The following is a 61,673-nucleotide window of genomic DNA, read 5'->3' on the forward strand; positions in this document are numbered from 1 at the left end:
TTAAAACTTACAAGAAACATCTGACTTACTTACTGATGATGGCCAAGGCTCTGACCACAAGAATAGTTCACTATGTAACTATTATACATCTGAATCTCTTAGCAATAGGGGAGACTTCTAGAAATATATGGAAGACATAGGCATATTCCGACTGTCTCGGTTCTAATATCCCTGACAGGTCAGACAAGCTACACATCGTTATTTTGTACTCTAGAGAACTCTGGGCTGGAAAAGCAGCTGTTTAAATGGGAGTCCAGAAGAATAAAACTTCTAGAAAATAGTAGCAGATTCCATCTCCTCAGAACACCTGCAGGGAGCATCTGATCTGAAATGCTGTGCATTGAAAAGTCACGCCCACGATGTTGACCCTTACTGTGAACACCTACATCATCCCAGAGCCTAGAATGAAGGACTGTGTCAAATGTTCAAAGAAGTGAACTTCTCTAAACAGATAGGCAAAATGTAACCCGAATCAGCAAGCAAGCCAGGCAAAAATTATGTAGACAGGACACAGAAAACATGGGAGTTGCAAGAAAGACGCTTTGCCCTCCATGCAACCAGAAAGCTATTTTATCCCTGTGGTATAGAATGGCTGGTGAATGTTAAGTCAAGAGAACCTTCTACTCAAGTTTAAGTTGCCATCTCTATGGCATTATTGCACCCCCCCTCCCCATTGCTGCAAAACTGCTGTAAAAGAAGGGATAGCAGAAATCAAAAGTAATATTTAGAAAATATCCTGCAGCATTGACAAAGTCATGAAAACACTACAAGGTTCCATACCTGTGTTTTTTCCCATGAAAGTATCTTACATGTGTTTTAAAATAAAGGTGAGGACCGGTCCATTCACACTATTTACCCTGGAGTCCACATGAATGCTTCACTCCTAACCAAGGGAGAAACCCCTCTTCCTCATGGTGACAAATAGCCACACAAATGCCATCTCCTCAGCTTTGCCTGTCTAACCGTTGTCTACTGTGTTTAGCTCTTACTTGGGTCTTAGTCCAGAGTTCTGTGTTCTCTTCACAGATAATTATGGTTACATTCCATTTCTTAAACAGTTATGTCTACAACTGCCCATATTTATGAAAAACTGATGGTTTGTGGGAATAAAAAGCAGTCTATTCAAAGCAAGAGTTAGCTTTCAAGGGGACATATATATGGCTTTCTGTTTCTTGGCATTTGGTTCTCTTAATGTGTTATCCAATATGTAGTGTATGTAGTCACATTCTCTTCTTATCAAAGCGGGACGTTAAATAATAAGAAACCATTACTTCCACAGACCATAGAGAAGAGTAATGAGTCTATAGAAACAATGAAGACAACTGGAGACAGATGCATACACAAACTAAATGCAGAGGCATGAAAGGGTAGTGGCTGACGATACCTAAAAGCATCCCCCAAAATGTAGTGACTGACGCAGGTTAGGAAGAACTTGTGGGCAACTGGAAAGGGCGTGTGCAGAAGGAAGGTGTGTGAACTACAAGCGTCGAGACACACAAACAGCTGGAGTCTAAGGATGATGCACAAGGCAGCGTGATCTTGGGAAATCAGCAGGGGATGTGGGAAGAGCAGGCAATGATGCGACTGTGATGGTCTCCCCATGGCAGACGTCTTACTAGTCTGTGAGTGATGGAGATCCAACAAGGGTTGATAAACACATGAGTGACCAAAAAAAGTCTGATGCATCAGAAAGATGGGTTGGAAGGAGAAATCTGTGAGTTACAGCATATATAAACTATAGTTTAGCTCCATTGGTCATCACCGTCGATACTGAATGGAGTGTATCTTCTTTATTATGTGCCCCTGACTGCCTGAATCTAATGTTGAATTTGACTTGCAGAAGAGTATCCCGGATAGCACAATATACAACTCAATACAATATTCAGGAGCAATAGTTTCACATCGAGGAACTGGAATAATTGATCACTTTCATCTCAGACACCCCTGGGTCTCCACTGCCACGGGTAGTCTCTGTTCCCCAGCCGTATATGAAATGTATCCATTGCCTTTTTGTCAAAGCCTAGTGAAATTTGGAGATCCTGATTGGAGGGCGAATCGCAAAGCATTGTTGGTTTCCGAGAAAACTTTTTGTTTCTCCTTCCTCCCCAAGGCTTCCGGGCAGAGCTCCGGTTTCAGGTAGAAGGTAAGATGTAACTTCAACACCTCATCCCCCGAGAAGGAACCCCTAAGGTCTTCCTGGCAATGCTCTCAGTTGGCTCAACGAGGTAGTTAATGGGGTCCAGACAAAGCAATAAGTGAAGAAGATGCATTTGTCTAGAGGAGCTGTGTCCACACAGGCTAACTTATTTCACGGGAAAAGCATGTGAGTGGATATGCGTGTTCCTGTATGAAGAGTTCAGAGCTTGTCTTCAGGTATCTTGCTCAATATCCTCCATCTTAATTTTCCTAGGCAGCATCTCTCACTGAGCTAAAAGCTCATTGATCCATACAGCCTGACTGGTCAGCAAGCTCCTGGCTAGGGATCCTGCTGTCTCTGTCTTCCCAGCTCTGGATTAACAGGCACAAATTGCTGCGCACGGCTCTTTAGTTACGTGGATGCTGGGAATCTGATGTGGGTCCTCGTGCTTATGTGACAAGAACTTTACCAAATTTTTGAGCCATCTCCCCAACTCAATCCAAAGTGTTTTTTAAAACCCAGTAAATGAGTTATGAATTGTTGAGCAAATTGGGGGTGGGAGATGGCTTTTCCAAAGGAACAGTACTCTGCTCACTCTCGCCCTCCAATGGGCGTTTCTTGGTACTGCAGTCAGGAGAAGCCTGAAGAGGCTGATAATGCCTCAACCCACATCCTCTTTTTATCTTCAGACTAAATAGCGCCCGTGAGCAACCTCTCCTGAAGGTTTTCTCAACACAGGAGAGGAAATAAAGACGATAGGAGAGTCGGGGTGGCTCAGCCAAGATATTTGTGCCAGAAGAGGAATTCACACCTACATGTCCTATTCTTTGTCCAAAACTCAGATACAGTCCTTGGCATGCAAAGTAATCGCCTCCCCCACTCCTCCCCTGCCCCAGCACCTCAGCAGAGAAACTCAAATCAACAGAGCTATAGATTTTAGACTCTCTGGGATAATCTCAACCACTTGTGACAACACCTCCATAATGGTCAAACGATGGGACTGATTTGTGAACACGCCAGTGTGACAAACCCTTGTCGCAGGTCTGCTGGGCCTGACCTGAGGCTGGGAATGAGGGTAGAGTGAGTAATTACTGTCTGAGGCCTCCACAGTCCAGACAGCAAGGCACCCTAGAATAACAGTTTGTGTGTGCTCTAGTCCTGGGCTGTGCAGGGTTCTGAGATTCAGAGGCCAGGAAGCTGAACCGCGAAGGGAACCATTTAGGATTCAGAACTGTGGCCAGGAGCTTTTCAGAGGAGGAAGAAAGGACAACCGAAGCAAGCTGGGAAACTGGTGACACGGGAGGGAGGGAGCCAGTTTTCTGGGGCCAAGTGGGCATAGCCTAGTTTTGCCAGCTCTACTGGGCCAAATATTTTCTTAGGATAGACCCAAGGTTTCCAAACCCGAGTTTGTATAGTTAGAACCCAGCGATCTAGTTAAAGTTGGCTTATTTTGTTTCCTGACATTAAAAAAAAATAATAAATAATAATAAAAAAGGCTAAACAGCAAAATTCTCACTCAGAGGGCGCCCTCTCTTGGTAGAAGATCACACATAGCCTTCTTTCTAAAAAACATATTTGCCTCTTGTACACTAACACATACACACACACACATCCAGATTAAAATCTACAGTTTGTTTTGGGGTTTTTTTTGAAGGGGGGTGGCTGGAGAGATGGCTTAGTGGTTAAGAGCACCAACTGCTCTTCCAAAGGTCCTGAGTTCAATTCCCAGCAACCACACGGTGGCTCACAACCATCTGTAAAGAGATCTGATGCCCTCTTCTGGTGTGTCTGAAAACAGCTACAATGTGCTCATATAAATAAAATAAATCTTAAAAAAAAAATCTACAGTTGTATCCTTGCATCATCTTAAAAAGATAGCAGCCCTCTAGAGAGATCCCTTCAGTGGGCAGTAGGAGATGAGGGAGAAAATGGCCTAGACTAGAGAACAAGATTCCACAGGCTTCTGATCTGGAGCCTTTGAGCCTCTGTTTATGCAATTAGTGTGAGATGTACTAAAAAACCTAAGTCCCTGCTTCCCTGGACAGTCCTGGGCTTCTAAATTTATGGCTTGCCGTATCTTGGCTGACTATAAAGTGCTTGGTTACTCGGGCCATGTTTGCAGGAGTTGATGACTCTGACTCTAGCAGAGAATCTGCCCCAGGAGAAAAATATTGTTTCTGGCTGTGGCCGCTATAGTCTCTGATTTTCCACAGCGGCCAGAGATAATTGGCCCAAATGATTTCCCCTTTTCCTCCTTCTCACGATTTTCTCACAGTAAAAGGCCTGTTTGGAGACGGTAAATAACTGGCCTGTACCCAGCAGGACTGCAGCGGGCTGCAGAGGTTGCACCCTGACGCCCACTCAAACCCGCAAAGCTCCTGAAGAACAAATATGAAAGATGCGTTTTGGGTACAGCGAGGGATTTTTGAGGACATCTTACTGAAGGGCTTTCATACTTTTTCTAGCTTGCGTTGAAATGGGTTAGATGTATTCAGGATAGGCCAGATGATAAGAGTCCGGAAGTGAGCTTGTGGTGTGGCGGTTTCTTAGGATTTGGAAATTCCCCGCACAGTTTATTCCAGCAAGTGCCTAACACTAGGGAAGACCAGTACAGTAGCTGCGCGGGGAGATTGGACCCGGTTGCGATCGGCTGGAGGTCATATCAAGAAAAGACAACTTACTGTTTCAATTGCTACCCAAAACGTCATTGCTGGCATAAAGAATCGGGGAACTAGGAACATACATTACCATCCAGAACCTGTTATTGTCTATCGTCGGGTTTCCTGCTCCCAAAGGGAAGGAAAAATCCGACCACAATGCTAAGGTTTACCTGGCTTGTGGTCTCCTGATGCCCTCTCCTGGCCAGTATGGCACAGTGCGGCTGTTTGCATGGAGAATAGCGCTGTGTGTGTGGAGCTAGTAAGTGTTAAATGATAGTAAGAGAAAAAGAAAGACCTGGGATAAGAAAGAGGGAAAGAGTCAGGGCCCAGGGACACGGGCTTATAGGACAACACACAAGTCTGAGTCCACAGAGCTTAATATAGTGCAGCTAGAAGGCCAAGAAATGTATAATAAAATACAGCCCTTAGTATTTGCAGATAATAAAGTGGATTCATGAATAAGAGAGCAGGGGAGAAAGGAAAAGAAAGCATGGGAGGGAGGGAGGGAGGGAGGGAGGGAGGGGAGGAGGGAAGCAGGAGCACTGGAGTAACTGCCCCAAACTGCATTTTTCTCCCATCTGTCTTCTGAATAGAAAGATATGGGTGTGCTCATCATCTGAAAGATTTTAATATCATATAAATCCTCCAGATATGTTTTGAAGACTTTATGTTTGAGTCACCAGAAAAGCTAGCCACACACTTCTGTGGAGTCACCAATTCCACATTGTTTTCAAAGATAAAACATCGGTTGTGGTGTGGGTCATTTAGAAAGCTTGCGATGCCTAGATGAAGGAATTTGTAAACTTCAGGCAGAAGCAAGGACCCCTGATGTCCTTGTGTAAGAAGTGCTAATCCAGTTTGTATCACTTGACTTGAAAGTATATCTGTGGCACAGACCATGGGTCACGATGGAACCAACGCTTGTCACGGTCCTCTAAACATGCAAAATGGAGGCTGCTGACTGATGGCTGGGAGATATTTGAAGCTGATTCTCATGTTGCATAGCAAATACTTGCTTCCCTACTAGGTGAGTGGGCTTGCTCGGACTTCCAGATCTCTTAACTGCTGTACAATGTCCTAGTAAACGAAATTGCAATAGCAAACAGACCCCTTCAATCATTTTTTTTTCCATTTACATTGCAGTACCAAGAAAATACTCTTCTTCCATATGGGTACCAGGATTCCATGTTTTGTCTACCTAATGGCTCCAGCCTCCTATGGAGCCTATCCTAGGTCAGAGGAACAGATAAACTCAAAAATGGCATCATCTATCACATCCTTTGGCTGCATCCTGGGCCACACCCAGCTCCAGAGGATGCTAAGAACTGTGATGTAGCTGTGTGCCTAAGAAAATACATCCTGCCAATTAAATTCTTGCCCATGACTACCAAAGCTTCTAGTCACACAGTATTCTTCATTAGCCAAATCCTTTATTCATATATAATCCTTATTATATTGATGTCTATCATGCCACCTCAAAACCACAGCCCTAACAATTATGAATCATGTTGCTTCAAACAAACTGCCAACATGCCACAGCTACATTCCCTTCCACTCATACAGTGGATGATAACAGACCTTATAGTAACATAAAGATAATGTGAACTAACACAGATAATGCACTCAACAAGGTGTCAACTGATGGCGTGACCTTGGGCTAACTTGCCTTTTTCTTTTGCCAAATCGAAGGAGTTGGTTAAATCTCTGTTGGTTTTGCGTTGTGCTTAAAGCATTGCTGGCAGTAGCTCTTTCATTCCCCTCCTAGGATGACTTTAGTCTGTTGTGATGAGGTAACAGGAGCAGAGCAGAAGACTCCCTGGCTCGGGTGTAGCATGCTGGTAGAGTGCTCGTGTAACATCCTTGAGGCCCTGGGTTCCACCTTCACTAGTCCAACGAGCAGGAGGAGGGGAGGAAGCAAGGGGGGGAGGAAAGGAGGTTGGGGAAGGGGGAGAAAGAATATGCACATATAAATTAAGTCATCAAAAGAACAATTTTAATTTTATTAAAAAAAAAAAGTCAGGCTGAGTGTAGAAGCTTGCACCCATAATCCAGAGTAGGAGTGTTACAGGTTCAAGGTCAAGCTGAGGCTACCTAGTGAGAGTAACCTGGACTACAAAGTGAGATTTTTTTTTTGTCTCAAAATAAAAACCATAACAAAATGAAAGGAGGAAGGAAAAGAAGGAAGAAGGAAGGGGAGAGAAAAATGGAAAGCAAACGATTATTCCTAAATTACCTGTGGGTGTGACAGAATTTTCAGAGAAGAAATAACGTAACTTTCTACATAGAAGATAGAATTCGGAGCATAAGGGTGAGAGCAGGCATAGAAAGCTCTACCCAACCATTAGTCACAATGAAACATCAAATAACTGGGAGAAAGCCAAGGAAAAGTTGAGAGACTTTGATGATAACACTTTCTCTATATAGTCTCGACTAGCAATGTGTAACCCTAGAGAGGTGAGCTGCTGCTGGCCAATGACCATGCTAAGAGAGCTCGTTAGCCAATGATGGTGCGCCAAGGGAAGTAGAAGGCAAGGGCCACAGGCACAGGCTCCCTATTCAAACCTTGGCTCTGGTATGTAAAACCACATGACCTCAGCAATGTTCCCAGCCTCCACACCCTGGTTTCCTCATCAGAAAATGAATGACGACATTTCATAGAGTAGAGAGGGTTGGACTACACAACACATGCAAAGTAGTTAGCGGACCCGGTGTGTAGCAAGCCTTCAGCTATCATGCTATTCAATGACAACACAAGTTAGGCCAGTTCCTACTGTAACGGCCCCCAGACGTTAGCATAGCCGATTCTGTGATGGAAGCGCCAATCAGGCCATAAAACTTAGCATGTAGACAGCTCCATCTGCTGCAAAAACAAAGACCCAATCCATCAAAGCCCATAGTTCTGGGAAAGTCTCTAAATGTACTAATGGTGCTTCTTTTGGCTTCTGTAGTTCTGCTTATGGTTAAGTGTTCTTGGTAACTGAACATGGATTTTGTACTTAAAAGCTCACCCTGAGAGAGGCTTGGTGTTACCCTGGGATCCTGAACGCCCAGTGTAATCCCTAGCCAGCTAATAAAGACTTTCTATTGGCTTAACAGTCTACCCCGTAACACTCACTACGACAGGATTGAAGTTCTTCTTTCTTTACACCACAGCTCTGAGCAGTAGAATCTCTCTTCCACTTGGTAATAATAAAGTGCCTGGAACCACAGGCCCTGAGGAAAGTTAGTGACCTTCTATCCCATCACCTCCCACCTTCTAGATCCGGACACTTGGGAAGCTGTCTTGGCTGGGTTTGTGTGTCAACTTGACACATCCTGGAGTTATCACAGAGAAAGGAGTCCCCCTTGGGGAAATCCTTGTATCCTCCATGAGATCCAGCTGTAAGGCATTTTCTCAATTAGTGATCAAGGGTAGAAGGGCCTATTGTGGGTGGTGCCATCCCTGGGCATCCCTTGGGTTCTATAAGAGAGCAAGCTGAGCAAGCCAGGGGAAGCAAGTCAATAAGTAATATCCCTCCATGGCCTCTGCATCAGCTCCTGCTTTCTGACCTGCTTGAGTTCCAGTCCTGACTTCAGGTGATGAACAGCAATGTGGAAGTGTAAGCTGAATAAACCCTTTCCTCCCCAACTGCTTCTTGGTCATGATATTTTGTGTAGGAATAGAAGCCCCGACTGAGACAGAAGCACAACTCAAAATAGCACTTCTCCTCTTTTAAAGCTTGTACACCATTTCCTAGGACTGGCATGAGAAAGCAGAGGGCAGACACCTTCAATAAAACCAATACATGTTCTCATGTTCTGGAAGAGCTGGAAACCCAAGACAAGAAGCCTACTGGTTGGGTCTTTTCTGATATTCCTCTCCCTCACTTATGGATGGCCACTTGTTCATGTGGCCTTTAATACTGTGTGTTTATACCCCTGTTGCCTCCTGTGTGTCTTCCTTTCCTCTTACTATAATGACAGGAGATTAGAGCCAGGCCTACTCTGTTTGCAAACTGCAAATCAGTCACCTCTTTATACAGAGAAGCTCCGAATACAGTCACATTCTGAGCTGCTATGGTTAGGGCTTCAACATATACAGAAAGAAAGAAAGAAAGAAAGAAAGAAAGAAAGAAAGAAAGAAAGAAAGAAAGAAAGAAAGAAAGAAGGAAGGAAGGAAGGAAGGAAGGAAGGAAGGAAGGAAGGAAGGAAGGAAGGAAGGAAGGGGAAGGAAGGAAGGAAGGAAGGAAGGAAGGAAGGAAGGAAGGAAGGAAGGAAGGAAGGAAGGAAGAAAAGACTTTATTTTACAACATATAAATTTGAAGTATGTGATTAGCCCATAACATTAATCCAGACCTGTTTTCTTCATTACAATATTTTCTTTTCTAAATTTTTATTGAGAAAACTTCATTTGATCTGAGGATGTACCTCAACTGGTAGAATGTTTGCCTAGTATACACAAAGCCCTGGGTTCAATTCCCAGCTGTGCACAAATCAGGCTGTGCCGCCATGATCTTGCGATTGCAGCACTTGGAAGGTGGATCACAAGAGGATCAGAGTTCAAGGTCACTCTCTGGCACAGAGCAAGCCAAAGGTCTTAAAAACAAAACAGAACAGTAACTGTCACTCATAAAACAAGAATCCCTAGTAATTAACAAAGCACACCTTTGGCTATGTCCCTGATGGCCTTTTCAGAGAGGATAAGGTGAGGGGACAGACGATAGCCTTCAAATGAGAGCAATACCATCTCAGCAGCAGACATCACACACTGATAAACCAGGAAAGCAAAAAAAAAAAAGACAGAGAACAGGCAAGCTCCTCCTTGTCTGCTTCCTCATCCCCTGAAAGGTGAGCGTGTAGCCCCAGCCCCACCACCATAGACCCACTGTCTACCAAGCCTTCTCTGCCATGATGAACGTTGACCCCTCAAACTGTGAGCCAAAAGCACTCATCACCCCTTAAGTTGCCTTTGTCAGAGACATGGTCACAGAAAAGTAAAATATCACCTTACCTCATGACGGGCTGAGACTTGAAGAAAAGCAAGATGGACTTTGGTAAGTGGTGCATCTAGCCTGCCCTCAAATGTGCATTCAGAGTTTACAATCACACAAAGTGGCCATGTTCTGGGATCAATCATACAAAGTTCTGGGTACGTGCAGGGACGGCTCCCTGCACCGTGCAAGTCACTCTTAGCAACTAGAAAGTCCTATAGCAGACAAGTAGTAACAGCACGTGGAGTATCACAGAGAAAGGGCCACAGGGTTAACTAGGAAGGGAGTAGGGGGAGCAAAAGTCCTTACTTACAAAGATCTTGGAAACCCTCTCTAATAGTCTTCTCTGACCAATGGCTCAAAGGAAGCCAGGGAACAGGCTATACAGAGAAGCAGTCACAGAAAGAACAGCAATTACTAAGACCATAAGGTGGGAGGGACCACAAGAATGCATGGAATACCAAGATGCTGGGACAGACCAAGTGAGAGGTCAGCACTTGAGGATGACAGGAGAGAAACAGCCAGACCTACCTGTTCAGAGCCTTAGTGCCCTTGTGAGAGAATGTTGGATCTGGCTGAGGTAATGTGAGAAGCCACTTTAAGGTTTTGAGCAAAAGAACAATATGGTCGAGCTTTTAGAGGCTCACTCAAGGTTATTGTGGGGGGAGGGGGCAGAAGGAGAGTTGAGCAGATTGTCTACTTGCAGTAGTTATTCGGGAGGTACCAGAGGCCTGGCACAACCCTGAAGCAGGAAGATGGTAGGAGACGTTTGGAGTGTTAGGGTATTTTGAGTGCGGAGCCATTGGGATTCTGTTTCTCCAGATGGCATTTGTGCCCGCCTCTGGGTTGCCTTCGGCATCCTGGCAATTAGCACTGTCAAAATCTCAGTTACATCTGAGCATTCTCCATATCTCAGAGCCAAGCGTACATCGCAAATCCAGGCGTGTCTTCCCAAGTCCAATCTACAGATCCAAATAAATGAACATTGGCATTACATAAACCCTATTTGGGAAACGGGATGAGGATAAAGAAGGCGTCTCTAACCATCCATACCCTAATCACAGGTTATAAAAAGTCCAAAGGCAAAAGGAAGACAGAATGCCTCCAGATGGTCCGAGACTCAGATAAGGAAATACAGAGCATCATTATGGGTGTGAAGGATTCCTATCCAGAGAGGAGAAAGAGAGCAGAAGCAAAGAACAGGCCCAGGGATGGATAATAACCTGCTGTCCCTAAAACTGGCTGCTTTCATAGTTCAATTGTTCATTGATTTGGTTTTTTGGAAAGGCTTCTTGTCAGTACGTTCCAAGGCAGTATACAAAACCAGGCTCTCTCAGATTCGACGGTAGGAGAAATTGGTTCCATTTCCATGTTTCTTATTTTAGATGGAGCCCACAGCCTAGCTCTCTGCTTCTTTGATTTTGGTTTATGAATTCTAAGACTTTTAAAAATCAAGTTTAACTTTTATTGGGGTGCATTCAAGAGTAACAGCACCTGCCACCAAGGCTGACTACTAGAGCTTGAGTCACACGTGCTAGGAGAAGAGAACCAACTCCCAGATGTTGTCCCATGACTTCCACACAGGTCCTGTGGCATGTGTGCCCCTACAGGCATTCTACAAACAAATAAATAAAATGCTTACATGATAAACATTACTACTACCATTTATTCTTATTAGCATTAGCATTTTTATGGAAAACTGACCGTCCTGTGGACATTGATTCCATCCAAATCATAGAAAACGGAAGCTCACACTTCTACTTTTCTTTATATAGTAGACTGAAAATCTCCCTCCCAGAAGATAGCCACATTCTAATGCCTGGAACCCATGCATGTTGCCCATGCAGACACTGTTAAACCCAGGCTCTTGAGATGGGGAGATTGCACTGGACCATCTGGGTGAGCTAAAACTGCCAACACGTGCAGACTTTACACACAGAAAACAAGACAATGAGAAAATGGAGTCTATATTTGGAATGCCGGCCTTAAAGTGATAAATCACAGACCACGTGAACAGGAGAGCTAGACACGATAGAGGGTGAGCCTGCAATCCCAGCGCTTAGGATGTGGAAGCAGAAGGACTCAGTACAAGACCTCTGCTTCAGCTACTTCAGGAGTCTGAGGCCAGCCTAAGCTACATAAGACCCTGTTAAAAAATACCATCACCACCACCACCACCATCATCATTATCATCATCATCAAGGGAGGGATGGTAGGAAGGGTGGGGAGGCAGGGAGGGAAATGGAAAGGACCCTCTTCCAGAGTGCTAACTCAAGCACAAACTTGCCAATACCTTGACTGGTGGCCAGTGGTATTAATTTTGAACTTCAGACATCTAGTACTGCCTGATATGGTGGTGCACGCCTTTAATCCCAGCACTTGGGAGGCAAAGGCAGGAGAATTTCTGAGTTCAAGGCCAGCCTGGTCTACAGAGTGAGTTCCAGGACAGCCAGGGCTACACAGAGAAACCCTGTCTCAAAACAAACAAACAAACAAACAAAACAAACAAACAAACAAAAAAGACATCTAGTACTGTGAGAGCATGTCTGAGTTCTAACAGCAAAGCTTGTGCTAACATGTTACAGCAGTCGCAGGAAGCTGACATGTCCACTCATGCTACACGAAGCTGGCAGGTCCACACACGCCATAGCTCACTCATTCAGCAGACAAATGCGTCATCCCAACTATCGCTTTTCAACAGTTTCTCTTTTCTCCATCAGATCCTGAGATAGTATGCTACTAACAGACACATGGCCACAGCTATCTGCGAAGTGCCTCTTACTGCCCTTAGCCACCCTCCATCCCTGATGAAATATGTTAGCACTCAGCTCAGTTGGTTCTCTACATTCTTACTTCTTCAACCCACTTGGAAATTTGAAACTTCGTCATACAAACCACTAACTAGCTCAGCTCCAAAGAGGCGTCCTTTGTCCCACCATAGCCATGCACCTTCCCCATGCTCTCAGCCTTGTCACTACCAAGAACTCCAAGCTCTCTATTCCAGCACTGCCTGGTTCCAGCTACCAACCTCTGGTCCTCTCAAGACACTGACTGTCACTCCTTCTCGTAACTCTCTCCTGGCCACACAGGGACCATCATTGCATTAGCCCCACCGTTTATCACACTTCCCAGCCACATGCACACACACACACACACACACACACACACACACACACCCTCCCCACCCACCCAGCTTGGAGGCTTTGATCTACTGTCAGAACTATTCACATCCCAACACTTTCTATGGATGCCCCCCCCGCCACCCCCTCCCCCCCCACACACACATTGTTCTGCTCACCTGATGAGACCTCTAATCTGCCTAACAAACCATCTGCCTGCTTTGAGCTAAGACATCTTGATAAATTCTCAGAGGCGCAGCAGAACTGGATGGCTGACTTCTGTTGAATGCCACTGATCACCAATTAAGAAAATGCCATACAGCCTGATCTTCTCAGTTCAGCTCTCCTCCTCTCTGATGACTCTAGCTTCTGTCAAGCTGACATGCAGCCAGCACACTATAGAAGTGTGGCCCCACTCCTGAATGGGGTCCATCGTTCCACATTGATTCTGAATCTCATCTTTGCCCAAAGATGTTGCTACTATGGGCTTCCCTTTGTCCTTTTATATTGGAATGTTCCCATGGACCCACATGCATGCCTCTCTGTAGTTCATCTTTGAACCAAACAGAATCCCGTGTTCTGAAATCCTTCACAGCTAAAACCCTCCAGGCATCCATAATCTACACTCACTGCCTCAACTGTCTGCTTTAAGTTTCTTTGTCAACTTATTTTGGAGAATTTCCACTCTCACCCCATCCTTCCTCTGGAATACTCTTCAGTTTTTATGAAGACTGTAAAATTACCAACTCTCTAGTCTCATTACCCAACCACTTAGCGTCATTTGCATTTTAAATTACATTTATCTTGTGTTGGGGCACAGCCCATAAAGGTCATACGACAACTCATGCATGTTAGTTCTCTCCTTCTACCCTGAGGGTCCTCGAAATTAAACTCAGATTGTGCCTGCTGACAAATACTTTTACACACTGTGCCATCTCACCAGCCTATCCTTTAGTGAATTGTAACCGACTGGTTCCATACCTTTATTAATTAGAGTCTATTCTCCCTTAATTTTCGTGGTGCTGTGTTCTGGGATTCCTCTTACCCCACCGGTCTCTCCTCTTCCTCATTGTTTACTGATTCTTCTCCTCTCTTGGGCCTCCAAATGAGGCTTCTCTTAGCTTCCTTCAAGACTTCTCATCCAGTTCTGTGATGTGCAGAGTGTTGCATGTTGTTGACTCTGAAGTCTGGGTTTACAGCATCGAGCTTCCCTTAGGATCCATGCTCAATACCTAGATGTCTCCTCGGCATCTCAAACTTAACTCATCCTAAGACGATCTCTTGATACATCTGATCCCTTTCCCACTCCCACTCCCAACTTGTCTACGCGCCACTATATGAGGGTGTCTCATCTCTTGGGCTTGGAGCTATAGATAGTTATAAACCACCATGTGGGTGCTGAGACTTTAGTCCTGGTCCTCTTATGAAAGCAGATGGTACCCTTAACCACTGAGCCATACTACAGCCCACTCTATGAGACTCCTATAGATTAATAATTGTGTATTGGCATAATTACATATCCTTTTCTATCCTATCTCTCAACTTTGCCAACCCAGTCTCATCATGGAGTCTCGAAAACTCTTGGCTATGACCCTTATATTGTCTGGACATATATTCCATTGTAAGTGTCACCAGTATCTTCCATTCGCCCCTCTCTCAGTGACTGCACTTAACTATTCAAAACATTGCTGCTCTGTGTCACATGCAGGGTGGGAATGGGGTAAAGGAAGGAGGAGCATCTTCATAAACCTGCCAGCCTTCCATTACATGGACCAAAGCCTAGCCTTTTCTGTATTCGAATGCTCTCTTGCGTGATTCTAGACTTTCTCTGGATATATGATGGATTGGGGTGGGGCACAGGTTAACATCTGAATGTGTGTCACCTTTTGGGACCCCCTTTAAAGTCTCCTTGCCTTACAAGTAGGAAAGATACTTAATCCTTCAGTCTTCTTGTCTTGTATTTGAGGGCTTAGCGTTCTTAGTCTCTTGCTGCACAACACTGAATTTTTTAAAGGAGCCCCTGCTCTGCCTGTAGTTCCTAATTCTTGGATGTTGGTATAGATGTCTGAAATGTGCAAAGGAATTCAAGAATGATGGATTTGGCTCTTCAAAGCTGAGTATCTCCTAAGAGTCACCACCTTTAGAAATCCTGGATGAGAAAGGGAAAGAAAGTGAACTGCAATAATTCTTGAGAAGGAGAGAAGAGAGGCATGACCCTAGCCTCTTTAAAAAATACTTCCCCCTACAATGTTGTTCACCATCATTTTTATAGGCCTGGGTATTTTTTTCTGTGTCTTCTGAGGAATTTCACCATAAAGTTATAAAAGGCTACATGAACGCTGCCAGGGAGTAGCTATTTTAAACAGAAGGTCTCTATCTTTTATGGAAGTAAATTCCACATACGAGCATTTTCTTTCATCTCTCTTGCTTTGTTCTGCAGCCATACCTGAGAACAGGGAGCCAGGAGCCCAGCAGAGCACCAGGAGGAGCAAGTCTCCAAGTAAAGCTAGGAGGACCCTGAAAAATCTTGTAAACCACGATTCTCTTTGAGCCACATCTGATATCACCTAGAGAGTAAACACATAGTCTGTTCATTCTCTGGGGGTGTTACTTTTTTAAAAGGAAACTCACACACACACACACACACAAAAGATGGTTTAAAGCAGAAATTTCAACCCCTCAGTTGTGGACCGGATGTCTGAAGTCAAGAGGCTGCTTCTTTCTGGAGGTTCAGGGGGAAGCTCTGTCTCCTGTCTCTTCCAGTTTTAGTAATGGCTGGCAATCCTACATGTTCCATGAATTATGCACTCCCATCTCTGCCTCCATCTCTGCATGGCATTTCTGTCTCCCAGTGTCTCTTTGTCCTTCCACTATGCTACTAAGGGTACCAGTGTCAGATTCAGGCAGTCTTATCTAGAAGTACCTCAACTCAGCATACCTTGTTTCCAAATGAGGCGATATTCTGAGGTTCCAGATAGGTGTGAATTTGGGAAGGGGATACCGTTCCACCCAGGGCAGTGAGAGGACTGTGAAATGGTTCAGTGGTAAAATGTAACAGTATTTCTCCAGAGGCTGCCAGAGGGCCACATGGGCATTTACAGGGATAAAGAGCTGGAAGAGCTGGAAGTTGTCTTCAGTGATATCGTTTGAGAATGCAGATTAGTGACATTGTTTGGCACTGCCACTATTGCACTAGTTGCTACTGCAGAGGTCCTTAATCTGTAGGTAGAGTCCCTTTTGAGGGGGGCAAGTGACCCTTGCACAGGGTTCGCCTAAGACCACTGAATAATATGTTTGCCTTATGATTCATCACTAGCAATATTACAGTTATGAAGTAGCAATGAAAATAATGTCACGGCTGGGAGTCACCACAACATGAAGAACTGTATGAAAGGGCCACAGCATCAGGAAGGCTGAGAACCACTGCTCTGCAGAGTGTAACCTTTGATTTTCCACTCAAGTTAGAAACATCAGCACAAAAAGCTCTAGACTAAGAGTCACAGAGTCCTTCCTTGAGAAGGGCGTGGCACGTGGTCCACCCAGCACCCTCCAGGGGATGGCCCCACACCCACAAACATGTGGGCAGCACAAGTTAGACTTACGTGTTATTCTTTTGATGAGGATATGAAGTTAAAAGATATTGATGGGTGGAAGATGGGTCTGGAAGGAACTAGGGACAAGAGGCAATTGAATATCATCCTAAAGGTTCACCCATGAATACAATTCTCAAACAATTCACAAAAACTTAATATGGAGAGTCAGTTTTCTTTAATGATGGGGCACGTGGTGTGTCAGCCACACTCCAGAGCAGGCCCCATGCTCAAGAGTAGTTGTGAAACACAAAGGGACTTGATGAGACAAAGAGGGAGGGGAGGAGGGGAGGAGAGAGAGAGGGAGAGAAAAACACAAAGTTGGTTGGGGCTGATTTGGGAGGAGTTGAGAGAGTGGTAGATGTGATCAAAATACATTTATGAAATTCTCAAAGAATTAATAAAATATTATTTTAAAAATATTCTATATTATGATATAATAAAGAATAACACACACACACACACACACACACACACATATATATATATATATATATATATATATATATATATATATATATAATCTCACCTTATGGTAGAGGATGTAGCTCAGAGGTAGAGTATTTGCCTAGTATGCACAAGGCCGTGGGTTCAAACACCAGCACATCCAAAAAAAGGGAAAAAAAGAAAGGAAAGCAAAGAACTCTTCTAGTCTTCCTTCTGTCATTTACTGTTTGGCCTGAAAACATTACTTTGTTGAACCTAAATGTCCTTGTCTGACTTATGTTTCTATTGTAGTGAAGAGACACCACGACCATGGCAACTCTTATAAAGGACAACATTTAATTGGGACTGTCTTAAAGTTTCAGAGGTTCAGTCCACTATTGTCAAGGCGGAAAACATGGTGGCATGCCAGCAGACATGGTGCTGGAGAAGGAGCTGAGAGTTCTACATTTTGATCTGAAGGCAGCAGGAAATGAACTGGCTGAGACCTCAAAGCTCACCCCCATGGTGACAGACTTCCTCCAGCAAGGCCACACCTATTCCAACAAAGCCACACCTACTCCAACAAGGTCACTCTTCCTAACAGCACCATTTCTTATGGGACAAGCATTCAAACAGGTGAGTCTATGTGGGTCATTCCTATTCAAACCGCCACAATCTTCAACTAAAAAAATAATGAAATCTCCCATAATTTTTGTAGGTTTATGATATTTTTGCCTCTGACATTTTAAAAAATTAACCTTGGACTTTTAGGACATAGGGAACTCTGTACTTAATACCAGGAATAAGTTCCCATCCAACATTTAAAATACAAAAGATTATTTTGGTATTTTAAACATCAGACTCTGGTTACCTTGAAATGCAATAGTGTTGCAACATTGTAGAGTGCATATTTCTCAAGAAATGTTCTTGGTACACAGTCAAAATGGACTCTAGTACAAATATATGTGAATACAAGTGAGAACTGATGGGGTACCTCTCTTATGGGTTATAAATGTCTCCCTCCCGAGTATAGAGTATCTATAGAGATATTTGATCCCTATTTTAGGCAGTAGGGAGAGACAAGGGAAGAGAAAGGAGTGGGGGAGGAGGAAGAGGAGGAAGGAAGAGGAGACAGAGAAGAGAATTGGGAAATAAAGTGCCACCCCTTCTCTAAGCTTCAGTTTTCCTAAATTCAGGGAATAAGTCTCAAATGGTGGGACCGAGGTTCACCCTTCCCCCAAGCTCTGCAACACCGCATGTGTGCCACAGTCACACAAATCAAATGCAAAGCTCCCCAGCATCTGCCAGCATGGTAAGTGTGCAGTTAATGTTCACAGCGAATGAAGGAACTCGTACATCCTGACCACCCTGAGGGGTTGTTTGGAAATGCAGCAGCTTGTTACTAGTATTTACAGTCCCCTTTTCTGCCAGCCACCATCCTTGACCTATTGCCAAGTTGTTTTTCTTTATTCAGTCACCACTAGATGGCACAAAAGGAAAAGGCTTCATACAATGAAAGAAGACAAGCCCAAAGGACAAGGTGACCACAATGTGAAGAAGAAGAAGAAGAAGAAGAAGAAGAAGAAGAAGAAGAAGAAGAAGAAGGAGAAGGAGAAGGAGAAGGAGAAGGAGAAGGAGAAGGAGAAGGAGAAGGAGAAGGAGGAGAAGGAGGAGAAGGAGGAGAAGAAGGAGAAGAAGGAGAAGAAGGAGAAGAAGGAGAAGAAGGAGAAGAAGGAGAAGAAGGAGAAGAAGGAGAAGAAGGAGAAGAAGGAGAAGAAGGAGAAGAAGGAGAAGAAGGAGAAGAAGGAGAAGAAGGAGAAGAAGGAGAAGAAGGAGAAGAAGGAGAAGAAGGAGAAGAAGGAGAAGAAGGAGAAGAAGGAGAAGAAGGAGAAGAAGGAGAAGAAGGAGAAGGAGAAGAAGGAGAAGAAGAAGAAGAAGAAGAAGAAGAAGAAGAAGAAGAAGAAGAAGAAGAAGAAGAAAGAGGAAGAGGAAGAGGAAGGAGAAGAAGGAGAAAGCAGGCATCTTAGTATTGATTAAATAAAAGAGATAGGCTTCATCTTCATTTCACCTTGGACATTACAAGAAGCAGACCTACGAGGGAAAAGCTGGTCAGAAAATGAAGTTTAAGCAGAGACAGAGCAATCACACAACAATAACAACAGGAACAAATGTCTGTGCTGATGGTGCTAAAAACCTGAGGCCAAGAGAGGTAATCAATAATCTTAATCCAAATATTAATAGGACACCAAGAGAAAAGTCGTCACAATTACATTGATGAGTGAAGGGAAGCCAGGCCAGATTTACCATCATGAATCGAGGTTATCACTAAAGGAACCTGGAACCTATAGGGCAACCCCAACTTACAAGAGCAAAGTAGCCACTTTAATTAATATGGACCATAGTACTAGGAGTCTTCATTCACACTCAGTTTTCACACTTATTTATGTATCTGGTTAAAGGTGCCAAAATGTCCCGTATTATTCCATGGTGATGCCAGGGCCTCGGAGGTGCAAGGTAACTACAAAAGTTAAGATACTAGAGTTCAGTGAGAGCAAAGAAGGTGAGGGTGTGGTGTAGACTGCAGCCTTTTAAGCCTGGCCCCAGCCTGTGATTGGCAGACTCAAGACAATTCCACTTACTGGGGTCCTGTGCTCAAGAAGAAATTTCCTGATTGCAAATGGATTTTTCTATAGATCTGCCTTCAAGAGGAAAGCAAGGCATGGTTCTCCCACAGTGAGACACAGGAGCTCAATAGATTGACACTCTATTTATAACACCTGTCTCCTAGGAGCTTGGTAAACAGGAAGTGTTGCCAAGAAAAGGATTTCCTCTTGACCAAATTAATTCTCCAAATCTATCGAGCAGTTGTTGGACTATGTATTGAACACATCCTGGGTTATCTCTTGGCTGATATTCAAGGCCCATTCAAACATTCTGCTTTCTTATTCTTCCGACCGAATACTAACCAGACCCAACCCTGCTTGGCTTCCAAGACTAGAAAGAGACTGGGCACGTTCAAAGCAATATGGCCATAGACTTTGCTTTCATAGTTTATGCTGAAGACTCCGTATACTTACATAGCAAAATTATCCATGAAGAGTCCTATTAATGCAGACTCCAAGATTCAAGTCTCAAAGATCTTCGCCAGGTCAGCCTGGGTATGATACAGGCATTGCACTAATAAGAAGCTCAATGGAGTCCAAGAAGGATGGCCCCATATGTACAACCTATGAGGAACACTCATTCTGAGTCCAGAACCACTAAGCCATAGAATATTTTATTTGGAAAAAGATCTCCTAAAGATTAAGCAGTGGTTCTCACCCTTCCTAATGGTATCACCCCTTAATACAATTCCTCATAATATGGTGACCCCCAACCATAAGATTATTTATGTTGCTACCTCATAAATATAATCTTGCTACTGTTATGAATTACAATGTAAATATCTGATATGCGGGATATCTGATATGGGACCAGAGAACCACTCCTCTAAAGCATTGCTGAATCCTCGGGTTCCTGTGGAAGTTCTTCACAAATGGGTGCTGCAAGAAGTTGCTCACTAGAGCTTAATAATGCTAAATCAAAAATGAAACAAAAAAAAAAAAAAAACCTGCCAACCTCAACCTCTGGATGCATCAGCCTTTAACTAGGCGCATCAAGAGACTGCCATTATCATTAGGGAAATGGCCATTGATGTCCTGTATGACCAAAAATACACATACTAAAACCAAGGAAAGGAAATAAATTGTGGGAAGTTCTTAATTAGCTTTTTATCATAGTATCCAAATGCCTTGCAGAAGCAGCTTCAGGAAGGACTCCTTTCGGGTGGTGGATTGGGAGGGAACAGTGCATCACGGCAAGGAAGGTGTAGTAGAGCAGAGAAGGCCATGCCATGGTCCAGGAAGCAGAGAACGGTGAAATACTAACCTTGCGCTCTTCTCTCCTTTTCTCTGTCCAGACTACTAGCCTGTTGGGTGGCACCACCCATATTTAATGTAAGTCTCCCTCCTGGGTTGATCTTCTCTAGAAATGCTCTTATAGACAGACACACCCCTAGATGAGCTCCACTAATCAACTAGGTGATTCTAAATCCAGGCAAGTTAATAATGAAGATTTGCTGTGACAGGGACCCAATACAAATAATTTCAAAATGACAACAACGGAGCTTTCTAGGAAGAGGCTTGAGCATCTGTGTCAGTCATAAGGAAGAGAAGCCGGGTAATTATGGGACAGGACTTCAAGTGAGGTAGGAAAATTTATAAATAAAGGAATAACTTATTCTAGTCCATATATAAATGTATTCCTAACCTCTATCTTTTACATTTTAAGCCTTATTTTTAATTATATATACATGTGTATGCCTGTGTGTGAAAACGTACACACAAGTACACGTGCCCTCAAAGCCAGAGGCACTACATCTCCCTGAGCTTCAATTACAGGCAGTTGTGAGTCACTCAGCATGGGTGTTGGGAACTGAACTCAGTTCTTCTTCAAGAGCAACAAGTGCCCTAACTGTGGAGCCATGACTCCAGCCCACCCCATTACCCTTAAATGATGCTTTGTGCAATGAACTGTTTAATATCTGTTCTCTCTCCAGAACTATGAAACAATTCCATTCATGAAGATCAGGAAACCTAGGAGCTGTTTCAGAAGGATATTTAGACTGACAAGTGAAAAGAAAAAAAATATGAAGGATGGTGATATCTAAATTATCTTCCCATTGCTCTGACAAACGCTATGACCAAGGCAGATTATAAAACACAATATTTAATTGAGCTAACGTTTTCCAGGGATCAGAATCCGTGATGGCGATGCACCAGCATCAGGAATTGCTATGGCATCTGGGACACTTAAAAGTCACATCCTGAGCCACAAGCAAGAGGTGGATAAATAAATAAATAAATAAATAAATAAATAAATAAATAAATAAATAAGGTGGACAGAGGCACACTTGGAATGTCTTGACTCTTTTGAAACTTTAAAACCCACTCCCAGTGATTCACCTCTTCATACAAGGCCACACACCTCCAGTCCTTCCCAAGCAGTTCTACCAAAAGAAGACCAATTATTCAAACACAGGCCTCTGTGGGGACCATTCTTATTCAAACCACCACAGCAAATCTACCTACTGGGCACTGTTACTTAACTCCTGATTGAAAAACAAAAACAAAAGCAAAAACAAAAACAAAAATAAAACAAACAAGAAAACAATGCTGATGCAAATCCCCAAGGCGTGGCACCCCATATCACTCCATAACTCACATTAAGCTTTCATGAGGTAAAGGCCAGCAATGGGACACATGTCATGGCTTTCTGACAATCCAGGTTAGTGGCTATGCCCTCATTAGCAACACTTTTGCTCAAATCTATCTCTCTCTCTCTCTCTCTCTCTTTCTCTCTCTCTCTCTCTCTCTCTCTCTCTCTCTCTCTCTCTCTCTCTCTCTCTCTCCTCATTCCCTCTCCATCTCCCTCCCACACTCCTCTCTCCAGTGTCAGTGGCTAAGGTATTAACCGAAAGAGCTTAAGTTATTAAACTGAGCAGCTCTAATCCCCGAGGTTTCCCGGAGCAGTGGAGATTACTGTATTTTTATTCCAGAGTCAATGTAGCCCTTGTGTTTACTCCCTGCGATGTCCAAACTGACCCCAAATGCCTTTCTCTAGACACGCTTCCCCACTGTGGGAGAGGGGATGGAGTTCTACCTGGAGATCGACCCTGTCACCTTGAACCTCATCATCCTGGTCGCAAGCTACGTCATCTTGCTCTTGGTGTTCCTCGTCTCCTGTGTGCTGTATGACTGCCGGGGCAAGGATCCCAGTAAGGAGTATGCGCCGGAGAGCACACTGAATGCCCAGCCTTCCATCCGAGTGGTGGTAACTCAGCACAGTGCTCATGCATCCCACTGGGCAAGGGGACCCAGCCTTCACTTGAAGGATCCTGCTCCGTTAGGGAAGAAAAGCACGGTGGTGTGAGACTGGGGAACGGACACTGGGTAGAGACCAACAAATGCAGCAGAAAACAACTGTCCCCACTGTGGCTCCTGTGCTCTCCAAATACATGGACATCCTGATTGGCTGAGGAAACAGAGGCTCTGTCTTACTATCTGCGCTCTGGTCACTCTCCTTGTGAATAAAACAACTGTTTAAGGTAAGACACTCTAAAGGCTCAGCACGCAACACTTGTTCTCCAAATGCGAGATCTCAGCACTCATGTTTCAGAGTGAGGCTGGTTACTAGGACCTTCAAGCTCCGAGGGGTGGACGTTGAATAAGGTTTAAAAGACACGTAGGGTGGATAAGGTGTGTGTATAATACATAATGAAACTAATTCAAGTCTATACAACGTCGTTATTTTTAAGGAATCACGCCTACGCACACAGACTTCAGGGTATTATGTCTCTGTGTGTGACGGCCCATCACATTCCATTTCTCTTCCAATACAAGCTGTGCGGCCAAGGCCAGATTGACCTACCTCTTCATACCTCAGGTCTAGTGATGAGGTCAACTGAAAATTTCAGTTTCTGATGAATCCGTTCTCTAAAAGTATTTGAGGTAACGTTTAACACTTAGTCCTGCTGCGATGAACATCAGCCCAGTTTATATGTGTACTTTCTCGTCAGAAAGTTTCGTCTCTTGTGACTGGAAAGAGCTCATTCAGAAAAGCACTGCCTACAAGAGCAGGGGACCTGTGTTCCCATCCCAAGCACTGATGTGAAAGATGGGTGTGGTACCATGGGCCTGGAACCCCAAAGACAGGAGGACCCCTGGGACGTGATCACCTGCTCTAGCAGGACTCAGGGAGCTCCAGGGTCAGGCTCAGTGAGAGACCCTGTCTCAGACAATAAAGTGGAGACTAATAAAAGCAGCTATCCAACCTTTCACCTCCACATCCATGTTCATACGCATGCGTACATATCCACACATGCATAAATACATGCACAGACACAAGAAGTTTTACCACTAGCCTTAAACACTGGCTTGATATAATATAAACATTGCAGATTCATTGAAAAAATTCTGAGATCGCAAAACTTCTTATTTTAATCCCCCAAAAGTGTGCCCACTATGTTCTTGCTCCTTGGTTTGTTGTTGTTGACTAATAAAGTTTTTTCTCCTGCTCATTCATTCACCTGTTTCTACAAACTTACGTCATTATCTCCATCGTACATTCAAGTACCATGACTCCTCTCCCTTACAGCTCTGCTTGGCGACTTGCTGAGCTTTTCTTCCCATGTGCATCTCTCTGTGTGGAATTCAAAGTGTGCCATGAGTCTCCTACCCTCCGACCTTTGCTATCTAATGGGCGGAAGAAGACCCAAACAGTGAAGTTCAGAGAGCATTGTGGGTGCTCTGCCAGGGTCCCTACAGGTTGCAGAAATGCAGATGCATTTGCTCAGTGCTGATTGGCTAACCTCATCTACTCCGCCATCAAAGAGAAGGTGATTCACCTTGTAAGATAAATGGCTATTTTCCTAGTGGATGAAAGCTTGTCGGGAATACAGGAGATAGAATTTTGCATATAAGGAGTGTCAAAAACAAGCTTAGAAGCAAAAAAATGATAGACTCCATGGACTATGAAAGTTTGAAGTCTTTTAAAACTGTGAAAAAAAAGTGAAATTGAATTATAGTTTCTGCGAGAGAAAAGGGAAAAGGAGAGCCTGGCCCAGTCTGCCCAGCTGGCTTCTAACCTGAGTCATGTTTTGTCTTTACAGTTTTGTCTTTATAAGTAGCTATAACAATTATGAAGGCAGAATGGTTCTTTACATACATGTTTTGAAAATAATGTTGAAAATCTGCAGAATTTTTTAATGCATGGTCAAATAACAATCTCCACTCCTGAAAATGTAAGGTATGACAGGATAACATAGAAAATTAGCACACTGCTTCTAGAAATTTCTCTTTCCATACTAATGTCCTTCTTTCTTCACCCTAAGTCAGTGAATGCAAAATATATCACTGGAGAAAAAGTTAGGGAGCAGACAAAAATTAATGTTAGTGATATTAGTTAAACAATATTAATTAGTTTAGCTTTTGAGAGACATAAATGTTCAACTCATCTAATAAAAGTGTCAATAATATGTTCTTAATTAAGAATATGAAGTAAGGATTCACTCAAAAGTAGTCACATGAAATCCTTGCAGTTATGTTTCAATCCCATAATTGAAGCAATTCTGTAAGGAAAAGGTAGATGCTAGAAAGACAGCTGAGGGCTTTAAGGTTCTTCTTGGAACCAAAGTTCAGTGCCAAACTCTCATGTTGGCTGGCTTACAAATGTCTTTGACCTCAGCCCCAGAGGATCTAACAGTCTGTTCTAACTTCAGAGAGCTTCTGAGTGTGCACACTCACACATGCCCACACACACACACACACACACACACACACACACACACACATGCACAAGTACGCACGTGAGCATGTGCGCACACACATAAATAAATGATGGATTTTTTTTTTTTTTTTGGTTTTTCAAGACAGGTTTCTCTGTGTAGCCCTGACTGTCCTGGAACTCAAGAAAACTAACAGAAATGGAGAAAAGTATAATATAAGAAAAATAAAACTATAATAGTAATAATAATAATAACAATAGTAATAATAACTACCACCATGAAAGAAAACAAAAACAGAAGACAAGGGGAAACAAGGAAACCAGAAAATTAGCTGTAGGCAAGCTAAGATTGCAATGGGTGGTATTGTACTATTCAAGCCCCCAACTCCCAGGTAAGATGATTTGTAGTATATTCAATTTGTGTTCTCTAAACAGAAACCAATTTCAGGATTTAAAGATGTTTTTCTATCTCTAAGCCTCTTGCCGACTTGCTGGTCTGTATGGTGTGGCTACAAGTCAGTACTGTAGATCACGTGATTATAAAGAAGGTAGGTCCCTTGACTCATGATCCTGCAGATTGCAAAGTGCAAGAATCCTTGTGGTGCTGGCGTCTGGTCCCAGTCGTGCTGTGACATCACAGCATGGCAGAGGATGTGGCCCATACAAGACTGCTAGCTCGGGTCTCTCTTTTCTTTTTCTTTTTTTTTTCTTTTTTAAAGGCAAGCTAACTTTATTTGGTCATCACAACCCTTGGACTTTTAGAGTGCTAAGAGCACTGACCTGAGCAGCTTCTGCAAATGATCAGCATGTTCAGAAGTCACAGTGACCAAAACCCACTGTGAATATCCGTATGCAAGATACGAAACAAAAACAAACAAACAAGCGAAACACCCTACCTCCAAGTATCCGTGCTATGTGATGGCCATGTTTCCGTCATGATGCCAGTAGCTCCTTGGTAAAATGTCCCACTCTCAGTTAAGCCTAAGTAGCTACCCAAAGGTGGCACCTTCACATACCATTAACATAAAAATTCAGAGATAAATTTCCGACACATGAACTTGGGCGCCTCCCCATGCAGCCCCCAGGCTCAAACCACAGCCTTCAGGAAGGAAGGAGCCAAGGAAGAACTGTTATTCTTCCAGGAGTCTTTGGCCTGGGGGGTGGATCTATGGTTCTGCCGTCATCTCCTTTATCTACCTCATAATCTTTCTTTTTGAGGTTGTTTGGTTTATTTTGTTTTATGAAGACAGAGTTTCTCTGTGTAGCCTGGCTGTCCTGGAACTCATTCTGTAGACCAGGCTGACCTCGAACTCAGAGATCTGCCTGCCTCCATCTCTCAAGTGCTGAGTGTGCTCTTCCTATCCCTCTGTCTCTTCACCTGTTCGTGCTTGCATTTCAAATCCTAGAAGATATCTCCTTTAGTTACCCTTTATTTTTATTTTCAGCAGATGGGGGTTTCCCCTGTGTGTGGGTAGGCACATCAGATGCCTGCAGTGCTCACAGAGGCCAGAAGAGAGCACTGGATTTCCTGGGAACTGCAGTTACAGATAGTTGTGAATGACCATGCAGGGGCTGGGAATTGAACCCCGGTCCTCTGGAAGAGCAGCCAACATTCTTAAGCACCGAGTCATATCTCTAGCCTCAACATTTCTTAATTTTAATTAAAGCTATTCCCTTCAGGAATTATTTGTTTCACAGCTATGAGGTTCTTAGGTTTTATAAATTCACCACGGAAACCCAGTGGGATGGATTGCCAACCAGAAACATGCGATTCCCCCACCCCAACCTTCAAACACCATCTTATTTCTGTTTCCTTGTGGGATTAGCACTTCCTCGGTTCACATTCTTTCAATTCATTACTTTCCCATCATGAGCAATTACTGTTAAAGCAAAGGCAACATTTTACCTAATTTGGCCACAGCAATAGCTGAGGGGGCATGCACACACAACACCCAGAAGGCAACGGGAAAGGGAGAGGAAAATGAGGAATTCTCAAGAATTGAACTACATGCCAGGTGGTTGGTTTTTTTGTTGTTGTTGTTTTGTTTTTTTTATCCATGATATTTATTTTCCACACTCCTGTATAAGAGTAACACAAAAATAGTTCACATTTAATGATATGTAGCTCGAAGCATAGCCATGGCTTCTTTAAGATCCCTGAGTAGCTAGCCCATTCAGCAGGCAGGATATGAACCTCTTTCTATTGGTCTCAACAGACAGCCACCCTTGTTTGCTCTACCTACTGATCCCTTTCAATAGCGAGGGTTCAGTGCATGCCTATTAAGTAATATAATGACCAGATTTGCTCCACCGAATATTATAGCCAGAGTTGCCAATGGGGGATAAGTTAACTGTCCTGATTTCGACATAACAGTAACCCCCAGTGTTTCAAAAGTCACTAGGGGATAGTGGACTAAGGCTGGGCACTCTACCAGACAAGCCCACGTCAGTTCCATTCAGCCACCACGGGCTGGTAAGCCATTGATGCATGACTTGACTTCCCAGCCTACTTTAGCTAAAATACAAGTTTAATGGTGATACCTGTGAAGTGTAGAATGGCAAACATTTCAGTGACAAGAAATCCATTGTTAGTATGGTGGGCATAAGAAAGAACCAACCACTTGAAAGCTCTGGTCAGTTCAGGGTCAGGGGCATTCCTCCACACACAGTGCAAATTTGAGAGAGAAAATGTTAGGAGTTGAATTTTTCTCAACACCACATATTTCCTAACTTACTTGTTGAACTCTTTAGAGGTAGTACCTCAGAATTTGAGTTTGGTTTGATATGTAGTCATTCTGTCATAAATTGGTCCAGATTAGCCCACACTGGAAGTAGGATGTAAACCCCTCCCCCAAATCCAATATGGCTACTGTTAGCAACACAGGAAATGTAGCCAGCCCAGACAGTGAGTATCTGTTACCTTATCACTTAGGGGGCTGAGTTGGGAGAATTCTGAGTCTGAGGTTAACCTGGACCTCACAGGAAGATACTGTCTCAGACTGTAAAAGAAACAGGTGACTGTATGCCGACAGTCAGAGAAACCACTCCTCAAAGACTAGAGGTATTTGATCCAAGCCAAGAGAGCTGGGAGTCAGGAGGAAGGCCTGGAGCACATCCTTCCAGAGCCTTCAGAGACAACAGCCTCTGCTTAGACCTTTAGCCTGGAAAGCCAACCTCCAGAAATGGTCAGGGTCAAACATAAACCGTTGGAGGTTCTTAAACTCTCTTCAGGTACTACCGTTTCATCCAAACCATTTTTACATGACAAAGGCTATCTGGATACTTTTAGAAGACATAAAAGTTATGTGTTTACTGAAAATAAATCACAAATTTATTTTAAAACAATTCTTTAGTGTACACAGATTTTACTGTGCTTAACAAGCTGATTTGCATGCTAATGAAATGGGTGGGCAGGTTTTGCATAAATAATTAAGTCTTGGCTGAATACTTGAGACTGAAGGACCTAGTTGAAGAGTGCCCTCAGCAGTTCTCAGAGTTGTCTGATAGTTTGGTTTTAAGTCATTGGTACTAGCAACTTCACACAAATATGTAGTGTTTAGGGACAATTCTGGTATAGCTGGAAATGTTTCATAATGTCAAGCCAAATTTAATTTTGCATTGTTTTTTTTGGGGGGGGTGTGTAACCCAAGTCAAAAAACAGAAAGAGCAAGTTAGTAAGTCAAACATTTTAACTATAAAGTTAGAGATACATGAATTGATACACACTGGGGAAAGATGGTAGGCAAATAACTAAAAGTCTTTTGTTTTCTGTAACTGTTCTAGAAGAACAAAAACTTTGTACAGTGAAAACACTGTTGTTTGTAATAGTAGTATCAGAGGCTCGGGACTAAGCTGAGGTTCCCTGTTCACTGCTTGGCACAATGTGGTGGTGTGAGCACTGGAGCACACACGTACCATGTGTCCAGAGCCAAGGCTGCTGGGAAACAGCAAGATGCAACACGGATGGGTTAAGATCATCTAAGTCACACTAGGAATCACAGCTAAGATTCATCACATGCTTGGCCATGAATTCACTGGAGTTTGGTTTTCTGTGGCTTCGCTGGCAACTCCACAATGTGGAGCCAGTGTCAGAAGGGCTGGAACAGATGGAGTCAAGGATGTTTTAGGGATGCGAGAGGGTGTTTTACAGTTCAAGTCTTCCCAGCATCAGTTACAGGACACTATCAGAAGTGATACAATAAGTCTTAGTCTCAGGGCAAGGGATAAGTCTCTCCTTCACTCTCTGTGTCCCTTTCTCTCCTCTCCCCTTCCCTCCCTCTCCCTCTTCCCTCTCTCTCCTTCTTCCCTACTCCTCCATTCTTTCTCAGTCTCTTTCTGTGTCTGTGTCTGTATCTGTGTCTCTCTCTCTCTCTCTCTCTCTCACACACACACACACACACACACACACACACACACACACAAACACACACACACACTGCCTCTAATATTATATATTATGGAGCCCAAGTGCAAGAGTACTTAATTGCTATAAAAATATCCCTAGAGTATTCAGTTCTTTTCAAATAATCATCTTAACAACTGCTTTTTCTATATTTATTTATTTTATTTTACATGTATGAGTGTTTTGCCTACACATATGTATGTTCACCAATTGCATATCTGATGCCCAAACACTGAAGTCTGAAACAGTGTAAGACCCTCTGGAACAGTCTCAAACTCCCCTAGAATTACAGATGGTCATGAGCCACCACCATGTTGGTTGGCAAGATAGCAAGCCTGGGCCATCTGCAAGAGAGACAAGTGCTTATAACTGTTGAGCCATCTCTCCAGGTCCCTGATGCATTTTCAGAGTTCAATTACCTTGAGGTAATAGGATAGGGCTGGTAGAATCCTGGGATGCTGATTGTCGATGGAGTGTGCATGATAATGCCAAAGCTGCCCAGGATCCCTGCAAAATAACAGAGCAACTCATGAAGATGAAAACGGAGTTGTGACTCATCACTCCCTGCCTTTATTTGGAGAATGCTAAATACAACAATCCTCTGGATTAGGGCAGTGCCTCCTTAGCATCAGAGTTTAGGGTCCAGTGCTGCTCAGGGGTGCCAAGGGTCAAGGACAGTTTCTTTCACATGGCATCACTCTCCCTGAGATCACTGGTGGTGAAACCAGTGGCAAGTGTGTGTGTGTGTGTGTGTGTGTGTGTGTGTGTGCGTGCGTGTGTATGTGTGTTTGTGTGTGTGTATATATATATATATGTGTGTGTGTGTGTGTGTGTGTGTATTTGCTTGTGTGTGTGGTGTGTATGTATGTGTGTATATGTGTGTGGTGTATATGTATGTGTGTATATGTGTGTGGTGTGTGTGTATGTGTGTATGTGTGTATACGTATGTGTGTTTGTGTGTGGGTTTTTTGTGTATATGTGTGTTTGTTTGTGTGTTTGTGGTGTGTATGTATGTGTGTATACGTGTGTGTGTTTGTTTGTGTGTGTGATGTGTGAGGTATGTCTTCTCCTGCCCTCACCTCTTATTTAAGCTTATGAAGCTGGGATTCATTCCTTCCCCACTTGGCACATCTCCAGCTTGGTGGCCTCAAGTGCAATCCAATGCTGGCAAGTAAGCAAAATGAAGCTCAGAGGAAAGCTAAAAAATGGGGGCAGCGGGTAGGGGAAAACTTGGTTCAGAAGCCTGAACGACCCAAGGGAAAAGAAACCACGCTGCTTCCGCAGATTTTTTATCATTGTTCAGAAGCTCAGAGCAAACGAGTTTGTGGAATTTGGACTCTGGAGCAGCAGTCAGATTGATAACGGTGCTTTTACCACGGAAGATTAGCAGTAAGAACTCTTTGCCATGGAAAAGAGGAGAAAGACTGATATTTTTGATGGAATTAAAATAATGCCAGGGAGGAAAATCAGAAGATCCAGACAAGGTCTCCCTGCTCTGGAGAAAGAGAACTCACCCGTTCATAGGGTTTACTGTGTGTGATGGTGTGGCTGTGTGGCCCCAGAGCTGGGGAGACAGAGGGCTCCTGAGAAATGAAGCAAGAACATGCATATATGCACGCATGTGCACACATCTATACACATGGCAAGCCTGCAAATACACACCTTCTGATATTTGGTCTAAGTCATTTTGCTCTTGAATTTTGCATATCTTTCCAGTCATTCCCCTGACTTCAGTTTCAGAATGGAGCCCTGCTCTCCGTAGAGATTCGTGTAAACCTTGCTTGTGAAGATATCCAATCAGATTAGAGCAAAGTTGTGATAAACTGTGGTTACAGGAGGTGGCCGAAAGCCAGAGTCACAGCACACTGGTGAGTCACCATCACTTGTTGGCTTTGCCGGCAATCATTTGTTACTAATAATGAATTATTTAAGTGTGTGAATGATTTAGCTGTCTGAATACAGAAGGTGAGCTGAAGAGTAGCAACAGCCCAATGTCACTCTCAGCTTATTTGTACAGTGCCGACACACAAGGAGGCACCGTCAACACAGAAAGAGCTCGAATATACTGACAGACCTCTTACCTGACAAATATTTCTACAGTGCAGATCAGCACTGGGCTCACAGAAGAGATCAGCTCCCACAACGGCTGTGAACTCTGACCTCATGAAATTTACCAAGGAGTAAGAAAAAGGCTGCCAGAGTGCAGTACACATGCTCTCTGAACTGTTATTACAGTGGCGGGATGCTATATCATTTTCGCCAAGTTGACGCAATTTTGGCAACTGGAATTGTAAAGGCCATTCTTTAAACTAGTGCCTACTAAAGGCTTTGGAGAAGTGAATATACATTCCTTTCCGTGACTCCAATTCTGGTGCCCATTCCTCTGTGTGTGTATGTATGCATATTCGTTTACCATTCTACACACACATTCTTGCAGATGCTATGCACTGTTTTGTGTGTGGGACCTTAAGCATCTATCCCATTCCACCACATAGCCTCTATGTACAAAAGGAACTCTCCACTTCCCTTCTCCTCTCTGAGCCTCGTGCTTTACTCTGTATCAGTGAGAGTGGAAAAAAAATTGTTTGTTTAAGAAAATAAATAAGCTAGTATAGTGGCACACACCTTGAATCCCAGCACTCAGGAGGCAGAGGCAGGCAGATTTCTGAGTTCGATGCCAGCCTGGTCTACAGAGGAGCCTCAGGACAATGAAACCTAAAACAGAAAGACCGTGCCTCCCAAAGGAGGGTTGGAGGAAGAAAGAAAATACACCCTGGCAATTATTAGGTTGGAAGAGATCTATGCACACATACAAAGGCTAATTTCCCTCTTAATTGGTAAATTCTACTCTTTCCTTCGAATCTCCTGGCTGAATATTAAATATCTAATGTAAGTGGCTGAGTAACACCCAACCCCCCCCCCACGCCAACCCCCAACACCGCACCTCATACAAGGCTGAACACATCAGAGTCTCCATTCTTTGGTAAAGACTTTGTTACTTTTGCTAAACAAGAATGACTACCATATTAAAAAAAAACAATCAATAGCTACAGGACACAGCAGGAAAGCATCTGGGATGGTTCAGTGTCCTGTCCTTAGGCAGAAAGGAGTAGTGTATGTGTGTGTGTGTGTGTGTGTGTGTGTGTGTGTGTGAGAGAGAGAGAGAGAGAGAGAGAGAGAGAGAGAGAGGAGTGTTTGTATATGTGTGTTGTCCCTCCAGCTTTCTTTTTCTTAGCCTTCCCTCCTTCTAGAATGAATCCACTAGTGACAGGAAGATGTGTCCTGAAAACCATGCAGAGCTGGGGCAACGTTGATCAGAGAGCAGAAGCAGGAAGCATCAACAGAACTGAGTCCTCCTTTCACAGGCTCAGCGGCAAACGCCCCCGTGTGCTAGTGTGTTTTCCAGCTGACATTTCAAGTAACTATCCCCAGACTGGAGCTTTGTCAAATCAAGGTCTGTCCTGCACTCTTTAGAGGAAACACAAACCATGACAAATGCTCTCAGCTCAGGCATATGGTGGGACACTGGTTTCCTAGTTGCTAGGGTGCATTAACAAATATGTTCCCAAATGCAAAAGTAATGAGCTCACCGCCAGGCAGAGAGTATTGACAATGAGAAACATGGGAGATGGATTAAAAATCGTCTGGAGCCTTAGATGATCTTTAATTTTTAGAACATTGCCTTGTATTTCCATTCTAAGTAAATTTCATTGCATTTCCACTAAAACCATTTTTTAAAAAAAGTCTCAGTGGTTAGGAGTTGAAGTTTATGTTTCTCTATTATTTTTTTTTAAAAAATGGTTGTATTTGTCTTTAAAAAATATGCTCAGGGGCTGGTGAGATGGCTCAGTGGGTAAGAGCACCCGACTGCTCTTCCGAAGGTCTGGAGTTCAAATCCCAGCAACTACATGGTGGCTCACAACCATCTCACAACCATCCATAACGAGATCTGACTCCCTCTTCTGGAGTGTCTGAAGTCAGCTACGGTGTAGTTACATATAATAAATAAATAAACCTTAAAAAAATATGCTCAGGTATAACAAGTAAAAAAAATCAGAGTTTGAGAGTTTCACTCATGTATAAAGTATTCACCTAGAATATACAATGTCTTTGGTTCAGCCCCCATACCACAAAAAATAATCAAAACAAATAAACAACAACAATCAGAAAGAAAGGAGAGAAGGGAGAAAGAAGGAGGGGAGAGGGGGGACGGAAGAGGGGGAGGGTAAGGAAAGAGGAAGGGAAGAAAGCAAGAGAGCAAGGAAGGAAATGGAGAGAGGAAGGAAGGAAAGAGAACAGAATACATTAGTTGCAGCATGGTGTGGCGTTTGTTGTCTCCTGAAACACAATGTTGACAGAAGACTGTTTCAGAAGCTCTAGCCAGAGCATCCAAGATCTCCCCTACATCTCCGGTAACTCTACTCTTGCTCCTTGGCTTTCCCCCTCCCCGACACCTTTAGATTCTTTCTCATCAGAATTTAGATACTACAACTCCAAACGTTAACTCTGAAGTCCAGGCAAATAACCCCGGGGTCAGCTTAGACCACAGGCCAGAGCTGTGTCTTCTTGCCGTTCACTGACCCGTCCTTAACCAAACTTAAAACCAAAGTTCTTAGCCTCTGTCTAGAAGGAAGAAGGAAGAGGCCAGACTTCATTAGGGACAATGAAGTTCCCAACCATCTCTGAAAGGAATGGGAGCACAGGGATTTGCCATGAACAGCCTCCTCAGCTGTTTTTTTTCTCTTCTAAAATTAATATGGCTATGTTAAGGTAATCTTGAAAAGTGCAGACAAGGAAACGGTAGATGAGGTGGTGTTGACCTAGTAGCAAGCGGTAAATTGCTTGAATCTCTTTTATTCATCACTGAAGTTACTCTCATTGCATTTTTATTGTGAAAGGAGTGCTTATTCATCTGGGGAACTGAGAAAAACATAGCAAAGTTTAGAAAGAAAAGAGATGGCGGGGCATCCGTAATCCCACTACTAGGTTTCAACTCTATTATTTTGTTTCATTTTCTCCTGAAGTATTAATCAGTGTAGTCTGAACTACGCTGGTTTTCACTTTCCGAATATAAGTGAATTCACCTACACAGACAGAGTGCATCCCTGGGTACCAACAACAGAGCTTTCCAAATTGTGGTTAAAATCTATTTGAACCATGCCTGAGATGGGAAAGCATAAAAATTATGGCTGATTTTTCTCATGCACCATTTCTGGGAGACGGAATGGTGGATCTGCTGGCCCGCTCATCTCTCTCACTCTGAGCCCATATCATAAGCTCTCTACCCCCAAGAAATGTCAAGGGCATAGACCAAGAGTTAAAAATCGTTCTTTAGGGAACACGAGCTGCCAAGTCCATCCCCTTAATCTGGCTGACAGAGTTGCATTTTGCTTTGGCTTGCACAATGACAGGGCTAGAGAGGACTCTCATGGTCAATGAGTCCAAACCAGGAGTACATGGCAAGCAGACAGGATCAGTGTCCTGCTTGGAGGCTGAGGAGGTGGCTCAGTGGGTAAGGCACTGACCTTCAGAAGCCATGCAAGCTTGGCACCATAGCCATACCCTGCGATTCCACCTTTCCTGTGGCGGGACAGGAGGCAGAGACACTGCCTCCAACAAGGTGAAAGCAAGGATTGACAGAGAAGTTATCTTCTGACCTCCATACATGTGCCATGATGTCCCCCAAACTGCATACCTGTACCCACATACATGAATGAATGTGTACATACACACACACACACACACACACACACACACACACACACACACACACACGATCTTTTTTAATCCTCTGATCCACATGGTACCTGGCTTGCTAATGCCAGAACACAGGCCTCTATGGTGCCTTCCTAATTCACACCCAACATGATTTTCTTAATGCAACTTTTGCTAGTAGGAGTGCCAAAAAATTCCCAGTTGGTAAGACTTCCCAGGGTCTCCAACTCAATCTTACCCAGTTTCACAGAGTATTTTTTAAACAGAGGTGTATGGCCACACTTGCTCAGGGTGGCTTTTTTTCATTGGCCATTCCATTCGCTACACTGAGTTTTTCAGAGTTCTTATACTCTGTAAGAGAGTAAGGACCCTTTTTCATTCACAGGTCAGCCCTCCCCTAAGTGCCCTGAGGTTATGCTCTAAATTTACCAACCTTGCATCCTGATTGAGTCATGCCAGAAACACAGGGACCTATATGGTGCATCCATACACTAGAATGCCAAGCCTGAAAAAGGAAGTGCAGACCATGAGCTCATGGTGTCATATGCCTGTAATCCCTGCACTCTAGACTTAGAGGCAGAAGGGACAATCAACAAGATCAAAGCTAGCCTGGGCTACATAAGTGAGTTCGTGCCTCAAAAACAAACAAAGAAGGATGAGGCAAGTCCACTTTTTGTGGAGTGCAGTAGAAAGAGGGCTGTGGCACATTGTTAGAAAAAGAAAAACCAGTTATAATAGGGTGAGGATGAGTGTGATACAGCCTCCTCTGTGGGTATTTGCATGCTCATACTTTACACATATAAACATCTGAATGAATTCATTGCAAAACTTTTAATAGTGGTTACTTTTTAAAATATTTTTATTATGTATTTTCCTCATTTACATTTCCAATGCTATCCCAAAAGTCCCCCATATCCTACCCCGCACTCCCCTACCCACCCATTCCCACTTTTTGGCCCTGGCGTTCCCCTGTACTGGGGCATAGAAAGTTTGGTGTCCAATGGGCCTCTCTTTCCAGTGACGGCTGACTAGGCCATCTTTTGATACATATGCAGCTAGAGTCAAGAGCTCCGGGGTACTGGTTAGTTCATAATGTTGTTGCACCTACAGGGTTGCAGATCTCTTTAGCTCTTTGGAAACTTTCTCTAGCTCCTCCATTGGGGGTCCTGTGATCCATCCAATAGCTGACTGTGAGCATCCACTTCTGTGTTTGCTAGGCCCCGGCCTAGTCTCACAAGAGACAGCTATATCAGGGTCCTTTCAGCAAATGCTTGCTAGTGTATGTAATGGTGTCATCGTTTGGAGGCTAATTATGGGATGGATCCGTGGATATGGCAGTCTCTAGATGGTCCATCCTTTTGTCTCAGCTCCAAACTTTGTCTTTGTAACTCCTTCCATGGGTGACTGTTTCCAATTCTAAGAAGGGGCAAAGTGTCCACACTTTGGCCTTCGTTCTTCTTGAGTTTCATGTGTTTTGCAAAGTGTATCTTATATCTAGGGTATACTAAGTTTCTGGGCTAATATCCACTTATCAATGAGTACATATCATTTGAGTTCTTTTATGATTGTGTTACCTCACTCAGGATGATGCCCTCCAGGTCCAACCATTTGCCTAGGAATTTCATAAATTCATTCCTTTTAATAACTGAGTAGTACTCCATTGTGTAAATGTACCACATTTTTTGTATCCATTCCTCTGTTGAGGGGCACCTGGGTTCTTTCCAGCTTCTGGCTATTATAAATAAGGCTGCTATGAACATAGTGGAGCATGTGTCCTTCTTACCGGTTGGGACATCTTCTGGATCTATGCCCAGGAGAGGTATTGCAGGATCCTCTGGTAGTACTATGTCCAATTTTCTGAGGAACCGCCAGACTGATTTCCAGAGTGGTTGTACAAGCTTGCAATCCCACCAACAATGGAGGAGTGTTCCTCTTTCTCCACATCCTCACCAGCATCTGCTGTCACCTGAATTTTTGATCTTAGCCATTCTGACTGATGTAAGGTGGAATCTCAGGGTTGTTTTGATTTGCATTTCCCTGATAATTAAGGATGTTGAACATTTTTTCAGGTGTTTCTCGGCCATTTGTTATTCCTCAGGTGAGAATTCTTTGTTTAGCTCTGAGCCCCATTTTTTAATGGGGTTATTTGATTTCTGGAGTCCACCTTCTTGAGTTCTTTATATATATTGGATATTAGTCCCCTATCTAATTTAGGATAGGTAAAGATCCTTTCCCAATCTGTTGGTGGCCTTTTTGTCTTATTGACGGTGTCTTTTGCCTTGCAGAAGCTTTGCAGTTTCATGAAGTCCCATTTGTCAATTCTCGATCTTACAGCACAAGCCATTGCTGTTCTATTCAGAAATTTTTCCCCTGTGCCCATATCTTCGAGGCTTTTCCCCACTTTCTCCTCTATAAGTTTCAGTGTCTCTGGTTTTATGTGAAGTTCCTTGATCCACTTAGATTTGACCTTAGTACAAGGAGATAGGAATGGATCGATTCGCATTCTTCTACATGATAACCGCCAGTTGTGCCAGCACCATTTGTTGAAAATGCTGTCTTTGTTCCACTGGATGGTTTTAGCTCCCTTGTCGAAGATCAAGTGACCATAGGTGTGTGGGTTCATTTCTGGGTCTTCAATTCTATCCCATTGGTCTACTTGTCTGTCACTATACCAGTGCCATGCAGTTTTTATCACAATTGCTCTGTAGTAAAGCTTTAGGTCAGACATGGTGATTCCACCAGAGGTTCTTTTATCCTTGAGAAGAGTTTTTGCTATCCTAGGTTTTTTGTTATTCCAGATGAATTTGCAGATTGCTCTTTCTAATTCGTTGAATAATTGAGTTGGAATTTTGATGGAGATTGCATTGAATCTGTAGATTGCTTTTGGCAAGATAGCCATTTTTACAATGTTGATCCTGCCAATCCATGAGCATGGGAGATCTTTCCATCTTCTGAGATCTTCTTTAATTTCTTTCTTCAGAGACTTGAAGTTCTTATCATACAGATCTTTCACTTCCTTAGTTAGAATCACGCCAAGATATTTTATATTATTTGTGACTATTGAGAAAGGTGTTGTTTCCCTAATTTCTTTCTCAGCCTGTTTATTCTTTGTGTAGAGAAAGGCCATTGACTTGTTTGAATTAATTTTATATCCAGCTTCTTCACCAAAGCTGTTTATCAGGTTTAGGAGTTCTCTGGTGGAATTTTAGGGTCACTTATAATACTATCATATCATCTGCAAAAAGTGATATTTTGACTTCCTCTTTTCCAATTTGTATCCCCTTGATCTCCTTTTGTTGTCGAATTGCTCTGGCTAGGACTTCAAGTACTATGTTGAAGAGGTAGGGAGAAAGTGGGCAGCCTTGTCTAGTCCCTGATTTTAGTGGGATTGCTTCCAGCTTCTCACCATTTACCTTGATGTTGGCTACTGGTTTGCTGTAGATTGCTTTTATCATGTTTAGGTATGGGCCTTGAATTCCTGATCTTTCCAAGACTTTTATCATGAATGGGTGTTGGGTCTTGTCGAATGCTTTTTCCACATCTAACGAGATGATCATGTGGTTTTTTTCTTTGAGTTTGTTTATATAATGGATTACGTTGATGGATTTCCATATATTAAACCATCCCTGCATCCCTGGAATAAAACCTACGTGGTCAGGATGGATGATTGCTTTAATGTGTTCTTGGATTCGGTTAGCGAGAATTTTATTAAGTATTTTTGCATCGATATTCATAAGGGAAATTGGTCTGAAGTTCTCTATCTTTGTTGGATCTTTCTGTGGTTTAGGTATCAGAGTAATTGTGGCTTCATAGAATGAGTTGGGTAAAGTACCTTCTACTTCTATTTTGTGGAATAGTTTGTACAGAACTGGAATTAGATTGTCTTTGAAGGTCTGATAGAACTCTGCACTTAACCCATCTGGTCCTGGGCTTTTTTTTTGGCTGGGAGACTATTAATGACTGCTTCTATTTCTTTAGGGTATATGGGACTGTTTAGATAATAGTGGTTGCTTTTTAAAACAGGATTTGAAGATTTTTTTTTTTTCATTTTTGTGTTTATTCACACTTGGCTTTTAGGTGTGACTTTCCATTGCAATTTTGAACGCTCATGGTATCTGCCACTCTGCTATTGTGACAATTCATTAATTTGCTATATCAGTGTTTAGACAGTTGCTAGGGAATACTATATCATATAGTACATATCATATATTAGCTATGATGAGGATGAAGACGGTGGCAGCTATAATTACAGTAGAAAAGGGCACACTTCTGTACTGTTGGTGATGACATACATTCATACAATGTATTTGTATGGCAGGTTGTGTATACATTTAACTATGCATATACATAGGTGGTGTGTGTGTGTGTGTGTGTGTGTGTGTGTGTGCTCTCAAATTTGAATACATTTGTCCCACAAATTCCAGTTTTAGAAATTCTTTGTAGGCATTAGCTGGTGCTATGACTCAGTTGGCTCAGTTGGTAAGGTCTTGCCTAGCACACAGAAAGTCCTGTGTCCAATTCTCTTATCCTACATAAGCCAGTATGGAAGTTCATGACTATAATTCTAGCACTCAGGAGATGGAGGCAGGAAGAGCAGAACATAGCAAGTCTTTATAGTGAGTCTAAGATAAACCTGGGCTATATGAGACCCTGTCTCAAAAGACAGAAACTCAAAAAAAAAGAGGAGAGAAGGGGGTAAGGATAGAAGTAAAAGAGCTAGAGAAGGAAGATGATGGAAAAGGAGAAGGAGAAAGAGGTAGAGGAGAAAGAAGAAAAGAGGAAGGAGAACAAGACTATGAACAAGAAACAAAAAGATCAAGAAGAATAACAAAAGGAGAAGAAAGAAGAGGAGAAAAAGAAGGAGAAGGAGGAGGAGGAGAAGGAGGAGGAGGAGGAGGAGGAGAAGAAGAAGAAGAAGAAGAAGAAGAAGAAGAAGAAGAAGAAGAAGAAGAAGAAGAAGAAGAAGAAGAAGAAGAAGAAGAAGAAGAAGAAGAAGAAGAAGAAGAAAAAGAGAGGAAACTTTTACAAAAGGAAAAAAGATAAATATATTAGAAGTACCTAAGAGTCTAAATAGAAAGCACTGATAATAAGTTGTGTTCAAAATGAGAATGGTTTGATATATTGGGGTGAACCTTTAAATTAGAATAATATATATTTATTGTGGCATTGAGTTTATTAACACTGAAATATGCTAATAACATTATTTTAAAGGATTTCTGAAAAGCATGTGCAATATAGTCCCAACCACAGTATACATCCACATATCCCATGTGTCTAAAGTAGGAATTAAAACTTCAGACCCAATATTGAACTTGTGGAAATTACAATTTTTTTCTCAGTTATGCTGAGAGACAGTTTCATACTTTTTTCTGCCTCAGAGCTTTATTGCTTATGAAATTATTTGAAAGAGAGGCAAAGGGCACTGGGAGTGTGTTTCATAATACAGCCTCTATAGCAATGAACTGGGCTCAGGGTGCCTCCGCTGGAGCTGGAGAAGGTACAGGAACTTTTAGCTTCCAAAGATGGAGCAGGCATGTTTATCAAACTCTAGTGCAAACTCAGCAGACACAATACAAATGTCCTGGACTGACTTGGGAGTCTGACATGGGGCTTGTCATTGTAACCAGCAAACCCCAGAGCAGCTCAAGGCTGATGAGCAGACAAGCATAGACAGAGTCAAGCAGAGATGCTCACTCACGTCTTGTAGGGATGGCACAACTGTCTAGCAGCTTAACTCAGGCAGCAAGCAGCATCGCTGGAAACTGGTTTTGAATCTAGACGACTCTAAACCTTTAGGCTCCTTCCAGTCATTGTCTGGGGAAGAGAAAAGGCACTCCTCCATCTAGGGAGTTGGCTAAGAGAAGTCACATTCCCATGCCTCATACTTTTTTCATGGAAGAGAGAACTGAGAATATTTTACAAGTGTCTTTCTCCTTTCTGTGATGTTTGTCTAGGTTCCACATAGTGATACCACCCAAGAGGAAAAGTCCCCAGTGAGCTGAAACATGGAATCAGTCCTCAGTTCCCACGATGGCTGTGTCCCAGTAAGGTTTAATTGTCAGCTAGACACAACCTAGGATTTTCTAAGAGGAGAGCCTTGAGGAATTAGCTTGTCCAGATTGGGCTGTAGTCATGTCTATGAGGAGGCCGTTTCCTTGCTTGTTAATTGATGTAGGAGGGACCGGCTCTCTGTGGGAAGCACCATTCCCTGTTCAGATGATCCTGGGATATATATGAAGGCAGGGCAAGCCTGTGTGGACCAAAAAGCACCATTTCTTCGCAGTTTCTTCTGTTTGTCCTTGACTGCTAGAGTTCCTTAGTCAGAGATAATTTCATGGGGAATAGCAAACAGGCTTGCATTCAAGATCCTGTTGAGCTCCTACCCTGACTTTCCTCCATGATAGAATGTAATCTACAAGCTTAATGGGCCCAAACTAACTCTCTCTCTCTCTCTCTCTCCCCCCCCCCGTGTGTGTGTGTGTGTGTGCGCGCGCGCGCGTGTGTGTGTGTGTGTGTGTGTGTAAAATCTAGAGGCTGACATCAAAATGTCTTCATCAATCACTCTCCACTTGTTTTCCCCAAGTTAAGGTCTCTTGCTGAACCTAGAGCTTTCCAATTCAGCTAGTCTGAGTAGGCAGCCTGCCTAGAGTAGACTTTGCCTCAGCCTTCCTGAATGCTGAGAATACAGGGGAGACAACATGGACACTCTGCTTTTTTTAAAAAAAGATTTATTAATTTATTTTATGTATGTGAGTACAGTGCCACTGTCTTCAGACACACCGGAAGAAGGCATCAGATGCCATTACAGATGGTTGTGAGCCACAATGTGGTTGCTGGGAATTGAACTCAGGACCCCTTTACCAATGAGCCACCTCTCTCCAGCCCCTGCCCACCTAGTTTTTATGTGAAGTTTGGAGATCTAAATTCTAGTCCTTATGTTTGTATGACAAACACTTTATCCACTGAGCCATCTCACAACCACCCGGGTTTCTTTTTAATATGGAATAGTTTCTCTTTCCTTTTTCATATGCTCTTGATTTATGGCATGGGTTGGGTTTATTGTCTGTTAGATTGAGCCACAATATTTCATGTTTATGTTTGTTATTTTGCTTTGGCTTTTTAGTTAGTTAGTTAGTTAGTTAGTTAGTTAGCTAGCTAGGGATTTGGGGGCAGGATTTCAATATGTACAACAAGCTGGCTTCAGTCTCATAATCTTCCTGCCGATGCCACTCAAGTGCCAAGGTTACAGGCATGGACTACCATGTTCCACATTCTTATCACAAACACCGTGTGAGGCAGTCTGTTTATGATATTTGTTCTCGTGCAACTATGACTATGATTTTGCTCTTCATCACTCTGTACATTTGTGGTCTGCCAACCTGTCTCATTGTTTGATTCAAGATTTTACTTCTTCTATCTTCCATAGTTCTTATGCACTGAAGTCAATTAAAATCCCCGATTGGATTTAACAACTTTGCGGATAAGAGTGATTCGTTGGAATCATTTGCTGGGAGCTGCTTTATGTCAGAGGGTACGCAACCTTGTCCCAGTGTTCGTGATATTCACCTTAATTCATGGATTAAAGTGATGAACATGGTTGAACCATCCACAGGATATCATCTCAAGCTCATTCAAAAACATATGTTAAAATTCTAATCCTTCACATACCCCACAGAACGGTAGTTTGGAAATAAGAGTCCTACCCCATAAGATAAGATGCACCCCTGAGAGTGAGTCCCAATCTAACATGATAAGTACAATGTGGAAAGTGAGCAAGATTCAACACTTGGGGTAAAGACAACCTGAAGACATACAGGAAGCAACCACTCATGATCCTGGGCTGATACTATGTCTACAAACCAGGGGACACCATTCATAGAGTGCTAGCACCAGAAACTAAAAGAGGTGAAGAAGGGTCTCTCCTACTGAGGTCACAGAGCATGACCCTACCAACACTTCGGGTGCAGACTCTGGTCTCTAGAAGTTTAAGATAGTAGATTTTTGTTTCTGGCCACCCAATTTTTGGTACTTTATTGTGGTAGCTATAGGAAAATAAAACAGCTTCTAAACATTTATAGTCATAATAGCATCTTGTAAAAGTGGGTAAATTTAGACAGATTTGACTGACAGTGATATTAGAATAGGAGAAATAACATTGGCATCTTCATGAAGGCAGTGTTAGGAGATCAAGCTGTCCTTTGGCCTGACAGGCGAATCAGGTCACCAGGAGGGTAGCCAGGAACTTGGCCTCATGCATCTAATTCAGAGAATGGGACCACAAGTGATTCACATAGAAGACTCCTATACCCGTGAAGTTGGTGTCTCTATCTTCAGTTCTATAATAATGGAACTGACTGGCCCCAAAGCGCACATCTCATAAGAGAAGAAGCCTTCTGACTACAGCTTCTAACAAGCCTCATTGTTCTTTTTTCCTGCTGTGATCTATTCCCCCAGGAATCCCTCTTCGGGGACACATCCTTGCCTCAGAATGTGGGAGGATACCAGAGAGAACACTGTGTAAGTACACATTTTTCACTTCAAATTGTCCTTTGTTCTCTGTGTTCCTTGGTCAGTATTGCTCTGGGTTTTGGGGGGCCTTTAATTGACCAGTGTGACCATTAGCCATTAGCTTAACACCCAACTGCTTCTCCCTGGTGCCTTCATTTCCTTTCCCTGTTACTGCACATTCTACTGCAGCAGGGCTAATAATTGCAGCTAATTAACTTAAGGATTACCTTGAGACAAAAAAACCAAAAGCGCTGACTTGCCAGAAGCTGGGTTGGCCATAGGCAAAAAAGAAAAATAAAAAAGTCATTTAAGAGAAAACTTTGACAATTGGCTACTAGACCTGAGATTCATTGTGTTGAAGGGACCTCTAAGTGCTTCCTGTGTCAACTGGGGCTAAAAGAATGATGTCACAGGATGCCCTACCTTCCTGTACACTGAAAATAGAAGGGAACATTACAGTTATTGGCTGTTTGCCACACATTCTATAATTAAGTGTAATGCTGGCATGGTAAAGACCTCCAGAACACTCAGAGCATCACTCATTTGCCCTACACTGTGTAAAATACCTGCCTTAAACAGGCTAAGGACAGAAACCTTTTTTTTTTTGTCTCACAGTTTAAAGGAATACAGTCCGTGGTAGCCAGGAAGGCAAGGGTTGCTCACATCCTGGAGAATCAGGAATCAGAAATGGAACAGAAAGTGGGCCCCAGCTATAAACCTCACCTCCATTCCCACATACAGCAGTCACCTACTTTCTCCAGCTAAGACATGTTACCTAAGTTAGACAACCATCCCAAACAATACCATCATCTGAGGACCAAGAACTCAACACATGAGCCTATGAGGGACTTTTTACATCAAATAACAGTAGAGAAGGAAGAAGTATTGTGTCTGCAATTGCTTTTACTCATCCTTCCACAAAGAGATTTTTTGTAAGTGCTGTATTCATCCAGGAAGCCTGACTGGGTGACCTCAACCTTCTCTCAGCAGCCCCTGAAGCTCCCCACACACTGGCTTTGCCTTCTCATTGTGTTCCTTAACTCAATAGCTCTGTTCTAACTAGTTAATCCCAAAATGTGCCAGTCACTCGTATTTTCTTCTTTATTTTCTCTTCTCTTCTGGGAACATTCTTCATGTAACATGCTTGGCTCTCAGACCAGCCGTGTAGCTGAGGGTAACCTTGACTTTGAACTGTGACTCCTCTAGCCTCCATCCTCTGCATGCTGAATCAAAGACACGTACCACACCCAGGTTATGTAGTGCTGGGTATCAAATTCAGAACTTCTGCTTGCTGAGTGAGCTTCATGAACTGAGGCTCATTCTCAGCCTGGTTCACTTATTTTCATGTCTCTGCCTGAATCTTTTCACACTAGAGTTCAGTCTTTGCCTAACACAGGTGAAAGGAGCCCCTTTCAGTCCCACTACAGCTAAACAGCCTACCCAGACATTGGTGTTATCATAACAAGCTGAGGTGCTTGCCCAGGAGCAATTTCTGAGCTCAGTGGTTCTCAACCTTCCTAACACTGCAATCCTTTAATACAGTTCCTCATGTTGTGGTGACCTCCAACCATAAAATTATTATATACTTTTTGCTACTGTAATTTTAATACCACTATGAATCTTAATGTAAGTATTTTTGGAGATAGCAATTTGCCAAATGGGTCACAACCCATAGGTTGAAAAATGCTGCCCTAGATGATTCTCAGGTACAGTCCAAGAATCCCTAAGAACCCAAATTTATTTGGCCAGTGACTAGTGCAAGGGTCCCCTCTGGGCCATCCCCAAGGCATGGAAATCAGCCATGTGAACACTCACTATGGTGTGAACATTACTGCCTATTTGGAGGCTTGAGTTCCATTTTTAAACAATGCAAATTATCAAAAAAAATTGTCATACATTGAAGCTATTTTATCTCATTCTTTGGAGATCTCTTTTTGACTGGATTCTGTCCTTTGAATCTAACTAATTCTAGTAATTCTTCCCAATAACATTTGTTCAGATACCTAAAGACAAATATCACCTCCCATTCACACCAACTCCAGATCCTAAGTCTTCTTTCTTTTTATTTAGCCCAGGATCCTAGCCCAGGAGATGGTGCTAGAGCCAGGGTGAGTCCTTACCTCGGTGAAGGTTCCCTGGAAACATCTGCATAGACACATCCCGGAGTGTGTTTCCTAGGTGATTCCAAATTAGTGCAGCTGACAAGAGATGATAATGATCACACTGTGCAATGTCCAGATTGGACACTGAACACAGTGGACCAGATACTCAGAGTTCCCACTGTGTTCCTTGCCCTGTGCCTTTTAGAACTGAGTTGAGAACTTGATTTGCACTTAAATATATGTGTATTTACCTGTTAGTCGCAGCTAAGCTTCTTGCTTAGCTTTAATGATTAGTTTCATCTTGTTTTGTTTTCTTGTTTTGCTTTGTTTTGTTTCTGTTTTGAGACAAAGCTAAGCTTACTATGTAGCCCAGGCTATCCTAGAACTCACAACTTTCATCCTACTTCCAATTCCCAAGTACTGAAATTAGAGGTATTGACCATAAGGCCTGCTTTTGTGTCATGTCTTAGCCTAATTCTGACATGTATAAATTTAAAATGTCTGCTACATCATAGATGAACATCAATGAGCAGGAATTGATCCTGGATGAGAGAAAAGTTCAGGTCCATCCATAGGTCCGTCCATATCTGACTCATCGGATAACTTTTCAGCACACAACACAGGCCTTAATAGGAAGTAAATATGATGCTAAATCTTATAGAGACAAATTGATTAATGGCATTTCCATTTTCAAAATGTACAGTATTCTAGATGGCTGGTCCTTAAAGGTCCTTTAAAGCAGGCTGGTGAGATGACTCAGTGGGTAAAAGCATTTGCAACGCAAGACTGATGACCTGAGCTGACCCTCAGAGCTGAGTCTTGAAAATTATTCTGTAACTTCTTCATGTATACTGTGGCATGCAGATGGACACACACATACACACACACACACACACACACACACACACACACACACACAGACACTACCACTACCACCACCATCACCATCGAGTTCTTTAACTCAAAATTCTTTCATATAATCAAAAAATTAAAACCAAAGAAGAGCAACTGTTTATCTTAAGTCACCTATTCAGGAAAATAAAACAATAAACAAAACAGATCAATAATGTAGACATCCAATTTTCCAACACAACACGCTAGAAACCATACCAAGCTGTGGACATATTAACGGTTCCTTGTTATTTTTATTCATCTCTATAACTGAACTACTGCTACTCAGCTTGGGGGGATCTTGTGAAAAGTCCAATTAGAATAAAAGAAATAACTTTTCCTTCTGACTCAGGCTCCAAATGTTCTTGGATGAATAATGACATCCCCAGCTCCTTAGAAACCAAATTAATCACAGTAAGAGAGAGACATTTCCAACAGAGATGTCCACAGGTCTAGGGTCTTAGTGGAGAAAAGTCTTCCAGCTTTCTCCAGACAAAGCCAATGGCCTTCAAGAGCTCTCCAGGGTGTTAGACCACATCTGCTCTGAGAGACTGTCTCTCACTGTCTTTGTAACCTGCTATACAACCCATGCTTGATACCAAGTATTGAGGATGTCCTACCCTGTGGAGGTTAGAGTGGTGGCTCAGTGTTGAGGAGATGAACTCGATTCCCAAGCACCTCCACGGCAACTCACAACCTTCTGTAACTCCAGTTACAGGGTATCCAACACCCTCTCCTGGCCTCCACAGGAACTACATGCATCTAGTGTATAGATATACATGCAGGCAAAACACCCTCACACAATAAGATGATAAAAATATTTTTTTTAAAAAAATACTTCCTAACAACAGTTTGTGTCTGTGGTTTTTTGCTCTTTGAGTCAAGTCTTAACTATAATATTAATATCCGCCTTTATTGCCGCTATATTACTGCATGCCAGCTTTTGTGTGCCCCCTTTCCAGGTGAGAGAATGAAGATCCAGAGAGCCTCTTTAATTTGATTCATCTACATCCAAGATTTAAGCCAACCCCTTACATTCACTACATTTGGCTATTTGCCCTAAAATCCATCCCAAATTATGTCAACCTTGACTTCAACATTGTCCCCAACAAGGTACCTAGGAAAAAAATATGAACTTGGCTATTACCCATAGCAACCAACTTTCCCATCTGCTTCTCCAGACCAGCCCATCCCAATGGATTTCTAATGTAACCTACATTGCAGATTCCTTCCACAAGAACGCTCTGCCCCAAATTGCTCTGTTTACTAATCTCATTACAGAGTCAAAGGCAGTACTACTTGGAAAGAGTATATAATTCATTCAGCATCCGATGGAAGTGGCTTGTGATTCTTCTTTCTTTCTTCCTTTTTTAAAATTGTTTTTCATTTATTTTTTAAAAATTGCTGTCATAAAAACAAACAAATTGTATTCATTTGGATCGTTACAAAAATGTGCTTTCTATTTTAAAGTGCATAGCCATTTTTCCATGATCACTAATGATTGCTTTGCCTATTAAGGTATCATACACATAAAGAAGATACATTCTTTTCTGGCATATAACTCTACAGATTTTAATTATATGGTTGTTTATTTATTTATTTTTATTTTTTATTTTTTGGTTTTTCGAGACAGGGTTTCTCTGTATAGCCCTGGCTGTCCTGGAACTCACTTTGTAGACCAGGCTGGCCTCGAACTCAGAAATCCACCTGCCTCTGCCTCCCGAGTGCTGGGATTAAAGGCATGAGCCACCATGCCAGGCAATTATACGGTTGTTATAGTCTAAATTGTATGGACTCCAAATGTCTGTGTGGAAGATGTAAATCCCAATGATGATAAAGCAGCTATGTCATCACCCACAGTACTGATATGTCCTGAAAGATATTGCATCAGAGACTCTTATCATTGTGTGGACACTATTTACATGAACTGAGATGCCACAATGAGACTGGGTGGCATCATTTTATGGGACCGCCCTAACTATGGGTCTCATTGTTGTCCACACCACCATTATGTAGTATATGACTGTATTTAGAGACAGGACCTTTCGGGAGGTAATTAAGTTTAACAGAGTCATAAGGGAAGGAGTCCTGACCCAGTACTCTGATGACTTCAGAGAAAGAGAATGGGTGTCCCTGCAAACACTAAGGTTGGCAGGGAAATAATCCAAAGAGAGGCAAGAAGGGAGCACAGGTCCTCATACTTAGCCAGGCTGGTTCGAACTTCGGACGTCTGACCCCAAGCAGTTCATTTTTTTGAACATAGTAAAATTTGGAGGAAAGTGTCCTCACGACAACTATTCCAACAAAGCTTAAGGCCTGACTACATCAAAGCTCCTTTGCAGAGTACATCGTGTCTTTGCAAATCACAAAGCCCCACGGCCTCTTCCACAAGAATGGGTTCTATTGTCTGAGAAACAATGCTCAGGGGAAGAGTCTAGGGAGGATGGGTTTGTCAGAAACATAAGAGCAAACTCTTTTGCAAAGCATGTGGGCCCTCTTTCTACTGACTGAGAGACAATGATCAGGAGGACAAGAGAATTCCGGTGAGGCCTACATTTACAGAATAGCAAAGATGACCAGTTTATTAACACATCCATCCCCAGCCTTCTGTGTGGAAAACAGATACACCCCTTTCACTGAAGAGAAAAAAAAAATGTGCGTTTATCATTTCTGGTTTCTCTAATTATCAATTCTATAAGCATGTGGACCTCATGCCCGCTACAAAAGAGGCAAAGACACCAACAGCTTTACACACAGAAGGAAAGCTACACACAGATGCACTGAGAACACAGTCCTCCACAAGCAAGGAAGAGAGGTCTTAGAGTACCCATGGCAGTTGAGCCTTCAGCCTCCCCACCACCAGTCCTTGACCTCCACCGACCTGATGTATGTTGCTATGAGTCAAACTTTTCCAGAACAAGATAAAACAACGAAAACAACAACAAAAGCCAAAACTGTATGGCCTTTATGACTTTGTGTGATAATTATGTATTTTAGATGAAGATGTTTTCAGAATGAATGGAAAAGAATATGAGAAGGAAAGGGGGACAATGGAGGGCAGAGAGGAGGAAGGAAGGGAGAGAGAGAAGAAAGAGAGGGAAGAGAAAAGAGAAAGGGAGGGAAGGAAGGAGGGAGGGAGGGAGGGAGGGAGGGAGGGAGGGAGGGAGGGAGGGAGGGAGGGAAAGAGTGGAAAATGAATGTCTTGTTCTTGGCACAGTTGAGTTAGCATTGACAGTCCCTTTTGATCACGAAATTAACCTATTTCTCACTAAAAGGAAAGCTAGAAACAGATTGTCTGCTTGCTGAAGAGCTCCAAAAAAGAGATGCTGCTCTCTACTCTTGCAAACTTGATCCCCAGTGAAGAGGTTTGCAAGCAGAATCTAAACCTTTACAGAAATGATCCAAATGAGAATTTCCACCAGGAGGTACCAACCTTGACCTGAAACTAAGGTTAGGTTCTCTGAGGCAGAGACACTTAATTAAGCCAAGTCACTGTTCCTTAACTTCAGGTTCACGGCAGGCCAATTTAAGCCACGAGCGTCAGGCATATCCCAAATGAGGCTGCTTCTTCATTTTTTCAGCAGAATAAGTTGGATCAAAGTAAGCTCGAAACTATCCTTCATGAAATTGGGTCCAGTGGCTGCTACAGAGAGACGACTCAAACCTGAGTGACCCAGAGATGGCTGAGAGGTACAGAGACCACTTTAAACTGGTCATTGGTAGCTTGAGTCAGCTCTTCATGCCACGCAAGTGGATGCCTGTTATGCCAGCATTACCAGAAACAACAACAAAATTATGAATTAAATTCTTCTCGCTGGGCATTATGGCTGTGAGCCTATCCATTTGCGCATGTGGAGGATGCATTAGGGACATTAAGGCATATAATGTTAGGTAAAAAAGATTCAATCAGCATTCTTAGGTTTCCTACCAAATTGCTTCATATATTGGCCTTAAAGAAGGAGAATAATTCAAATGCAAATACAGAGTTAGAGTCTTCACAGTAAATGCCATGTGTTACATTAATTTTCCTTAAATATAAAGTAGCAGATACAGAGGAAAAAATGAAAAATCCCCAGTCAGGGAGCACCCAGTGGATGGTCCTGTGCCCATGCACATATGGGCAGCACTAATTAGATTTAGTGGATTGTGGAGAAGGAGGAGAAGAGGGAGAGGGAGGAGGTAGGAGAAGAGGAGGAGTAAAGAAGGTAAAATTGGGGGACATATGGGGTAATTGGAGGGGGTGGGCATGACTATATTTTATTATATGGGCTTATTAAATTATTGATGAATAAAATAAATTAAAATAGGTACATGGATCAGTGTACATACTAGAGGATCTATAAATAAATTCAATTAAAAAATAAATAACAAATAAAAGCAAAAAGTATATACGCACATGTGGTTGTTTAAATTGAAGGCAAATCCTAGCTCTTAATTCCAATAGTCTCAAAAAAGAAGCACCATTCCTAGGGGTAATGACAGGCACAAATCCATTCCCCATCAGGAAAATTGCCATATATAAATGTTAAGAGCTGGCAATTTTGTTGAAAGTTGGAATGTTTTAAATAGAAACGTATGTAAAACCTGCTCTTCACCATTTAGAAATGATGTATGTGTTCTCTAACAATGTGGTCTTATTTGAAAATGGCCTAATTTATCCTCTCCAAATGTGCTTCTACGCCAGGAATTAATATCTTAAACATCCGTGTCCTCGTTTTGAGAAATGACAGGCGTATCACGACTGCTCAGCCATGCGCAGAAGAAATCTCAAATCACAAGTTTCTAGGGCAGCTTCAGCAAGAAGCACATAACATTTAATGGTCCCTAAAGGACTAAAGGTCGGGGCCTGTTTCCAGTATAGTTTTGAAAGCTTCTCAATCATCTTTTCAAGGTGTTGCTATGAATAGAGACTTAATAGCAGAGGCAGCTAGAGGGTATTGACGATCATTCTGAAGTTCCAGCGTGAACCCACAGAACCTGTTGTTAGTCTCTTCACCTCCTGGTTGAACATAATTTACTACAGATAGATGATAGGTAGATAGATAGATAGATAGATAGATAGATAGATAGATAGATAGATAATAGATAGATAGAGATAGAAGCATGCATACATACATACATGCACACATATATACATAGATTAAAGATTAGCCATTACATTGATAGATGATATAGATAGGTAGATAGATAGATAGATAGATAGATAGATAGATAGATAGATGCATACATACATACAAACATACATACATACAAACAAACAAACATACATACATACATACATACATTGGAGAGTAGAGATTACATTGATTGATAGATGAGATAGATGATAGATAGATAGATGATAGATAGATAGATAGATAGATAGATGCATACTTACATACAAACATACATACATACAAACACACATACATATATACATACATATATACATGCATACATACATACATACATACATACATACATATATAGACTGGAGATTAGAGATTAGAGATTACATTGATTGATAGATGAGATAGATAGATAGATAGATAGATAGATAGATAGATAGATAGATAGATAGACCGACCCTCCTATCTACAACCAATACAGAAAGAAGCCAAGACACGAACAGTTAAATTTTTAAACTTGAGTTTCCAACATTGGTCATTAACCGCATTGTTACTAGATATCTATGTCTCTAAATCCATCTTTGGGGAGGTATTAGGGCCAAAAGACTTCATCAGATTCTCAACTACAATTGTGGCCTTAGAAGACTCAAAGATTGCGGTTGTGGCAGTAGAGTGACCCATGTACAAAGCCTGACTATGTTATTGAAGATGAAGTGATGCTTAAAATTTATCAGTTCTCAATCAGCCTTACTCAGTGAGAAGCCAACACATGGTGAAGAATGACTGGCTCCTTATGTAGGATGAAATAAAAAACACACAGCAGCCTTCATCCTGGGACCAAGTATGAATGTGACAGGGAATAAAGTAAGACAGTGCCGATGGAGGAAACTGCGTAAGAGGAGAGAGAGCTCCCGAATTCAGTGGCTGTCATAAAGACTTGGTGAGGAATCTGACATTCGAAAGGTAGCAGATGATGGGTGTCAAGTTGTTCCAGGAAAGGCTGAGGGTGAACTGATGTGACTGTTAGCGGTATAACATATATTCCATTGGTGACTGTCACATGCAGTTTGGAGCTCCCTGAGAAGCCAGCTCTAGAAATGGGATTGCCCCCTTCCCCTACTTCAAACCTGGATATGTTTATGCCAAGTGTTCTACCACCTCAGGCCCCACTCCCCACTTCCACCCCCATCCTGGATCAGGCCAAGCCCCAACTCTGTAGCAGGGAGAAAGGAAAAGATTAAAACAATCCAAGAGTAGTAATAACATGGTGCCCTTGAGAACAAGTAGACGGGGAACCATTTCCAACAACCTTTGCTATGGTTTATCCCGTGATATAATCTGCTAGGATTCATTCCTCACTTGAAAGCCTCACCCAGGGGAACACTCTGCTCCGCCCCAGGCTCTCTCCACTCGAAACCCCAGGTGGTCTCATCAATGGGGATTGCCCTGTCACTTCCTGCTGGCATTTGTCAAGTCCCCAGTCTAAGAGTGTTAACCTGTTGTTTACTCTCTCAATGGGGCTACTCTGGGTGTCACTACTGCTATCTTAAGGGCCTGACTTGGTGACAGTTTTGATATCCACCTACTGCTCCTCTCTGTCTGCCACTTGCCACAAACTCTTTTACTTTTGTTTGCCACATACCAAGTGAGCGCCCTCATTTCAGACTGAGAGCCCAGCTACCATAGATCATTCTCCACACTGTTGAAAATCAAAAGAGAGATGAGCGTAGGAATTACTGAATTAGATGGGAACAGCGGCATGCAAAAATCCTTAAAGACATATCATGACACTGTTGAAAAAAAAAAAGAATGAAAAACCATCTCACAACATGGGGACCTAAACAACACACACCACCAAGTACTATAAATCCCCTGAGAGTCTTACTTCGGTGTCCCTACTATGTGATTTTTGGCAATGACCACAACAGCCACAGGGGTATCTGTGGTATCTTTTCAAAGAGTGATTAGAACTCAGTATCAAAACACTTTCCAAAGGTCACAGCTTTTGACTGATCATGTCTTCATTTAGCAACTTATTCCAAAGAGCATTCACGAGATATTCCTCCAAGCAATCTATTGCAGGGTTTGTTCCAGTAATGAATGACTAGAAGTTACCTTATAGTCACACGTATAGATGGATCACGTGAATTACGGTACCTTTTCACAGCAGAGAGACAGCAGTTGGTAATTATATAGTATAGAAACTCAGTTACCACAGAGTAGATTGTGAAACTTTGAGATTCAATTCTTGCTAGTCAGTTGTCCATCACTGTAACCGTTACTTGGGGGCGGGGGGGGGGTCAGGATTGAAAAGATGAAACATTTCTTTGGATTCAGTTTCAGAGACTTCAGTTCCTGAAAAGGAAGCTTCATTAACATTAACCTCCCTGTCTCTTCTCCCTTTCTTCTGAGGATCTCTACTAATCGTGTGTGTGTCTGTGTGTGTGTGTGTGTGTGTGTGTGTGTGTGTGTGTGTGTGAAGTTTCTACGTGCGGGTCGAGTTCACACATATGTGTGCAAGAATGAAGGAATTCAGAAGGCATCAGATTTCCTGGAGCTGCAGTTACAGGTTGTTGTTAGCCATGTAACATGAGTGCTAAGTTCCAAAGTCAGGTCCTCTGAAAGAGCAATACAAGCTCTATTAATGTCTAAGCTATCTCCCTACCCCCTAAACCAGTGGCTTTCAACCTTCTGAATGCTACAACCCTTTAATACAGTCCCTCACGTTGGGGGATGCCTGTCCAACCACAAAATTATTTTCAGTGCTACTTCATAGCTGTAATTTTGCTACTGTAATGGATCAAAATGTAAATATCTTTATTTTCTGATGGTCTTAGACAATCCCCGTGCAAGGGTATCCAATCCCCAAAGGGGTCTCAACCATGGGTTGAGAACCTCTGCAAAACCATCTTACTGAATAGGACTGTTACAAAAATTCTTACTAAATGCTCAATGCCAGATTCCTTAGAAAGTAACTTCTGCATCTGGCAACAGCTGCATGGATAACATCAGTTTCTAGGGTCCTTTCTGCAAGAGAAAAGAGGAAGGAGTTGAGCGAGGCTCTAATTTTACCCAGCTGTCAATCCTGACATCCATGCAGACGGAGCTGATAGAGTCACAATCTCTCCAAAGGCTCTAGTTTCTTCCGAGTGTTGATAGCTTTAGGGGTTTCTCATTTGGGGGCCACCTCAATTTACTTGTAACCTCTCTGAGCTTGCTGCCCCTTCCCCCAGGCCCCTCCTGTTCTCTCCTTAGCCTCTCCTGCCTCTCTGCTCTAACCACTGGGATTGCATCAGAGTCCATCTGGATCACCTACAGTCAGCTCCCGTCATCAGTGCTTCGATGAATCATATCATTTGCTATTGGAAGCATCGTGTCCCTCAATCTGCCTCTACACAGAGTAACACTGACATTTTCTAAGCACTAGGATGCAGCTGTACCTTTTAGGTGACAGAGGATGCATGTACCAGTTAAAGCCTTACCCTAAGTAACCCCTCAGACTATTTTCAATTTTCTTTCTTCTTCTCTCCGAGGTCCCCAGGTAGTCTGATTTTATTCCCTTCCCCTTTTCTTGGTTGTACCCCGTTTAGAACTTTGTAATGAGTGGGGCTCCCAATGGAAACTTCTGGAAATCCTTTTAATAAGGGTATCTCAGTGGTTTTCCTTACAACTCAGTTTGGAAAGTCAGCTGGACATCAGCTGGCTTTAAAAGCAACAAAAGGCTCCCAGCTAGAGGCAAAGTGTTCAGTCCCTACTCCACACTAACCTCTTTTTTTTTTTTTTTTTTTTACAACCCTGGCTAGGCAGTTTCCTCCAGCTGACTCTGCATTCTCTTCCCAAAGAGAAGGGCTCAGAAGATGTTTCTAGACGCCCTGTGCTACTTGGCTTCTGCAGGAAGAGTTAAAGATTAAATAGATTCTTTGTCCTCAAGAGCCTTTGAGATACTTCTTTTAAGTTATGGGGGGAAATACAGCCTTTCGCTCTGCCCTACTGAATTTGGAAGGAAGCATCTGCTCTGGAAAGAAGAAAGGGATCGAAAGGAGATAAGAATCTTCATTTTCCAGTCCCAGTGGCCCAGATCTGAACACTTGAGGCTTTTGCAACCAGGAGAATCAAGTTTCAAAGATCTCTATCTTTGCTCTAAGCTCTATTGCTGTTTTGGAAAAAGTAGATCTTTTGGCTAACAAAGATTCTTTGACCCAGCAACATATGGAAACTGGATATCTGTTTCTCTCCTCTACCCAGATCCCCAAACTCTCCTACTGATCTACAGAAAAAAATCCCTTCCATACATCATTGTCAGGGCTAGGGTATGCATTGCAGAGATCATAACAAAGAAATCAGAGAAAAAAAAAAAAACAGGGAAGAGGAAGAGAATTATCTTGCCTTCAAAATCACATTCCCTTCCTTAAGCCTTCAGAGCAATATTTGAACTTTTATAGTTGAGCCCTTTGCATATATTCAGCCTTTCTGTAATTACCCTGTCGTCATAACTCTGTGAAATAAACATTATAATCCCCCCTTTAAAGGTATGGAGGCAAAAGATAGCTCTCTGATTGGACCCATCATGAAAACTACAAGGTGATCATACACATTCCAGTGAAAGAAGAGGCTGAAGTTGAAAAGAAGATTAAAAGTCCCAGTGTCTCAGCAGATATCTACCGAGGGCTATCTCTTGCCTCCATACCTTTAAAGGGGGATTATAATGTCTATTTCACAGACTCATGAGGATCAGTAATTACAGAAAGGCTGAGTGTATGCAAGGTGCTGAACTTGAAAAGTTCAAATCTTGCTGAGACACTAAAGGAGATGAATAAGAGGGCTTGGAGCTGTGTATGGGTTAACCAAGCTAAACTGTATAGGAGATAACCAAGAAAAGAGGCAGTGTAACTAATTTTTTTAAAATCCTATTTTTATTAGATATTTTCTTCATTTTCATTTCAAATGCTATTCTGAAAGTCCTCTATACCCTCCCCCTTCCCAAAATCCTATTTTTTTACAATGGTTCTTGAACACTGTAACCTCCCTTCTAACCCATCACCCACCAGAAGTAGTGGAAAAGAATGGATATGGGGGCAGTGAACCTGTTTAGAAAGGTTCTTTGGAGCAACTCCCGTCTGTGTTGACTGGAAATCGGCAGTTCAGTTTACAGGTCAGTAGTGGCAGCTTGATCCACTCACAAACACTTTGTGGCTATACCAGCAGTCCAGTTCAGTAGAGTCTGGGTAGCAAACACAAATCAGCAGCGGTGGCACGACCTAGTAGAGACAGCCAGGACTCAGCCTTGGCACAAGTCAGCAGGAGAGACCAGAAGGGACTCCAAGAGGCGTTCTAGACTGCACCTCTCTCAGCAAAACAAAGATCAGGACAACGTGAGATCAACAAGCGTTGTATAGCTAGCTCTAACAGCAAGCCAAGCTCAGCCTTCTTCACTTTTAGTTGAGTCCTATTTATGTCCCCTTCAATCATCTCATGACCTCTATCAGTCTTCTCTCAGCTGACATCACTCTTGTCAATCAGCCCAAGTCTGAGGAAGCTGCAAGAAGCTATAGCATATCACCAGGAACATTTTTGGTGCATTTTTTTCTGTAAAGTCCAACAAATGGAGCTCAACCATGCAATGCAAGGCAAACCAATACATGCATACTATTAGTGAATGTCCTTTTACTTGCTTGCTTTAGTAGAACATCCTTTCACCTGTGCTTGTTTCCATGAAACTGTTTATCATGACACTCTCTTAGCCTTTCACCTGTGTCTGCTTCAGTGAAACGTTTCTTCATGTGTTTATTCCAGTAACACACCATCTAACACAACTGACTTTCCTAAGAACCCTTAAGTTTCCACTTCATTACAGCGCTTTGGGCCAGTAATGGCAGGTTTGCTGGTATCCCAATGCCCTGGATGAACATGTATGAAAAAGGCATCATTCTATCTATCTATCTATCTATCTATCTATCTATCTATCTATCTATCTATCTATCTATCATCTATGTATTACCTATGACAAAGCTAAACCCGAGATAACCAAGAAAGATTGAGCAATCTTGGCATCAGAGACAGTTAACTTCTTGCTGAGGTAAAGTATAAAGCTGTTCATATAAATGTGACAATGAAGAGAGGGTAGGATAATTAACAGCACTTGAGACCCCTGCAAGGTCAGAGGGTAGTGATTCTGCCTAAAGGACTCAGAGTCAGCACACAGTCAAGGTCAAAACTGGGATCAAAGGTGATCAAAATGAGGCTTCATCTCTCTAGCTGAAGGGGCAGCTTGTAATTTTATATGTGTTGGGCTAGAGGGACACACATAGACTATGTGGGGCCTCCCGTGGTTCAACCCATGATAGTCCAGAGAACTGGCCAATCACAATACAGATTACCTCAGGCTTTGACTAGTTTCTTCCATTGCTCTATAAAACCTTCAGGCTAAGGAAACATAATGGCTTTTCCCTCTTTGAAATCACTCCCAACTCTCAGGAGTCTCCATTTTACTTCATTTCTCACGTTTCCTCAACTTCTCCCTTTTCAGTAATAATCCTTTTTCAAATCTTTCATCAAGAGTATGTGGTGTGTGTGTGTGTGTGTGTGTGTGTGTGCGCGCGCGTGCGCGCGCGTGCTCACACACAAAGAGATCAGAGGACTATTTGTTGGAGTTGATTGTTACCCTTCTACAATGTAGGTCAAAGAAGCCAAACTCAGGCAACATCCTCTTAGCTCTTAGCTCTTAGCTGCTGAGACACCTCCCTGGACTGATTTGTTGTAATAATTGTTTTTAACAAAATATACTTCAATTTTGCTTATTCCAACAAGAAGTCACATCTTTAATATTTTATGGCGAGACAACAAACTAAGAACCATTGACCCAGGTCAATCTTGGATGACCACAAATGTCTGGCATCTTAGATCCTTGAGCTAAAAAAGGTCCCCTCACTCTTAAGTCCTGTACAGCTAAGAGGTGAAAACAATCCGAATATCCGAATATCCATTGTCAGATGAATTTATAGACAAAATGTGGTATGTACATACACAGATGATACTTAACAGGAAAAGCTAATAAAATGATGTCATGTGCCACAATACCGATGACTCTGCTGACATTAGAGTCAGTGAAGTAAACCAGACACCAAGCACGGATACTGGTCAGCCAGGTTTATATGACTGCCCGAGAAGAGAAATTAACACAGAGAGGAAGCAGCTAGAGCTGAGGGACAGGGAAATGGGAGGACTTACAACATGGGTAGAGTATCTATCCCTCAGGATTCTGTACCAGCCCTGAAAATCGACAATGATCATGGTCATATGATGTCACAACAGTTCATTTGAAAATGGCTAAACATGTAAGCTTGCTGTTACTTATGTTTTACTACAATCAAATGAATGGATATGGGAGCTGTGATATTTACTTCAAGAAGCATGTGACCATTAGAAGAGAGAGCCTCAGTTTGAACCTAGCTTTACATTGGCTGTAAAACATTTGCTGCAAAACCCTGGGTTCCGTCCGCAGCACCTGTGTTTATTAAAAAAAAAAAAAAGTCCAGGCACAGATGCATACATCTGGAATCCTATCCCTGGAAAGGCAGAGGGAGAAAGCCCTGGGTTCAACTGGGCAAGTAACTTAGAGCAACTGGGGGAGGGGGCCATGCTCCAGGTTTACTGAGGCTGAGCCTCAAGAGAGGAGAGCATTTGAGGTAGACAGATAATGCTCACGTGTATGTACTCCCACAAACATACATCAATTAATTAAATAAATAGTTGATAATATTAGGGAGACTCATCGTTAATAACATCCTGTGTACCAGGCAGAAGCTACAGCGAGTCAGAGGCAGCTCCGTGTCTGCCCCCAGACAATTTCCTGACCCGGGGTTGTTTTTCAGAATCGGACTTCGTGGCTGGGAGGAAAGCTAACCCATGACTCATCGAGCGTTATCTGACCACATCCTCAGGACTCTCCTCGTCTGCTACTTTGTCCCCCTGGCCTCACCTCTGACCTTTAAAAATCATTAAGAACTAAATGAAAAAAATGAATACAGCTCCTAACGCCTACAAAGGCAGCTTTAGCGGATGTTAAGTGCATTTGTTCTTTTTAGTCAAGACCATGGAACTTTCCATGTTAGTAAGCAGTATCATTCTGTTTTCATGTGAGCTCTTTTAAAAAGCTTGTGTTAGGCAGCTGGAAGTGCTGAGATAATACCTCTAGCTTCCCCTTTCCCTGGTTTGGCTGGGCGTGGCTGGAAGCAAGCAAGTAGATGCTGGAGAGGTGGAAGAGGAAGCTGTCTTTAACTGTGGCCAGGGATTTACTTCCTTTGGAATCTTTGAATTTCACAAACATTTAACCATCCTACCTTTCAAAAGGAGATGTCATTGTGGATGCCCATGTGGACCCCGCTCTGATGAGGAAGTACGTGGAGAGATGGGAGAGAAAGAGAAGCAGAATGGTTTGTGCACTGTGAAGAGAGGCGGGACTGGTAGTGAAGAGCAGCCCGATAGGAGTAGCCTGTGCTGCAACCTGAGGCCAAAGTGAAGTCCAGCCCCTTACTGCTCTGGAAAGACTGAGGGCCATGTCTAGGAACATGACCCTACAGTGGCAGGGGTCTGTGTCAATACCTATGGGTCATGTTAGTGCCAAAAGCCATGCAGATGGCCCTGGCCTGGGATGCCACCTGAAGCCATTGCAGGGCTAAACAGAGATGGCCCTGCCCCTGCTTTCTGCAGCACTCAGGAGAATTGCCTGCACTGCCCCCACACCCCACCTGGTAGCATTATAGAGTTATCCCAGATGGCATGGGTTTGCGTGAGCTGGCACAGAGGGTATGAGCTTTGGCAAGCTCGCTCCACCCCTTCCTGGGCAGAGTGGGAGAACTGGCTGGAGGGTGTAGGAGTCACCTGGGACCTGTCCCCACCCTTCACTGGCTGCAGAACTCTGGAAGAACAGGCCCACATCTCACCTGGACAGCACAATAGAGCTGACCCTGGTGAAGGGGTTTAGGTGAGCCTTCCCTAAGGGTATTAGAGTAGGAGAGCTGGCCCTGATGATGTGGATGTAGGAGAGCTGGCAGGTTGACCAATTCAGCTACCATCCAGGCCCAGTTCCAGAGCTTTGAGTTGGCCCACCCTAACATCTACACCGTCTATGCACTGCCGTAGCATGTAAAGGGCCCAGTTGCAGAATCTTCATGACTCCGGCAACAAGAAGATATCAGAGATGAGTCCCATCGAGCATCCAGTATTGATGGTGTAGCAGAAGCCAGAGGCCTCGAAACAGACCAATGACCCATTGCAACGAATGTTAACAAGTAAAGCTGTTGGGACCAAGGGGTATACCGTGGGACACACAAAAGTTTCCACGGCGAAATTTGTTTTGCTTTCCTTAGAGGGGAGGTTGCAAGGGTGGAGGAGGGATATGGAGGGACAGGGAGATGATTGGGAATGGAATGCCTGATCTGAAGTTCACAAAGAATCAAAGAGAAAAATTATAGACGTTTGTATTAGCATATATTGCGTATACATAATAATGGATTTCATTTACATATATACCCACATTGTATTCTACATGTTTATAAGTGTGCATATTCATTTACATATAAGTGTGTATGTCCTGATCACATTCACCCCCTATTACACCTTCTCCCTTCTCTTGGTTCTCCCCATTCTCATCACTAGCCTATAACTTCAGGATCATTGTCATGGTGTCTCCCAATATCACTATCTAAGGGGTTTGGAACTGAA

General features: G+C 42.8%; 1 long non-coding RNA gene across 2 annotated transcripts; it reads right to left on the bottom strand.

Moving 5' to 3' along the window:
- Window positions 1-29,878: 29,878 nt before the first annotated feature.
- Gm42089 lies at window positions 29,879-60,380 on the bottom strand. 2 transcript variants are annotated; one of them, XR_880133.1, is made up of 3 exons: window positions 60,290-60,380; window positions 30,046-30,133; window positions 29,879-29,970 (listed from the first exon to the last, which is right to left on the bottom strand). It is a non-coding gene; the product is annotated as a predicted gene, 42089 (long non-coding RNA). The 2 variants fall into 2 exon arrangements; XR_880132.1 differs by lacking the exon at window positions 60,290-60,380 and adding an exon at window positions 31,708-31,765.
- Between the last annotated feature and the right edge of the window lie 1,293 nt (window positions 60,381-61,673).

This window comes from Mus musculus, chromosome 11 (genome assembly GCF_000001635.26).
Source record: "Mus musculus strain C57BL/6J chromosome 11, GRCm38.p6 C57BL/6J".
In the NCBI taxonomy this organism is placed as follows: Eukaryota; Metazoa; Chordata; class Mammalia; order Rodentia; family Muridae; genus Mus; species Mus musculus.